Raw genomic sequence first — 66,967 nt, forward strand, 5'->3', positions numbered from 1 at the left:
AGGTTTATTATATAGCAGAGGCTGAAGTGAGGGGACATGATGTACTGAGCCTTGCTTGCTTTAGACACCTTATGGAATAAGTTTTTTGAGGCACGAATTGTTCTTGATATTTTTAAAAGCATCCTTGCCCAACAAAACCTGGCCTTAAAATGCTGTTGGAGTGTATATAGTAAATGATTTTGTGTTTTCCTTTCCAGCTGATAAATAATAACATGAGAAACCTTATTTCAGGTTCGAGGCAGTTTTTAAATAAGTAAGGAATCAAAGACTTTTCCCCAGGGGATTTGCATTTGTGTGCACACGCCACAGTGTCACTGAAACACAAGTTTTCCCTTTGTCGTTTGACAGCAAGAGGCACATGGAAGAGGAGACATGGTAAAAAAAAAATCTGTTCTGTTAAATACAAGACAGGGAAGGCCCAAAAACTGAGGCCAAGCAAAGAGCAGCCTAAGGTGCAAGGCAGCTACAGAAACTTGTGTACACCCTAAATGGCATTTGATTGTACAGGAAGAATTATCACATTTAATGTTAAGCTGGTTTGGTTAGGTTTTAATGCATAAACGCTACCATTGCTTAGCATTACAGTGGGTACTAGCTTTCCTGGAACAATCCCCAAGTCTGCCAGCAATAAGTATGTACTCCTCCTGCTGTTGTTACACACCTATTTTCATGTATCTCTCCACTTGTTTGACTCACATTTACTGCACACCAAAACACAAATGTGTGGTTAGCTCTTGCTGGTGATTTTATCATGGTGGTGATTCAGGGAACCTTTAATATTTTTCCCTCATGCACACAGAAGTTGGGATGTCTTATAAAAAAAGTTGCTAGGACCTTTACCCCATGTGGTTTTTTTAGAATTGTAAATATGCTTGATTAGATTTTACTATATCTCATTTCTCAGTGAAAAGTTTCCTTGTAATTATAGATACTAACTACAGGTTTTAACATCTTAATTTTGAAAACAGTGTAGCAGTTCAGAGCGAGACGATTTTTTTACTGCCCTTGACACTGGCTGTGTGAAATATCAGGTTCAGGAGCACGTGTTTGGTATATACAGTATAGTTAGCAAGTGCTTTGGAAAAGGACATTCGTATGCTGAACGACAAATATTTCCACTCATCTTTTAGCTCATGAATGATGATGAAGCTCATCTTCTGTGTTGGTAATTCTATTATAGTGATCAGATCAACTCAGGATTAATGCTGCTTGGATTTGGTAATAGCCTCTTACACTGTGATATTGCAGGTCATGTCTTTGACAAGAGGACTAATTACATTGCTCCTGTGAAGGTTTGTTTGTGTTTTTTCATTAGAATAGCTCCCAGGCCATTTTTTCAGACAGTTAGCTCACAGTATTTTGCTACAATTTTTTATCCAGAACAAAAAAGTAACTTTTCTTGAATTAGATTGTTCTCACATTTCCTAAAGCGTCAAAAAGACAGAACCACTTTTATTTCAGATGGCTGAAAATTCCACCCCCACATACATCTTCGAAGATTAAAGGGTGGGTGGAAGTGAACTAAATAAATGGCTTTGCCTTGGATAGAGACCAGGCCTCTAGCACTTTCTTTTGGGAATGAAATACAGATTTCATTCCCAAGAGAAAGGGATCAGAATGTTAATGTATATACAATTTGGAAAATAACATTGTGGTGTTATAGTTCCTATAATTCAACTTGCCCAACATTTCTGCATTGTGCTAGAAGAAATAGAATGTCAGAGAGCAGTAAATAAAGCTGTATGTTAATATGAATCTAGATTATAAGGCATGGCATGAGTAATGTTTGTAGTTAAACTGGCTGGGATAAAAACTTATTGGTGCTGTCAGTCTTCATGCTTCAGGATGTACATCCATCACTCAAAAAGGCTGGGAAAAAATTCATCCCCTCGCAGCCCATTCTTCCTCCTTTCACTGCAAGTTTTTTGAGTATGAGTGTATTGATTGTTTGCATCCTGGTTTATTTGCTTTTCCCTGTTGTTGACTTCTGCTGAAGATTACATGAAATATTGGTTTAACCTGATAAAATAATTCATGTTCATATCTGCAGCAAGCAGTGGTGAGGAATTATGTCGCCACATATGAACTGATTAGCATTTTATTTGTTTTCTGATTTCCTGAAAAAGAGATGTGTCAGATCTTAGTCTTCGGAAGATTAACCTGTCATTAAGCTAAGTGTTATCAACAAGATAAAGGGTTGTCAGACAATAAGCTGTTAATCGAAAACCTGGTTTTTTCTATGACAGTCAATCAGAGAAAGGCAAAAACATCCAATTTCACCCACATTTTTCTACAAAAACTGCAAGCAGGATGCTGCACAAGAAAATGGCGTTTAAAGATAGAGGCCACTTTCTTGAAAATTTGGCCCTAAAATCAGAACTCTGAATGGGAATGTTCTACCATGGAGGTACTTTCCCCAGAAATGTGATTTAACAATGTATCTTAGGTTCTTGTAACTTACTCTATGATAGCAGTGGTTTGTCGGGAAATTTCTAGACAGATGAATCTTTGTGCTGCTAAACGGGCATGAGGCAGCAATCTGTCTCCATGGTCCTGCTCAGTTACAGGCAGTGGTGCAATACACAGTCCAGAAAGGTCCGTGCAACATCTCTTCCATACGCCCCAGGCATAGAGGTGTAAGTCACATCTGGAACATCCCATAACAAAGTCAAGACCTTTTAAAAAAGAAACATATTCTGCAGCGTGACACAGAAGCAGACGTCCCAGGGAATGATTTCAGACTATGAAGATGTTCAACATACATGTTGTTAAGCTACATGTTGCTAAACTACCTCCACCCTAGCTCTTTCCTATATAATTTCACAGGTACCCCTTCCCAATCTAAAGGAAAACACCTGTTTTGTGAACCATGGATGTTGTTACAACTGTTGTGAAAGACGGTGATCCAGAAATTATCTGTGTGAGGAATTTCTTTAAAGCACCAAAACTGTTGTATGAGAACAAATCATATCAAAATTGAACACAGGGGTGATCCTAAACCTCCTGCTGCTTAAAAAACATTTTTAAAACTGGTGTCTTACAATATTGTACTATCATTGAGGATTGAGAGCAGTTGTGTATAAATATGAATTTACCAAATTTCTTATAAAACACGACAAAAGACCTTGCTGTGGCAGGAAAAGTGGCATGGATGAGCTCCAGCATGGATGGGTTTTCATTGTCTTAAAGCCAGTAATACTCTTAACACGGTGACTGAGCACTCTAAATCTCTAGCTTGGGATATCATTTGCCTTAATTGCTTGTGGATCATCTGTCTTAAAGTGCTGACTTGTTCTTGAAAACATAGTGTTGGTGATGCAGTGAAAGTCACCCTACAAACCTGCTAGATAAGTTCAATTAATACTTCCTTACAATTAGTTACACAAATATAATCAACCTAGAATAATATCAAACCCTCTAAATAATAGGTTTATCTTTCCCTCTCTCTCTCCCTCTCACTCTCTGAAAGAAAAAAAAAAAAAAAAAGAAAGAAAACCCACTGATACAGTATACAGGAGGTGAAGACATATATTATGTATTAACTGTCAGAAATGGAATTTTGATAGCCAGAGGCTAATTTGCAAAATTATAAAGAAATACAGGAAAAGTAATTTTCTGAAAATAGTGTGAATTGAACACCCCAGAATCAAGAGGGCAAAGCATAAGCAGAAGATATATCAGGCAAAGCTTAGAAGGTATTAGTAGGTTATTTTCATGCATTTGTTGTAGTGCTTCACTGCAGCACAGAATGGGCCTTTTAGAGTACAAAGAGTATAAAAAAATTCCTAATGTCATTTTTAATTGAACAAAAGAAATCTGCACCAATTTATGACACCTTTGGTGGAGAAAGAGAGGGACTTTCAAATTAAGGAGCAGTTTCTATAATAGCAGTATGGACGGATAGCAGGCTTGTATTAGGAATTAGCAGTCAATTTAAGAGCAGAATATTCCTGAGCTGATTGAAAGCAAAATAATTTCCTTCTGTTAAACTAAATGTCAGTAAAGTTTTGAGTGCTTATAGCATACAACTGTTTCTCATCAGGGATACGAAGTCTGGCACTGAGCAAGGCACTAAAGGTGTGTGTCATGTATTATCAGACCTTGGAACTCATACATTTTGGGGTGATATCACAGGAAGCTGTTTAGGTTGCAGTCCTTATGGTCGAGATGAGCCATAGTTGTGTTGCTTTCACTTACATTGTGTTCCATGTTTTTCCTGCAAATAAATACCTGTCCATATGCAAATAATGTCATTTGTAAGAGGCAGCATGTGTGACAGAGCTGGAATATAAGTTAATATCATATGGCCTGAGTTTACAGGTCTTACCAAGTGGTGTTACAAATGAAATTGCCTGCTAGCTGTTTCCTTTCTGTAATAGGGGGTCTGTGCTGCTGATGTGCAAACAAAAGTTGAGTCCATGCACAGTACTTAATGCTGCTAAGCCAATTACATCTTATGAGAACACTGTTTTGTGTTACACTGAAATTTTTTTATTTTATTGACCAAGAATTCACCATGATACAAGTTCTAACCACTCTGTATCATTTGATCCTAATCTGTCTTTAATTACTGCTTAGATAATATTCTGGTTGTCCTATAAATGATGAATAGCTGTAAACTCCCTACAGATGGTTATGCTTGAAACATTAACTTTTCAAAATTACTGCATAATTTTCTCCAGGTATGCCACTCACTAAGATGCTTATCTTTTCTGATTCTTTGTGAATTTCTTTTAGACCTTATGCCACTGTCAATTTGTTTAAAATATATATACATATGTCTTATACTATGACTTGCCTAAGCCACAACTACATAATCACAGCTGACAAACTAGTCTCAGATTGTTGGTGAACATCAGGTCAGCTGATGTACCTTTAATTACTTTTTGATTATGCTGTTCTGTGCTAGAAAATTAACATAAGATTTAATTGCCTTGTGTTCCATAGCAGCTTCTCTTACCCTAAAGCTGACAGTTTTCAACCTGCTTTTGTTCATCATAACCCCCATTTCTTTGCTTAGCTATCTGCACACAGGCTTTCTCTCATTTTTATGCTTTAAGCCATACAAACTCTGGCATTTTGGCAGGATGAAAGAAGGCAGTAATTTTCATTACTACTAGGCTCAGGCTCTTTGTGAAAACTGGCCTGGGTCTTCTTAAGTTGCTGGGTATCTGGCAATTTTACATGTACTGAAGATCAGCCATTTAATCTGTCAGATGGAATAACGTAGGATAGGTTTGATGGATAGGTTGCAGAACACATATTATCTCTGTTTCAGGGCTAGCAGAAATGTCTGATGATCATACATTATACCATGCTTTACCTCATTTTTATATGTTAGAGAGGTACTTCATTATCTTTAACGCTTCTCATGGTGACAATAATAGCTCCAGTATTGCTTTCTATTTGTAGGAATGTGATGCTAAGAACTGGAGTAAGTTACATCTGTCTTGATCCTTTCTTTCCTTGGTAAGCATGATGTCACTTCCTTTCCTCATCTCTTTAATCATCTGTTGGGCCTTGTTGTCATTAGCTATGTCAACACACGTCAGGGAAATGGCATAGCTAAGGCTTGTTTAAACTGACTTGAGAACTTACTGTGGCCACAAGAGATGAACAAGAGCACTTAACGCTGTTCCTCCTGCTGTCCCCTTCCGATCTATTAACACCCTGCACTTCAGGAGCTCTTTGGTTTCTTTTCTTACATCTTCTTTAATTCTGGGGGGGTTTGGGTGGGTTTTTTTTTCCCTTTAATCTAGAAGCTTGCCTGTCTCCTTTTGTGAGCTAATAATTCTTGACTTTCCATGACTTCTATACCGGACATCTAGACCTGTGATTAACTTTTGTGGCTGGTCTGATTTGATCATAGGTGATAATCAACTTGCTTTTTTTACCCCAAAGAAAGTTACAGTACTGTACATGGACACTTCATAAAACCATCTTTCCAGGGCATCTGTACTGATAAGTGACAGTGCACATGGGTGGAAGATTATCAATGCCAATTACTCTGTGAAAAAGCCTCTACTATTCTTAGATGGTAACTCCTATCACCTCTATAATAAAGGCTTGCTACTAGCTCTGTTACAAATCCCTGTTCTTCTGAAATTTATAACAGTTCCCAAAGTATACTCTAAGACAAAGCTTGGTATAATAAACCTAATATCCAAGAGCAAGTGTGAAATTACCCACTCACCTTTCAGTAGGCAATAAAACAGGGCAGTTGAAGCAGTTACGTGCTATATATAAATGACAGGAAATTGTAGACTAGTACGAATCTATACCTCTGGTCAAACAGGGGATCCAGATTCTGTCTCCGATAGACAACCTGCATCAGCTGAGTGCTTTCCCTGCAAAACCAGTCTTGCTTCTGCGCCTTCGTTTTGGACTTTGCATGTAGAAGGGCAGAATGAGCGAAGAGGCTGACCTGCTGCTGCCTTGCTCTGTTGGGTGGGAGGTTTGAGCTCTTTCACTCAGCTTTTTACAGCAGCTGTTAACAGGGTTCTTCCACTAGCATCAGCTCAACCACTTCTCTTAAAGGTCTGCATATCTGCTTATGAAGTTATTTAGTAACTGTCAGGATATAGACATATTTAAGATAATTAAGTCAGTCAAAGAGCTTGCAAAAAGCTTAATATTTTTCACTAACTCTAGTAAAATGCTTTGTGTATGCACACATATTTCTTTGTTCTACATTGTGGCCAGCAACTGAGTACCCACCAGCCACTCGCTCACACTCCCACCCACCTCCATCCCCCAGGAGATGGGGGAGAGAATGGGAAGAGCAAAAGTGAGAAAAAATTGTGGTTCAAGATAAAGACAGTTTCATAATCTGTTTCATAATAATGATGAGCTGGTGTTTGAAAATGTATTGGATTGAAATGGGAACAACTCGCAAGGAAGTATTTATAGCTCAGCTCTGCCATTTTGAACCCATTAACATCAGTGGACTCATTTCAGATGAAAATAAAAGCAAAGGTCAAGTAGGATGCAGTTGCACCTGATGAACCAATAGCATCTGACTCTTGTTAGCTATATCATTGTTTTTATCAAAAGTTAGGTAGATTAACACATAGAAAACTTGTCTTTATCGTAAGTGACATTTTATAAACTTTGCTTCAAGATGAGACTGAAGACTTACTTCGGCATGAGGCAAGTTAGGAATAGGCTTTATTGATGACAGGGAAAAAATTGTTACACTGAGCTTTAATTTGCATTTGTGAGATTTTATTGCTTTTAAGTGTTTTTTAACAAAACTGTTTATATAACAGGACTAAAACCTTATTTTGCTTGTATGTCATATGAAACAGCAACTAAGCAATCTGAATGTCATCTGCCTGTTACAGATTATCTACCTGAAAGAAAAGTCATCCTGAAGAGCCTTTTGTTCTGCTTGCACTCAATACAGAGCAATATGACTCTTCTATGTAATCTCTTTTAAAGAAATGATTGCTAATATTTTTTTAAATAATAAGCATGTACATCCTTACTAAAGGTAGACATGTTCAAAAGTTATTTAAAGATACCATTTTCAAATAATTCAGCTGATGTTCTTGGCCAAGTCTGTAGACTTATTTGAGAGCAGCAAAAATGTTATGATGTACAAACCTGTATTAATTTGATGGAGAAGAAAAGGGAAGTAGCTTGCTTCTTCTAAACCAGACAGGCAAGAAGAGTAACCATGCTATTTGAAATAGCTGCAGCTAATGACACAAAACATAATGCAATGCATAACACAGACTGTTCTATATAAAAGAGTGAGTTAGAAACTGGGGCTAATGATCCCCTCAGGTTTCAGTGATGAGATCTTCCCTGGAGCTGTCTGACATCTTGTATTTATTCTTTATTTTTGGTGACTGCATAAGCATTAAGTCTAGTTCATTGATCTTATGCACTGACCTGATTGGTAAAAATGTCCTGATTTCCAAAAATGTTTCAGACTGGAGGCTTTTTTCAATCACCAGGTACACTGGTAAACTGGGACTACCTTCAGTATTAGTATTATCTGAGGATTACATGACCAGGAGTATCCTCCTGAGACATAGTTTCCCACCTCCTCGTCCCAGAGTCAGTTATGTCATGTAACTTTGTTCATAAACCAATTAAGATCCATCTTGCAGTGCCGCAGATGATCAGCAACCTCTCCTTTTACCAAAAGTAATGGTAACTGTTCTGTTTGCTAGCAACCTTTTCCTAGATTTGAGTGTGATCTTAATTGAGTCTGATTTATGAAATTTTGCCTTCCATAGCCATTGAAATTATTCTTTTACTGTTTTAAAGATTTAAGTCATAATTCCATTCAATTTTGAAGAACTGCTAATAATTTTACATGCAACATTTTTTGGTAAATAAATGCTGTTTGATGTAAATGATACCTATAGAAGTCTTGTTTATTCTTGTTCTTCTTTATTCTTGTTCTCCTTCATTTCCTGGTATTTTAATTCATAAATATAGGGTTAATACAATAAATCTGGCATTCTTGATGAAAACACAGCCTTAATAATTTTCAGGAAGTAGCCTTTAAAACCAGTGATAAAACACCTATTCCCTAAACTGCCAAAAAATGGAAAGGATTCTTCTAAGACTCTGCTGTTCACTCAGTATATTAAAGGCAAGGACTTGTCCAAGGTTTCAGATCCCTTAATCACACTAGCTTAGCTTCAGTTGTACATTTTTAGCATGTAGTTAGACCAATATAATTACTACTTTATGCAGCTGCGAGGAAATATATGTACCACTGTAGCTGCTTAACTCCAGTGTGCCAAACACAGCACACAGTCTTGCAAGGCTTGGAGCAACATCTGCTCTCAGAAATTTGCTATAATAAGACTCCCCAGCCTGGGGTTGTTGGATGCCTGACCCTCGTCTTGTCAGGATGATCAAATGCAATGCAGCATTCAGCCAACTGTTTTGGCTTTGTTGGATGAATGAATTTAAAGACATGTAGAGCATGGCTGCATAGAGGTAAGGTAAATGGAAAGGGCACTTCAGTAACACTAATGCAGGTATTAAGATAATGCTATATCAGAATAAGGCAGTATCTGGACAAATGTTTTTTCTGCAGTGCCTCAATCATTTATCTTTATGTGATATCTTGGACTGCTGCTGTGTGCAATATCAATTTCTGCACTTCACAATATATGTCAAAACTGGGAACTGTTGCTTTGAATTTTCTCATGTGTTTCTCTTAAAACTCAGTGAAAGGAAGCCCGCTGAATAAAGCTTTATTTTTAGCAGATTTCTCAAAGAAATTTAATTTTTTGGAGAGGGCAACAGTCAGAATATTGGCTTGTTAGTTCTAAAATACTAGATATCTTAGTGTAAAATATCCAACACTTTAAAGAAATGCCAAAATACATGATGCTAGCTGTTTCTTAAAAGATTTAGTCTGTTTTCCATCTTCCTTACTTCTTTGCAAAAGTACCTATTCACCTGTTCTTGTTTGATATTGACTGTTTAAGCTAACTAAGTTCTACGGTTTCACTCCACCAACCACTTCTTATTTGCTCTTTAGTAAAATTTACAACTCCAATTCATTTGTCTTCGTAGTACAAAAGTACCTGTCTCCTGTTGGATGAAAGAACAGGTTGAAGGATGCCTTCTGTTCATCCCTGTCTGATATTATTGAAATCCAACTGGCAAAACAGTTGATTTAATCTATATTTTCCTGGCTTACGCTGTGCGTATCGTTCTCTACCCTACACAGCCAGGCTGTCAAGGAGACCATACTTTTCCAAGCAGGCTATACTCTTGTTCCCAAAGCAAAGCAGATGTTGAATACCTGAGCTGCTTTCACTCTGCTTCTTCAACATCTTCCAGCCCTTTTTGAGGACATGTAACTCCTCTTCCTGCGAGGCATTAGTACTGCCATAATTTGGAAGGGCTCAGACCTACCTGACCCCATTTGCAAAGCCCTTTTGTCATCCCTTTGCTTTCACTTTGCTCTTACAACTCTAAAAGCACTTTTTCTGCTCCCTGGCTGAAAAGGCTGGGGCATCCATCCCTTATTCCCCACTTTCAGGACCAGGTGGACTTCAGGATCGTGCTGCAGGGTTGGAGAACAACTGGAGTTCCCCAGTCCAGAGCCCTGGGGCCAGTGCCCTTGGCCCAGTGGAGGTTTCACCTGCTTCCACAACCTTGACTCCAAAATAAGGACAGAGAGGTCTCCCTGATTTCAAGTTTCAGTTTGACACTTAGTGTGGCAGCTTTAACATGTTAACTTTTAGGAAGGGTACCTCTGATTTAAGTTTTTTCTGTTCTCTGCTTATTTAGTGTCCTGAAGGAGTCTGCACTGTTAGACGGGAAGCTGATGCAGTCACGGCATTCACGGGAACTTCCCTGTGTATGTGGAGGAGGACTCTGAAAATGCCATTCTCTCATTTAAGGTAAGCTTTTCTATGACGAATACCTGAGCAATCCTGCTGTGCTCATCTTGCTCTCAGGCAGTTTTGAATCCAATTTCAGTCTGTGCTTCAGAGCCTTATGCAGAAATATAAACAAACTTTGAGCACTGTACAAAATACCCGGAACATAATAAATATCTGATCAAGTTTTTAACCAATCTAGGACATGTGCCTTACAGTTTTATTCTAAGCAGAAATTCGCAGGTGCACATAGATCACCTAGAGTGTGTTCTTGTAAGACTATGGTTGGGTGAGTGTTACAGTGTTGAGGACTCGGCTCCTCTGTGTTGCTTGTTCATGTTGGAGCAATGCTATTTTACTGTATGAGAAGTGATTCTAATAAGGAAGGGAACCAACAGATTGCTCCCTTTGCAAGCTGAACTCCCATTTTACAGCGTTATATAACTCTAATCCTGGTTTCAGCACTTCAGCAGGATGAAAGTGGCAGGTATTTGGCTCTTTTTCTGTCACAGCACCATTGTGTAATGGTGGATTTAGCAGGGTGAAGTGAGGATTTTCATCTCTTACTACCTCTTATGTCTCTCTCTGGAGCCAGCAATGGCCATGCTCCCTGTAGGCATTCAGAACTGTTTTTCAGGGAGTGAAAGACTGTTCCTTCTTCTGGACAGTGAATGGAATTAAGAGTGAAGCTGCAAGTAGTTTGTCCTTGGATGAGGGAGGAAATCTTTGATTTAGTGCTGAACTCAGTGGTCAGGAAACTGCATAAATTGAATATGTAATTTTTTGGCAGATGCTCTGTTTCTACCCGATTTGGAGGAGGAATGGAGCTTTGAGAGTGTAACTTCGAAACATCGCACTTAGAATTTCAGCTGGCTGCGTTGTGGTAGCAGTGCTATCTAAACTCTCTTTCACTTTTTACTGCATTTTTAATTTGTCTCGTCACGCACTATGTGTTTCACATAGGGAGTAAAATACCAAACTGATTCACTTGCAGATTTGGCTTCTGAGACTGTCTGCTCTGTAGTAAAAAATAAAGTGTTATGGCAGGTTCTGAAGACAGAAGCAAAAAGACTTTTAGATATTTTCAGATCATTTATCTCCTGAAACAAAAAGGAGTGATGTAATAAGCTAATGACAGAATTAGGGACATGTTCCATACTCCTGTTACATTGATCATTAAAACTAAGAAGGTTGGTATAAAAAGCACCTGGTCCCATAGAAGGCTCCTGCTCTCCAGGAGTCTTTTACATTGAACAACCACCAGATAAGGCGTAGCTTAGTAGATTCTTCTTAAAATAAAGAAAAAAATATAGGCAGGAACTAAGATTAAATAGGCAAAACTTAACCAGGCTTCTTATTTAAGGATTATCAACTTGTGAAGTGAAAAAGTGGAGACATGAAGAAGCTTTAAAGATATTTGTTAGCAAAATGATAACATTTCTGTTTCAGTGAATGTAGTTGCTGTGGCCAGCTACGTCACTAAGACTGTTAATATAATTGCTCTAAGTCATTTTCCGAGAGGAGAAAAACAATTCCTAAATTAGAAGAAATGTTTAAATCCCTCAGAAAACTTTTAATAACTTTGACAGAGGAAAAACAGCTGTGTTCTGTTTTGTTATTCTTTGATTTAGTAGATGCAGTTTGTGAATTTTTTGGGGGGTTGTGAATACATTAATTTCTCTGATAACAGGCTGGAAAATTTGGTCTCAAACTTATTAGTGCAAAACCAGGATGGTAATCTTTGAGTAAACCCTGAGATTTAGAGGAATTGCTCTAGGAGGTGTATCTTGTGTCTTAGACAAATCATATCAACATGGTGATTTTTAAGAACTGTGAGAGAAGCAATATTAGTTTACTAAAGGTCAGTTTTCCAGGCTCATGCAAACAGCACTTGCTGTCAAGAATAGTTCACATATTTCGCTGTGATGTGCTTTTCAAGGATGAGGCTTGGTTTAGTAAGTAAATGAACTTGGAGTACTTAGAATATTTTTCCCCCTTTATATCTGCTATGGAAAAGAATTTGGTAAAATCTTCATGCTTGCTGTTGTATGCTGAACATGTCATTTTTAAGGAGTGAGAATTTTTTCCTGTCATCCCGTATCTTCCTGGGACTTTCTACCAGTTCAGTGGATATTGTTATTCTCTAAGAAAATGGAAGTTTGGAACAGATTAGAGACTTTCTTAAAATGCCAGCTCATGAAATTGGAAGATCAGCTGAGGTCTCTATTTCCACCTAAGTATAATGGCTGAGAGGAACCTACTTGGTTTCATAAACGGAATATGTAACCTCCGCTTCATAAGCTAAAAAGCACTTTGCTTTTCATGAAATTAAACATTCAAACAGCTTTGGAATCCAAATTACTTTTTTCCCCTTTGTTTCTTTTCAAATTTTGATTGCAAGTCTGAATCCAATTTTTCAGAGCTTAGAGTTCAAGTGGTTTACTCTTAACAGTGAATGCGGATATGCTGACCTATTAAATGATGATGAAAATACTTTAAAAATGCAAAAAAGAAATATGTAATACATCAGCAAAATTGCCTGGAAACAGTGATCTTTACTTTCTAAACTCTACCAGATTTCCTGTGCCTTTATTTTAATTGCATGTGCTGATTAAGCACATACATTCCTCTTCTAAAAGCATCCAAGTTCTGCCTTCCTACTTGTAGAGTGCAACTTCTTAGTGAAGAGTAAATTCTCTAACATGTATTTTCATCAGTTCTTCAGGCTGAAACACAGAGGAATACTCTTTGTCAATACTCAGTCAAAAAACAGTTGAATAAATGTTGTGCCTACTGATATTTTTTCATATCTTAAAATTTGTCAAGAATTACAGCAATCAGGAACTATCTCTGAGATTGCTGTGGCAGTGTGAGACAATTTTGCAGCTCAGTCAGTGATGCATAGCATAGTAGTGATGAAATTCCTCTTGAGGAATATAAAGTATAAAAGGTCGAAGGACTTTCCTACATCTTTCTTTTAAATTAAATTCCATGCTGGTTTTATTTTTGTGTATTGCCTCTCAGGATCTAATACCAAATGCTGATAATAAGATAAAAAGGTACCAGTTTCCTTTTTGTTTTCTTTGTCCTATCCTATTAACAGATCTTGCTCTCAACTATTTGGGGTCCTTCTGACAGAAAAACAGCAAAGAGAACACAAAACACAAGTTTTTTCAGTCTGACCTCAGTAGTGTAAAAACCTGGCATTGTGGCTCTCAACAGGCTGGCAAAGGTTCAGATAAAACTTTTGGGATACGCTATAAAGTAAGTTACTGTAATCACTTGAGTCCATTCTGCATCAGTTGCTGTTGATCAGACAAGAACCATGGATGTACCTTACAGGCCATTGTTTGCATGTCCCCTGTTATGCGTTATTAACCGTGGCAGGTTATTAGCCAGTAATTCTCTACATGCAGATGAATATTTATAGCAGTTCTCAGTAGAAATATATTTTAAAGGGAGTGCAGGGTTGCCTTTATCCGGGATAAAAAAACCAAAACAGTCCCTTTAGATCTGAAAGACTATTTGGTTCTGTTTAAAAATAAAAAAACATGGAGAAAAACTCTGTCCCTCACTCGCCGCATCTATAGAGCAGAGTATCCTAGCAAATCGCAGCAAAGCTGAGAGTTACAAACACAGCTGTTCAAGGAAAACTTAGTAGCCTGAGGGGAAAGATGGCAGAATTACTGAAGTGCCTTTACATGGTAAATTGCATTTAATTTCAAGTATTTTTAGTTAAGGAACAAAAGAAGAAAAATGTGTCCTGTCCTGGGCTTCCAGAATTAGTTGCATGTCCATCTACAAGCATAGATGCATACAGGTAGCATAGATGTCCAGCTATGGATTATTTGTAGCCTGGAGACATGCCCTGGTGCACCAGAGTTGAATCTGCTCCTGTTTCCCAACGAGTCCTTCTGTGCCCAGGTGCTCCGCAGTAACGTGAGGCTTTGTGTGCTGTGAATTCCTATGCCCATTCACGTAGCACTAATCTCGCTGCTTAGATAATGCCAGACTCTGCCCCAGCAAGGACTGACAGCTTAGATGGAATTACTGCTGTCAAATCGAATTATGACTTATTAAATGTAAGATTTCTTTTCAAGGCTGGTGGTGCTAAGCATGTTATTATGTATGTTCTTCAACTTAAGTTTGTATTATCACTTTACAAATATTAATTGTTACATTGTTTCATTAATACCTTTTGGTGAATTTGATATTTAATATCCTTCTGAAGGAGGAATAACTTGTATTTATGCTATCTCTTTTTTCCACTTAGGGTGGAGGGAAGGGGATGGTTGGCTTCTGTTTGTTGGTTGGTTGGTTTGGGGTTTTTTTTAAGATAAAATAGTGTCTGTGTTGTATAAGAGTCCCAGAAAGATAATGATGTCACCTTAATACTTTATAAAGGGCTTTAGCAGCATTAGAATATTACTTAAGTAACCTTACCAACAATTCAGAAGCAATTTACAAAACTAATTTTGAGGCATCTAGTAAAGTTTATGACAACCACTGAAAATTAATTAATTAATTAATAATAATAAAAAAAATAAAAGAGGAAGAATTACACGTTAATTGCCATCTAGTCATCTCATCAGTGTAGGCTATCACACCTGTTTGTGATTTTTGTTCTCTTATTAGCTGATATCAGTAGAACCCTGTTTTGTCCCTGTATGTATCATGACTTCGGTAGCAGACAGTTTTCTGCGTATGTATTGTTTTGTCACTTAAGAGAACAGATATAGGACATAACGCAATAATAAGCCACTAATTTACAGGTTTATTACTGTGTATTCAGAGTTGCATATTTTCACATACAAGCACACTGAGAAGCTTACAGGCAAATTAAAACAGAAAGGGTCCTAAAAAGGAAGCACTAAGCCTGTGTGAAAAAATTATGGGAAGGCGCAAATAGAAACTGTACGGGAAAAAATAATTTGCATCAATGCTTTTACGATAAATGTGCAAATTACAAATAAACTGGGTTTGCCTGCATTGTACCCAGACATCCATCGAAGACAGGACTTTTGAAATAGCATAATTTTTTCCAAAATGATTGCTCTTCATTCATTCAGTCTGACCACAAGCTGGATAAAGATAAGCCAATTAAACACTCTTTGGATCATGCCTGTCTCTGGCAATAGCCAGGAGCATGTGCCTGGGGAATGGGTACCCCTTAGTCACCCTCCCTGCTTCCAACAGCCTGTGGCCACTCAATGAAATAACAAGTTCAATAAATGGGTTTAATGGGCTTTTCCTCCATGAAATTGTCTAATTGCTCTTTGAACTCCTATTTACTTTTAGCCTCCATACCAACTTGTGACAATCACTTCCACAGTATAATTACACAAACGTTCTTTTTTCTTTCTTAAAGAAATCTGAGTGAACCTTTCTCAAATTATGTTGCAGAAATGTTTCAAAGAATTCCAGAAAGGCTCTCTTGAGGTTAAAGAAAAGTAAGATTTTTCAGTTCAGTGACCTGTGACTTTTATGGCCACAGTTAAGATTGTTGCTTGTCACCGTAGCAAAGGGATCAGATAAAAATTCTAAATGGCGCTGTCTTCCTACGTCTTTAAAGTCCAAGCATCTTATTCCTGTGGATTGCAGAGACTGATGGTGCTAATATGTAATGCTGAGAGATACTTAGTGAGAATTTTGTTATGAGGAAAAAACTGGGGTCAGAGTTTAGTCCCTTGAAGCTTCTCCATAAAATAGCTGTTGATTTGTCTGTCCTGATATCGTTGTCCTCATTGTCTGTGATTTTTATGTTTCAAATGCTTCATTACATTTTCCCCTATATTTCATAGCATCATGCACAGAAAACTTGAAATTTCCTAGATACAGTTTATCAGAGCCTCAAGGGCCTTTATTTCATAACCTGTGTTAGTAGCCTTGAGTGACTTCCATCACATATGAAGGTCTAAGTGCAGGTGCTGGTACAGTGCTGAGAGGCTCCAGGTGACCTGGCCTTTTTTTTCTCTAGTCATGTTCAGAGGAAACTAAGCACATGGTATATATTTGATACAGGCACTACTCGGGCAATAGGTTTCTGTGTAAGACTGTTGATGCTGGATTTAAGTCTTTGGAATTAAATTCTGGTTTTCACTCTGATGCATAAGTTCAGCTTCTTCTTTCCCGGCCTCACACTTCTTTTATGGCAGAATTATATTTTTTTTCATCCTTTCTTGAAGTGCTTTGCATTCTCAAAGTCCTGTCAGTCTCTCTGCTGTGTGTTTCTTTTCCTCTTCTAGCTGCTTTCCCTCCCCTTTATACTACATTGCCTACAGACCTACAATGCAAGTTCTTCACTGCTTCTGCATTCTCCCTCATTCTACTTTTGGACTTTGCTTGTAGGGTCATACATGTGAAGAAATATAATTCCCCACTAACCTGGATGTGTAGATATGATAAGTCTGAGAAAATTGTGCTTTAACTAGAGAAGTATCTTTTCCTCAGAGTGAAAGTGAGGATAGTATTAAATTGCTAAAAAGAACAGTGTTGACAGCATAGCCCTTCTAATCTGTGTGTACTTCATCACTACAATGCCCCAGTAAAGCTATCCTAACAGGAATGTGGCCTACAAGAACTCCTTTAAAAGTAGTTTCTTCTCCTGTTTGTACTTAATTCTAGCTTCCATGTTTCCATTTTATTCTGGGCTATTGCACTGCTTCTTCAAGTCCTCTGGGTGTTCTCTCTTATTTCTTTTTTAATTATGACCTTTGCTGATAAGCATGTAGTGCTTGTTCGTATGCTTAGTTTGTCAAATGCTGCAGTGTAAAATTTAAGGTTTTTTCAGATTCCTCAAATCATAGATAATTTAGAACAGCTTGATGATTATCTTGAAGAGTTACTTAAATAAAATGTGGATTTCTCTGGAGTTTTAACCTTGTCTTCTGTAAGGACCAACACAACAGAGTTAGGAGATTCTTTCATGCCATATGAAAGAAATATACATGTTTTCAAGGACTTTGATGACTTAGTCTTTGATACTCAGATTTATGCTGTCGCTTTTTTCAGAAGCACATTTGAAAATGAAAAGGTACAAAACATGATTGTAGACTCCTATATTTACAAAAAAACTAATTGTCTGTGGCTTCTGAAACTTATGGTTGAAACCTTTGTTTTTTTCCTTTGAATACTGCTGTTATTTCTGGGAAAAAAAAAATTGAAGTCTGGTTAACATTTGAGTTTTAAAACACTTCCTCTTTTTTTGAACAAGAAATTTGGAAAATTCTGTGTCAGCATTTCCTATTACTATTGAAAACTTAGGTTTGATGAACAAAGATAAAAGACTGAAGATTGCTACTTCAAGCTACCTTTCTTTTGCTTGCAGCTCTTGGTTATTACAAATACAGTATTCTTTGCCTGCTAGTGATATTTTGAAGCAGAGTATTTCCAAATACCACTTCACGTGTTTCAGATTTATTCTGGTTTTATTCAGTATTTTACACAGGTATTCCCTGCTGCTTCTCCGTATTGAAGGCCTTGATTCTATAACTGACAGCATGCTAGCAGACGGTTATTGTTGCTCTGGGGAGACTGTTGAAAGCAGTGCAAGGAAAGACTAGAGATTAGAAAAACCACCTTTTAATGATAGCTACAGTATATGTTGCTATTGAAGGCCTCCAGGCATCTGGGTGTGCTTTTTTCTCCCTTCTCTCCCTCCTCAGCAGCATTGCCCTGACTGGCTGCAGACTCTGGTTTATGCAATGTAGTTATAAATACGTGCTGAAAGCCTCTTCCAGTCATGGCCCAGCTTGTTCCAGCCCTGTCACCTTTTGCAGTGAAGGCTATTTCTAAGAAATATTTTGCAATTCTGATCTTACGTGATTAGTGTGTCCCAGCTCTTTATTTGCCTAAAGAATTAAACAGAGTTCAAAATACTGGATAACTACATGAAACTGTATGCTGTGACACAGAGCCTGCCATAAACTTTCTGCTGCAGGGGCAGCTTGCCCAGATTCAGTTACGCCACCCTCACTGTACACACCCAACGGATGCACCACCGCTCATCCCTCGTGTCACCTGAAAATCAGGTTTCGTGTCGTGTCCAACAGTAGCGTTCAGTTTCTTTGCAGTTTTGAGATCAAATTGGTCTCTCATGGCTGTTGATACCACTTTTGCAACTGAACTAGCCTGAACCTTGGCCCAGAGGAAAATTCAGCTCATGCAGCTGTACAGCACTCCAGGGGCAGCCGGACTGCGTTCTGCTCTGCAGAGTGAAGTAGAAATGCTGCTCGAGTAGCGCTCACCTTTCCTCTTGTGAGACCCCACCAGAATGCCATCAGTGAGACAACACCTTTACAGTAGGCTTAAGTGTGACAATTGTATTTTTATATTCTACCAGTTTAGTCTTTAACTACTGCGTGCCATAGCATATGCTGTAAGGCTTTAATACTGTAAACTGCTACGTACTGCTATACAGCGCAGACATTATGACATTACAAGTTTCCACAAACAATTTGAATCAGCAGAAGAAGCAGTCCTGCACCCCCTCTACTGCTGGCCACCCTTTTCCGTCCCCACTTAATCTGCTCTCTTGTATAACCCAATGTTTTGTGAGACCAGGCAATGCAAAATTTAAATAATGTTGTGTAAAGCTAACTATATTTATTAGTATTCAATTTTGTTGCAAATTTTTGCCTGGATCTGTTCTTACAGTTGTTCCCAAGTGCAAGCATAGACACTTATGCTGGCCTAAGGGAAGGGAAAGCATGGGATTGAATGACCAGTGGCAGTGGGGGAGCAGTTTTTAGGACAACATTGGTTTATGCAAGACTCAGATGCTTGTAGAACTGCTGTCTAAAGACAATGGCAATTTTTTGCTAAGTGTATAGCTGCTTTCAGTTTTTTTCAGGTTATCCAAGTCAAATCATGTTGCAGTTCTGGCCTATAAGGTACAATTTGGACCACAGTATGTACAGAAGTAATTGAAAAGTCAGTTGCTACAAGGCGGCTGCACAAAAGGTATCCAAATACTAAAATGGGGCTTAAGGTTTAGTTAAAACCTTGTGCATTTTAAAACAAAGGTTTAGAAGCTACTCTCAAAGTCCCTGTGTGTTGCTTATTCAATATTCATCCAGTTTACATAACTTTAGCACCACAGATGCCAACGTAAGATGAGAATCAGCATAATCAGTCCTCATGCCCTGCTGAGGCTCTGCAAACTGACTGTGCACAAAGACTGTAATCAGCTGATAAAACCATGGTGCACTAAAACTGGGCACCAGTAATCTTGCTAAGGTGCTATATTTACTTAGTCTATATTGGTAGTGACCTGTAAGAGGTTTAAAGTAGCTCTCAAAGGCAGAATTGGTGTTTGAATAATCATTGTTGGGAAGCACAAATGAACATTTGGACGAATAAATACTGAAAAAGGTTGCTTGGTATGTTTGATGCTATGGGTGCTGCTGGATCAGCAGATGACATTAATGCTATGGAAATTCACCACTGGTACACAAAATTTATGAAGGAGTGCCCGTCTGGACAACTTTGTATGCATGAATTTAAACATGTCCTGGATCTACACGGACTTACTCCAGAAGCTAACAGCTACGTTGAACAAGTATTTCACACATTTGACATGAATAAGGTAAGAATTCATTCTTAACTTGCTGGCTTTCTTATGGCTGTATCATTCGATGCATTCAGTGACATGTCTCAGAGGGCTGGCAATGCTGACTATTCAGAGGTAATGGAAGTGATTCAGAGATGATTCAATGGAAAGCCACAGGCAAATAAACATGAGTGGTAGGCAAACAATTTTGAATGCTCTGTTCCCAGTACATTTTGCCATTTTGAAAATTGCGTACAGTCATTCTAATATATGTTGAATATTTTCTCATCTTTGAAAGCCAGATTTTTATTGCTATTTTCACTATGTGTTAATAACTGGAAGTTTTATTTATATAACTCTACGTGAAAAATCCTTTATAAAGCAGTAAGTGTTTGGCTGGGTCCACAGGTGTTAATGCTTTAAGAATATGCAACACAGGCACAATACGATTCCTTCTGTCACCAAATAAAATATTGCTCGATTCATTCTGACCACCTTCTGCAGCTTAGTTTGGTGTCAGCCAGTCCCCCTTTTCCAAAGACACATCTGTCTGGTTTTGACCCATCATCCTAATTTTACTGCTTGACATCCTAGGTTACCCCAAAGGCATCTAGCGGCTGTTAGTTGCATTGCTGTCTTATGTTCTTCCAACTTGGTGTTCATACAGGTTCCTTCTAGCCATGAGACCCATCCAGAAGACTGTGCCTTGTTATTTTCCCCTTAAGCCAAAATAACGCTCTCTATCAAATGCTACAAAAGAAGTGGAGAGTCATTCCTACAAAAGTCTTTGTCCTTGACTGAATTAAGGTTTAGGCTGAATTGTCAATACTACACAATCAAAGTCTGCTTCCAGCTAACAAAACAGATGGGCCAATTATCGTATAAAAACTTATTTAAAAAAAAAAAACAAAAACATTGGTGTTCGCTATCCACGTCATTGATCTCAATGAATACAGAGATGTAATGAAAAACTTGTTATTACACTATATGAATGACTTTATTGGCAGGTTAAAACTGGTCCAAATTGTAGCCAGAACTACTCCAGACAGTTTCAATTTCCAGAAATGGCCTTTCTGTTCTTTATTATGAAATGAATTATATTTGTTTCAGAAAATGCTGAGAGTATAAGATACCTTGTGTGTTTTTACATTGAACTTTTAATTTCTTGTATGGTGCCCAGTAGACTAAGAATTCCCAGAGTCAGTACCTTCATTACACCGTTTTCTTGTTATGCATATTTACACACATGCCCCCATCCCCAATTCAGCTTGCTTTTTCAGTATTATGTAATTCTTTCTTACATAACCTTCAAGTACTGTTCCGATAAAATCAGGCTCATTGCATGCTCTTTTCCTCCACCTGCCAATTACCAGATGGTTAAATATACTGGAATTTGATTAAGTAGTATTACCTAACTCGATAAATGTGCTAATTACAGATGATGAGCAAACTTCTAGTCCATAAGCATGAAATCTGACTGGCAGAAATTGTCAACTTACTGTGTTTTTTTCAATTAATAAATCGATGCATTATGTTCCCCCATAAAGCATTATCAATGATAACTTTCTTGGGTAATGCTCAGGGACACTGTCTGCGCTCATCTAAGAGCTTTTTCAGTTCAGCTTTAATGTGTAGTGCAAAAAACCCTTGACATTTCAGTGTTCTTGAAAAACATTTGGAAATATTTCCAAAATTTATTTTAGACAAATATTTTCAAAGTAACTAGTGACTTGTGGATGTTTCAGCAAATTGACCCTGCAGCTGGTTTTAGTTATTCTTCAGAAAACTGGAATGTGAAATAAACACTTCCTGAAAATCAGGCTTCTGTCAAGACAATAGCATACCAGTGCATGACCAAGCACAGGCATAGGGAAATTGAGTGTTTTGTCATGAGATAACTGAGGGTGTGGAGAGGGAAGAAATAGTTTTGTTTCAGAAAATGCTGAGAGTATAAGATACCTTGTGTGTTTTTACATCGAACTTTTAATTTCTTGTATGGTGCCCAGTAGACTAAGAATTCCAAATAGTTTCGTGCCAACAGAAATGTCTAGGAGAACTTGCCGCTACTGCTGATATTGGACTATATATTTGAAAATATCTATGGTTACTCAGTAAATGGTGCATCCAGGACAGGCAGAGAGTGCAGAATAAATTAGACACAAACTTTCAGGGCACGGTTGCTCTTTACCACCTTACCTCATTCAGCTTTCTCTACTATTTGTAGTCTTTGTAATACTACGTGTAATCAAAACTCTTACAGTTTTCTTCACTTGTTTATATTACTCATAGTATTTAGAATGTGCATATAGACACTGACGTTTGCTTTTTATATACTTCAAGCATTACAATCCAACATGTTACAGTTGTGAAGAATACTAGGTCATTTAGAGTACGTTTCTGTAAGGAAAAAATATTTTGCAAAAGTAGCTAGTCACTCTGTGTGAAGACAAGCCTTAGGTGAACCTGAAACCTATCTGAACAGGGGAAGAGCTCCAAACCAAAAAGGTGGGGACTTTTTGGGTCTTCTGGGGTTCGGGGGTTTTTTGCGGGGGAGCAGGGGGTGTCTTTTGATTGGTTGTTTTTTTACAAGTTACTAATCACAGGGCCTCCCTCCCAGTACAAATAACTTAGCACCCAGGGAGTAGCTTGCTCAAGTTATCTGATGAATATTAAGATATATGCCTTAAACTTGTCAGGTTATACACACATCAGACTTTGCCTGTTACATAGTCCTATCCATCAATCTCTGATCCCCTTCTCCTGTTTCCCCATAACTTTTTAATCAATTGGCATATTTCAATGAAATTTCAAAGAGCAGGCATTTCAGCTAATTAGTTCCTGAAGTTTTCATAAAAATTGGCAGCGGCATAGCAGGGACACACCCAGAACGAATGCCTCACTCATGCAGAATTTAGCTTTTATTCATTGTTTAAGGCAACAGCTAGCTGGCAAAATAATCAGGCACTTGTTTCCTTTTGCCTGGTGAGGATACAGGGTGGAGCTGGGGTACCAGGGTGCGGAGATTTAGGGGACAAAAGACAGAGTCTGTACAAATCTAGGATTTTGTTTCACTGTTCCCAGAAGAGTTTGTTTAATTAATGTTCCATGTTAGACAGAAAAATATGTTTCAAAGTTTTATCCATCTGGAAGTCTTCCCCCCATTTTAATGAAATTAAACAACGATTTCGCCTTTAGGGCTTCATAAAATCCACTCTAAAACTGCTTATGCTAGGCTTATAACTTCATTATTTAATAATGAGCGCCCGCTAAAGATCTGATATTCATTTCCAGTTCTGCAAGATGTTGTAACAATCCTCCATTAGCTACTGTAATCTGAGGCATAGATTTTATTGTATATTTTCTTAATTGAGCTGTTGCAGCAATAGGTCCAGGAAAAGGCAGGACTGGAATGGCAGATTTAAAATAGTCATATACCTGGGATTGTATAGTCTGTATACTTTTGCAGCTGGAAATAATAGGAAGAATGTGGCATTTACTCCCAGATAAAAGGCTGGCAAGGTTTTCTCCTTGTCCAATCTATTTGTAGAATTTAGTGGCTGGAAAGGCTTAAACACTTAGAGAAATGAATCAAATGAACCAGAATGTTTTACCTGAATGTGTTACTTTTTCCTTTTAAATAATAGGGAAAAAAAAACACTATTTTTGATGAAATAGCAATAGTATGATTTTTAATGAAATAGCAACAGTATAACTACAAGATTCAGATACAACACATAGCATCTAGATAAGCTGTAGCTCAGTTTTATTTTTCTCTTGCCTTGAATAAAGTCTTGTGAGAGCCTCACTAAAAAGCCTGTGGCAAACGAGGACCAGGACCTCTCAAGCCACATGCCAGGATTTCATAAGCTTCCCCTTTGGGATCCACACCATGTCTGTTCAGTTTGATATGATGTGTACATTTATCTGTTTTAATGTATGTGTCCTGTGAAGTCATTCTATGGGGCTTCATGCCAGTTTAGGGAACCAATCTACATAAGAAGAAGAATGAGCTGTTGGCATACCAGCTTGCCAAGAGTAACACATATGGGATTCTTATGGCTTGGCACCGGCTTTCTTAGTAACAGTATCCTCGTACTGTTCTTGATCATTCTGACTATACCGACACTTCTGTAACAAGAGCATGACTTATGTGTACTACAATCAAAATGCATTTGTCTTCTGGATTCTGGTCTTAATACAGAAATCCAGCTCAAGACTCCCTTCCACGCTTAGCAGAGCTGAACCAAGTCTCTTCACCCTCCCTTATACTTCAGTGGAGTAACAACCTACCTGATTTGGTCAGCGGAAACTACTTAACTCTTTTGTAATAGAATAAGCAGATATAATTTTTTTGAGAAAGAAACTACACATAAGTCAAAGTTCTGAAGTGTCATAACATCTTGCCAACTGCAATGCAATTATATTTTGAAGTTGAAAATTGCAGGGTTAGCTTTCTTTTTTTTTTTTCCTGAAGTCTATATGGTTTTTTTCTTCTGTTAGAGGATCAGATTTTGTCTACTGCCATGATGGTAAAAATCACTGCCAGATCTTTGACATTACTGGATGAGGAAAAGAATTTGGGATCTAATCTCTTGCAGTATGTATTTGGCATTTAGGAAGTGAGATTTCAAGCAAATAGCAGACTTTGGTGTGCTGCAAGCTTCTCCCTGAACCTGAAACTGCTGAAGGTGCCTCTATCAGCTTCCAGTTTCTATGATACTGAAAGTGCCATGCTTTAAATATTCAAATTTCTATCACTGTATTATCTGAAAACCCATCACTGAGACTGTGTGAACAGAATGTGTGTGTTAAGTGGATTATGCAAATGAAGCAATATGATTACTTTTTAGTGCCTCCCCATGCTTTTACTGTTTCAAAATTATATAAATAAGGACATGTTCCTAGTTCTCTTTAGTTTAAGATTATATGAAAAGTATCAAGCTCATGCTTGGTTTAGATGGGATGTTAAGTCAAATTCAAAGCATGTACTTTTAATTGGAGAGTCATGAAAAGTCTGCCTTCAGTTAAAAAGACCCCTTCCTGAATTTCCTAGCTCTGATTTATATCCTTTCTTCAGGTTCTGATGTGTGAATCTCACGAGTTTTTATATTTAAATAACCTGATGTTTCCTGTGAGAGATTATCAGGATATTTGTTTTCAATGCTAACGTTATGATACTGTATGGTCTGTTTCTATATCATCTTCCTTCAGCTGGATGAATGCTTACCGGCAAACACAAGAGTCACCATGCACATCATTAGTATTTTGTAGGATTTCTGATTCTCCTTTTCCAAGGGGCTGAATGCAAAGCCCTCCAAACAAAGCACAGCAAAACCATTTCACAGTTTGGGAAGCATTCAAAGTCATCTTAGCCAGTGCATTTTTAGTGCAAAGCATTTTAAGTTTAGCAAGAGTACCAAGGCTGCAAACTGGACATAAGATCTTGCACAACGTGAGCACAAATTTCGTGTTTTGTCTTCAAGAGAGCCCATGTGGAAGCAGGTTGAGCCCTGGGAACATGTTGCGGTGTTGAGGTAGCTCTGGCCAGAGAGAAGCACCCACCTATTGACAAGCCTGCTTGTGTTCAAACAGGTCATGAAGGAAGATCCCGTGGAGTTTCTATTTCTGCCTAATCCAGATCTGCAGGGATCTTTAAGAGGTTTATGGTAGTTTTAAAGCTCCTGGTTTATTGGTGAATTCTAGCTGGAGGTGAGCCAGCGAACATAAGAACACTGTGCAAAGGCAAACAGCACAGCACGGATGGAGAGGAAGGGCAGACGGTGCTATGGGTGCTGGGAAATCAGCTGAAGATTTTGCTGCAATAGAAAACAGTCAGTGGTACCAGAAATTTATGAACCATTGCCCCTCCGGACAACTTACTCTCCATGAGTTTAAGACAATACTGGATTTACATGATATGAACCCTCAGGCAACCAAGTATGTTGAGCAGGTGTTTCACATCTTTGACATGAATGAGGTAAGAAATTTTCTTGGACTATTTTCATCATGAAATGTATGCGTTAGCATGAACAGTAGAGGACTTTGGCCTAGTGATATCGAATAAGAAGCGTTAGGTAACCAGGTATTGGGGGTTTTCTCATTAATTTCCAGCAGCTGTGCAGCATTACTTAAACTGAGAAAACTGGATTTGTTGGACTCTTTTCAGTCATTTAGGTTGTTTAAGAGAAGAGCTCTTCAAAAACCTACAAAACAATCTTGATTCCTTGTAGGTGGGGCTGGACAAGAGTCAAAACCCTCATGTTCCCCTCTTTCACTACTGGAAGGTTATGTGACTATTTTTGTCTTCACTCTTCTCTTAAAAAATATTTTCCCCACCATGTCCAAAGCAAAGTCTCTTCAGTTCTATTGAGCTGCATTTTTGGACAGTTACAAAGAATCTAAATTTTTTTCTTTATATTATTACCACCATTTTTATTGTTATTTGGATAGTTTGTAGAAGAGTAATACAGCTAGTTTTACTTCCCTACCCACCCCTTAAAAAAAGCAACTTTGAAAGCTGAGCAGTGAAAGGAATGTAGACTTGAATTACTGCATAGATCAGAAATCAGAAGACTGTGTTACTACTTCTAAAAGATAAATGGAAAGAATCAAGAAATGCATTGGAAAAAGTACAGTCAAAAAACCAGGAATAGGCAGAAATAAGATAATTAGATACCAGCCTTCCAGGAGGGGGAAGAAGTAAGTGAAATGTAAAACACAAAACCCCAAAATGTCAAATTAACAAAATTAAGGCACAAATATAAATAGATGGAAATAAATGTTCAAAGAGTGGAAGGAGGAAACAGTGTCTCATCCCTTCTTACATTAACTGAAACCCTTGTGGAACTGAAATGCAAGCTGCGGAGAAAAAGTGTTGAAAAGATAGTTAAAATCTTAGCAAGAGATTCATTTTCCATCTGAAACAGAGCTGATACTTGGACAAAAACAACATACAGGAATAAATGTGGTAGTTTGCACAGCTGCAGTAAGAGGAAGAAGAAGAGGCTGGCAATGTCAGCCACAAGATCCAGCCCCTTGCGGTGTCTCTCCGCAGGGCCTGCCTCTCCCACTGGCCCAGAAAAGCACTTGGACAGGAGTTACTAGACAGAAATATAGCCGTGCTCATTAGCAACCCCAACAAACCCTTGCTTTGCTAACCAGAGCCACCAGGAGATGCAAGCTGCTCAGTGTCTGCTTGGTTTGAGAAAGACTTCAAGCACCAAGAAGGAGAACATCTCCAATCAAAACAACGGTACCTAATTAGGGAAGACAACTTCTCCTTTTAATTAAATGTTTACCGATGTCTGTCTCTATTGGCTCGGTTTTCCCTCTTCCAAAATGCTTAACTCAGTGGATTTTATTGCTGGTGGAAAAAGAAGAAAAAAATAAAAAAGAAAAATGATGCTTTAATATCCAAAGTTCTTCCAAAGAGCTGTGCTGCGTAGGCAGATAAAACAGGAAGCTAGGATTTAGAGTTGTTTAAGGATCTATATGTAACATTATTAATTGGAAAAATCCGATTTGCCTAAGCTGAAATCTTCATGAAAACAGCCTGTGGCATCAAAACGTCGTTGGGGTTGGGGTTAATTCAGAGATACTACCCTTAACACAAAGATTTAGGAGACTTTTGAGGAGTGTTCAAGCCTTCTTACATTCGGAAGTATATGATAATTAAACTTAATGATGTCCTTGTGGAGAGAGCTGTAGCATAGCCCGTTAAGAGTATGGGAGTCCTTCTCAAAAATTGACCTGATGCTGTAAGATATTGATTGCTCACTGGCTTAAGTTGGGCTGAGGGGAGGTTGCTGTTTTTCATGAGGCACTCAGCACCTCACAGGACTGTGCTCTTTAACTCCACCATGTAATTATAAACAAAAAGGATAACTGAGTGGGAGTGTCTTGTTCCTGCATCTCTAACATCCTATAGTTTTACACTGGTATTTATAGCTCCAAACTTGTCTGTGCTATAGTAATGCTCCTGAGCCTCTCACCTCCTTGTATAGAAGCTAATCAGTACAGAGGTATTATTGATACCTAACCCCTTCCCTGACCTTACAGAGGAAGAAGGAATTGAGCTCCTGAAAGCTGTAAAATAAAAAGCAGGACTACAGCACTGACCAACAGCAAGGAAACTTGTATTTAATTCACTTATCAGACCAAGTTGATTCTTGTTAAAGGAGTTACTCTAAAAGATTCCTCTTCTGCTCAGGTTCTGTCACAAGGCTGGTGACCAAAATTGTGCATTTTATCTGGGGACCAGTGTTGAGAGGGGGGAAATAGGGTACAATTGCACATACATACAAGATACCACACAGCATCTTCATGACAAGAAGTGCCTCAAGGAGGAGTCCTAAGGGGTCTGTCTTTAGAGAGGCTTAATCCACCTGCAACGGAGAGAATGTAATAACGGGCATGTCTGTTTGTACTCTCAACCTTTTCCATCCTTTTTTTTTTTTTACAAGCATAAATTGTAGCTGTTCCTTACAGTCAATCCAGGCTTACACTTTTATGTGTTGATAATGGTTTGCATATAATTCAATATGATTTTTCTTTTTCTAACATGCATGTTTGTAGTCGGTGGGAGAGTCTGAATTTTTATGAACTATAATTTAAGTGTGGCTCTCTTTCCTTCTAATTTAGCCACATTCTGAAATTCCATCTGGTTTAGGACTGGGCATTAAAGGTAATCTCATGTGAGTACAGAAAGTCACTAAATAAAAATAGAAACTTAGACTGTAAGAGGTTAACCATGGCCGTTTAAATGCAATATTTGAGTTCTGGTCATGAGCAAGACTCTGAACCTGAGAGATATAAATGTGAATAGAAAAAAAAGAGACACTTCCTGTGCAGTAACATGGGCGCCAAAGAACCATTACCAGGTGATGGCCCTGCCCCAGAGGTGCACCATTATTACAGCAAATTGATGAGAGAATGCCCATCTCTGCAACTTAGTCTGCACGAGTTCAAGAAACTCCTGGGTGTGCAAGGGCTGGATCCCCAGGGAGATATATACTTTAAACAAGTGTTTGATATCTTTGATCTGAACCAGGTAAACCTTCTTTTCTTTATTTCTTTAATCTCATACTATTGCTTTGTTTGTGAGTTGTAGCCTGCAGGCTCCTCCTTGTGCCAGGCTCACAGAACTGCTATTGTGGACAGGGTTGCCATTATGGTGCACTAGAGATGAAGAAGGTGCTTTGAGGGCTTTGAGCATGACTCTTGTTAGTACTTTCCAGGGGCACTTAAAAAAATGTCAAGAAACAACCCTGAAAATCAGATGTAATTTGCAGTTCACTGGTTATTCTTCTATCCTTTGCTTGTCCTGCACTTGTATGTAAGCATATGGAAATATTGGTATGCTCAAATAGAAAGTTAGTAAGTTTTTACAGCAATGTTAGAGAGAGAGGAAAGCATGGTCTGCACTAAAACGATGATGAAGTGCAGTGTAGATAAACAGATTTGTCCCAAGTACTGTATTGAACCTGTGGCAGAGAGGAAAATGTAACTCAGATGAGGAGATCACACACAGTACCCAAATCGTAAGATCAAACAGACTACCAAATGAAGAGGTAAAGCAGCTTCTCCTGGCTGATATTTGCTCCCTGCTACTGCAATAACTGCTTGTGACTGCAGTCAGCTCTCCATAATGTGGCTAGCTCCCAGTCAGACAATATATATTTTCCTTAGGTGTACAGACATGGCCAAAGCCATGGTCATCTGGTACTCGCGTGTAGCACCTTTCACTAGGTGTAGAAGACCTTAGACCATGTGGTTGTGGAGGGAGAGGACAAAAGACATCAGAGAATCTAACAACCAACAGACTGGCAGACAAGTGTGGGCTGTTTCCTAGGTCTGTCTTGAGCACTGCCTCATGCTCATAAGGTCCTGGAGATGGCCACCTTGAGCCCTCCACTCACTGCAATGCTGGAGTGTCCCAGGGCACTGCCTGTCAGCACACGCTCTGCAGATTTGTGAAACCTTCAGATTTGTGAGACCTTCAGATTCTGGATTAATGTAAAAGTGAGGAGAGTGGAATAAAAGCAGGTTTCAGAAAGAGCATTTGCTCACCTTTATTTGCTGTGGCAGGGGCAAAACACACTTAATCAAAATGGGAACCCTCTGCTAATTATTGCTTCTCTATCTGGCTTTTCAGAGTTGTGTCACCCTGCTCTGCAGGCTGTCATCACTCATATATATGAAGTGGTCAAGCCGTCAGATAGCAAAGTAACTTTTCCCATAAGAAGTAGCGGGCAGATGCTTGGGGGAGACTTAATACATATGTTTTAAACACAGAGGGACCATATGTATAGTGTGGAGGACAGAGAGGCAGGAGGAGCTGCACCAGGATTGTCAGCTGGAGAACATGCTGTCTTTTCAGCATGGCTTTCAGGATCACCATCCTGAAAGATCTCAGCTGCTTCATCTGTGTGACTGAACTTCCTCTTTTACCAGGAACTTTCTTGCTGCATCTTTCTGAACTTTACTTTATCATTGTCTTCATCCTCATCTTCCTCAGATGAACCAATGGCCAGGAATTCAGTCTCACAGAGAAACTGCTTCATCACCCATCATATGGTTAACTACCACACCTCTCAGGAACACATCCCTGGGGTACAGCAGGGTATGGCTGTATAGTCAATACAAGAGAAAGCATTTCCCCTTACTGTCTTCTCGCATGTTTGGAACAGCAGTCCCTCCACCAGAGAAGGCAATCTGTGTCCAGCAGCAGCACCTCAACATCTGCCAAATAGGGACTGGGCCATTCAAGTATAGCAAATCTACGCATTTGCCAGCCTTCACAGCTAAGGTCTTTTCCAAACTATCACATATATGGCCATCAACCAAAATTGAACACCTGTTGGAAGGTCTTAGCATAGCACCTCTTCCAGTTCCTAGAGATATCCCTTTTTTTTTTCTTCTAGGTGTTTCATACCTAGGTTTGCTGAAAATTTCAGCTGTGTAATGTGGAGTTGAGCTTTGGTTACAGCAAGGAGATCCCAACCTGTAAATTAGCTTCCAAGCTAAAAGAAAAATGAGGAAAAAAAGCCCAGAAAAACAAAGTAGAGGAATGGGTATCAAACAATACAGCAGCTGGGAATCAAGTTAGAGTGTACCAAAGCTCAGAAATCTATGCTGATCACTAGCCTGTGAGCATTTGAAAATGTATGTTACGTATTGAGAGAATCAACCTCACTAGGGAAAGATGTCAGGCAAACAAAACTAAATCTGGCATGTTTGAGACCAGCAGAGATTTTTATTCGGAATAAAAATGTAAAGGAACAATTTAAGATGTAAGATTTACATCCTGAGCCCACGGCAACTTTTTACAGACTTTTATAGACTTGTTGTATTTTAATCTCTATTCAGTATAATGATTGCATTTCTGTTACTATACAGCCTTTGTTTCTTTTTCTAACATTGTTAACAGCAGTCGGTTTTCCTAAGTTTAATTATATTTTTTTTCCTTTATTACCAAGACTAATGACCACTATTTCTAAGGTATATGTTTAGAAATAACAAGCATCAATCAAACACTTTTCAAGTACATGGCTATCATGCTTTTTATGTGGTTAAGCTGGGAATAAAGTGGTAACAGACCAGCCTCTCAGGGCAGGAGAAAGGAACGTTGTATGTTATTGATGAGGTAAAATAAGAGGATCGCCTTATTCCGTGTGTTCACTTTTTGTCCTATACCCTTTCTACAGCTTTTTCTCCTCCCTGGGTTTTTTGGCAGAAATGTAGGCTTTGATCCTGAAAAGTGCTTTTAGTTAAGTATGGATGCGTGAAGAGTGGTAAATGGATGGCTGACTGGGAGTATCACATTGTGGGCAGCTATGATTGTACAAATAAGGGGTCATTATCCTTCCATGACATTATGTAGAACTTTTAGGCACTGTACAATATTAAACAGGTTATAAGCTTTCATCTGCAAGCCACAGAAGTTAATGGACGCAAGTGGTTGCATGCATAACGCACAAATTCAGAAATAATTTGGTCATTTGACTTTTTGCTTACATTCTGTTTCCTTCAATTCTATAGCAACTTCTCAAGTTTGTAAATAAAAAAATTTATTTTCTTTGCTATTGTATTCTGTGTTTATACATAGGACTGTACAGGTATTCATGCCTCTGGCTCAGCAGAGTGCACCTGTTCAATGTATAAAAGCTGTTTCCAGTCAGTGCCTGTTTCTATTGGAGATCAGTGGCATAGGCTATGTCCTAAAAGCTTTCTTCTCAGGAACATTCTAAACAAATGCTAACCATTTCCAGTGTGTCTCTTGTGCAGACCACAAGCTGTTTCATAATAACCTTATACACCAAGTATGCAGATGTCTTTAATTTTTCCATGTGTCTTAAAAACAAGGGTTCTATGTCATGACTTTTCATCCTTTCCTTGACCTCTGTGGGATGCTTTGCTAATAATTAAATAAACAAACAAACAAATAAATAAATAGGCTAGTGAAGTTTGAAAGTTGCTCTTCATCATTCTTAGCTCCAGTGAAAAATAAAGATGCTGAACATTCAGAACTGTAATTGCAAAGTTAACTTTCCTTGAGATTATCACGAGGAATGCAGGAGGTAGCATTTAAGCAAATGTTTTATTCATGACTCATCCATTAATAGTTCTAAGCCTTATTAATACAATGGCATTGGCAGTATAATAAATGGTAGGTTTATCTTTTGCCACAGCTTTCCAATGAAAACCTTCAAAAATAAAGTTTTTATTAAAATACAAGTGCAACAGAGTTCATTTTTTTAAAGATTCCCTTTATTAGGTCTTTTTAGGGAAAACTTATCTCAGTCATCTTCACCCTTAAGCTATTTGTAATACAAAAATGAAAAAGCTGCAACCACATACAAGTAAGCTGAATTCCTCCTGCTTTTTTTATTCCCTCTGAATCTCAGTCCATGCATCACTGTCATCAGTCCTAGTTCATGCAGCCTACTGATGAATTTTAGAGACGAAACAGTTATGTTTATCTAAAATACTTCAGTAGTTGCCAAGTATGCTGATGTATATTTGGTTTTCTGTGAGAGTATGTATCATATGGTGAAGCATTGGAACAGGCTGCCCAGGCAGGTGGTGGAGGAACATGTTCAAGGAACGTGTAGACGTGGCATTGCGGGACATGGTTTAGTGGGCATGGTGGTGTTGGGTTGATGGTTGGACTTGATGATCTTACAGGTCTTTTCCAACCTTAATGATTCTGTGATTCTGTGATATTTCAGAGAGATTATATCCTTCACCAATGTTAAAGGTGAGAGCATATCTAAAAAAATAATGTCTTGATATCTATATTATATTGGAAGTGTTAGTTGCTCTTAAACAGAACTAAGGAAACATGTTATAGTCAGCACTGCTACTATTTAACACTTACTCTAAAAAATCTTCTTTCTTTAAGTCAGAAACCCAGATAATTTTCATCCTTCCACTGGCTTGCAGATAGGTTTTGCCACCACTAAAAATAAAAATTGAACACTGTAAGAATTGATTGATCGGGTTCTAATGGCCTGTGAAGGACAAAATTTGCATAGCCATTTAACATGTGAAGCAATGTACTGAAAATGGGATGCTGTTATTGTAGTTCTCTTATTGCTTATTTTGGCATTAATTGAAACTAGCTACAGGAATAACAATCTGATTTTAAAAGGTACGATATACTGTGAAGAGTAAAGAAGATTAATAGGTATGTGGCACCAAAGAAAAATTATGCAAGTACAAGGATTTTCTGTTAACATTTTATAAAGCATTGGATAGTCCTCAACAAAGAACAGTATTTTCTGCTACACATCTTATGCAGAGACAAAGTTGGTAGAAGCAGAAAAATGGACACTCCACAGCAAAGAGTTTAAGAAATCTTTCGATAAGGAGCCATCAGCTGATGTCCATTTTTAGTCATCTTTCTCGTTTGTGCTTTTTCATCTAAAATTTAAAGTAGTTCTGTGATAATCTAGAGTTTATCTGACATCATTATGCAGATTAGAACCATAAAAAAGATTTTAAAAGGAATCCATTTTAAAACTGAAAGAAGAAAGTTAAAACAGGATGTTTGATGTAGAAGAGATAATAAGAAATGCAAAAATGTGTTACTTCAATAGAACTTTGTTGTGTGCCAAAATGACTACATAGCAATGTAAACTAAATCTCAAGCTACTTTTCCCGCCCCCCCTCCCCCCCCCCCCGAAGAATAAGAGTTTCCCTTCACACCCCCTACTTTGCACAACGCTGACAAGTGTTGGGAGGCAGACCACCATTCCTTTTTTTCTCATCCTAGCTCCTTCCCCACTGTCATGTTGTGTGTCTTTATAGTTCCAATTTTCAGGTAGACTTTTCATCATCTGATTCTGTGTTCTGGCTATAAATAGATGTTATTCTCTCTGGTTATAGGGACATGAATGGGATTAGCCAAGTACATCATCTCAGCTATTGTAGTAGAAGGAAATGCGAATCATTTGGACGTGAAATTCTCTATGAAAGCAGTGGTTGCACCTCATATTCTAAGAAAAGCATGCAAATGTTCACAGAAAGATGTAGTATTTTTCAGAGATGTTTTGACGATTAATGTAACTCATTCTTCATTTGACTTTCAGTTGTTTTCTCCTTCCACTTGTTCCCCCTTCTTAAGAATTGTGAGAGACAGGAATATTATTTTCATCAATATGAGGCAATTAGTTGCTAGAGGTTCTGCTGAAGACATTACTTTGTTAAAGATTGACATGGCCCAACTATGCAATGGTTACCTAGCACTATGTGATAGCTGCCTTCCACGTTCTTATTGAAAGCACGAAAGGCTCTTAAAAGATGAAATAAAATGACTGCTAGTGCGCAATACTTCAAACATTACCTGGAACCTAAATATTAAGTGTTTCCAGCTCTTGTGGTATTAATTATAACGGCTCAGGTCACCTTTGCTAACCCGCCTTTGCTGGAAAATTTAATCTTCAACTGGGCTTTCTTTCTCAGATTGTCTTGCTCTGATGTGTCCTCAGGACCAGGAATAGCTGCTGTGATATGAATTGTCAGGCTGCCTAAGGAACTGCCTAGGCTGTTTGCTGCAACCTTAGATGTTTGCAGGCATTACCAAAGTTGACAAAATAGAACTGGGTGCAATAGTTAATAGTTATCCAAAGCAGGGTGAGAGAGGATGGTAATTATAGAAATATTTTCCCAAACTTTCCTCTTTTGTATCCTAATTTTAGGGATGTCTTCAGGCTGAAATGACTCTCTGGACAAGTATACATTTCTTAGCTTACTCTAACCAGCCAGCTTAACGAAGGCAGTAAGGTTGCAGCAGCAACATCTGCATTACACACTAGGCTATGGGGCCAAGAGCCATATAAGCTGGTATTGTGGTTGGCAAGACAAGCTACATTTTATGCTATTCCTTTTCCATGGTTCTTGTGTTGCCCCAGCACATGTGGATAGCACTACCACTTTGCCCAGAGGAGTCTAACTCTTGCTTTTTCTAGTTTTGAACTGTTTTCCACTCTCACAATCAGCTCTAATTAGTCTGCACAACATGAAATACTTAGAAAACTTACTTTCTTTTCATGACAGTCATAGCTATCACATTGTAGAGTCAACAATAAAAGCCTGTGAGTCAAAAAATTAATCAGCTTCTAAACCAAGGGCTAGAAGAAAATAAGAATCAAGATATCTTTTAGCCAGAAAGAATTCTTCTGTCAGAAGTAACAAAAATCTGCAGCTCTTACTTCCTGAAATACTTGGGCTTTTTAGAGTTGACATATACATGTACAAGTCCTTTTCCCATTAGTTTCAGATACAAAAACAACAAAGCCAAATCATTTGCTTCTTCTTAATCTGGAGTAATGTTGCATAAAATTATCTCAAATGTAAAGTAACTAGCCTGATTACTGTAAATAAGGAGGAGGTTAAATTATGCTTTGCTGTGGTCAAGGCAATGTAGTTATATATTTTTTGTCAGCATGTTTAAGTGCCTTTGGAAGGTACTGTACCCTTACAAAAAATCTATGGAATAGAAACTACGTTCTATGAATATTTCACCTGGTTCCATGAAACACTACTCCATTTATTTATAGACTCTCTTAAAGAATGTCTTTGTTCTACTACTTAACTACCTCCAGAATTTTTTTTACATCCAATTTTATACATTGATTCCAAAAATGAATCTATTACTTTGTAAGGACTTCCCACAATTATTGGTGCAATTTCACAATCTTAATTTTGTTTTCTAGTGGTTTGGCACAGTACTTACTGCTGTGATAGTGCTAACTTATGCTATAATAATGTGTCATTACCAGCTAAAAGCCTACATTAACATTATCATTAAAATCATCACTTGTATAATGTCAGTACAGTTGAATTCTTGACTATAGGATTTGATGGTACAAGTTATAATCTAAAAGTTTTACACCAGAGGTAATTCCCCAGTAGTGGCACAGCACCATCAAGCGTGGAAGGCTGATTCTTTACATGAGATATTAAAGTGATCTCTGTCTCAGATTTCTATTACAGCAGTGCAGAATTCAGTGGCACTTTTTTGCATTTCAAAAAGGGTAATCTGAATGTCCAATAAACTTTCTGTTTAAAAGCAAAATTTCAAAATATTAATGTAGGCAAGGGCTACTAAGTAATATTCCAGTTGAATTTTCCTTGCGTCGCAATCTTGATGCTTAGCTGGATTGGATTAAGCTATGCAATGGGCCAGCAGTACTCACAGTGCACACCGTGGAGTGACCCCACGTCATTGAACAGCCTCTTCCTTGCCATCGGTGCACAGCGTTACCAGGCTCACTGCGTTTGCAACAGAGATCTGCTGCCCTTGGCTAGTAGGTCCATCACACTGTAGAGCATGTCCGGATCAAAGACACTGTTTGTGCGCAGTGCAAGGCCAGATGTACCACATAAACCAACGCTTTGGCACCTGGCTGTCAGGTGTCCCCTTTCACACTAGGACCCAGCACCCAAGAGCCACGGGTTAAGAAAGCCCAGATCGTAGGACCTATATGAAGCCGTAATGCCAACTACGTTGCACAAGAGACCTAGAGAAAATGAATCACTGCATTAGATACAGAGAAATCCATGGCAAAAAGTACTGGCAATAAAAACTAAGCACTTAGAGGTTTGGTCAAGTGATTCTTTGGCTTAACGTTTTTTCCTTGTTTTTTTTCTTTAATGTGGATTAAGTATTTATCACATGCATTTTTACTGAATGTCCTGCAGAAACAAATGCAGCAAAACTCCATGTGAGTCAATATAGAAAGGGAGGAATATGAAAGAATGATGAAGTTCAATTTTATTTAAAAATAATCTTCATCATCTACACAGTCTCCCATTGAGTTGTGCTACCTGAGTTCCTACACTCCCTGACTGTTTTTAAAACAGAAGAAAGGGTTTAGAGTTGTTTCCTCAGCAGTTACTCAGTGACCAATATTACACATCAAACTGAAGAAAATACACTTTTCTGACAACATCTGTAGGGTTTCTTTGAAAATTTCATTTAAGTGTAAACAAATTACCATGTACTCTGCAGCTTCCACTGAGTTTAAAAAGCGCTCGGAGCATATTACTACCATTACCAGCTAACACAGTAATTTTGTCACATCACGTGAATAGTCAATGAAGATTAACTTTGTACAATTAATCATAATTACTTTTAAATACTACTTGTTTAAATTATGATGTAGATAAAGGGGAAAGTAATTTTAATGAGAAACAGTTCCGGAATCTACTTCTATTTAAAGAAATTGTAAGTATTTTTTTAAAATGCAACTGTCCTTTTTTCTATTTATTTCCTTATTAATGATGAATAGAGCAGTTAGAGGCTACTTTAGGTTTGCATTTTCTTCTTTTTCCCCTTTATCATTTAAGTGTTGCTTTGAAACAGCCAAAACTATGCAATCATGATTCACACATTTGTTGGTGACAATGATGTGGGTGAACCACGCTTTGGAAATAATAATTGCAGAAAAAATGCAGCAGAAATAGGGTGATCTAACTAGCTTGGCCACAAACTCATGTAATGACAATAAATTGGTTACTGCTTTCTCGTGACAAAACATGATCTATAATCTCCCATTTTTTACAGAAATAAAAAATGCCTACTAGGTAAAGAAGGTAGAGAGTATTAACTTTTTTCCTTGCCTGAGGTCCTTTTTCTGATAATACCAGTTTAGGGAATGGCAGTATATGTATTTAACTTTTAGGAGCCTTCTTGCATACACCCCTTGAGACATTAATTCCTGAAAACATTATCTAGGAGCATCTGAGATAATCTGCCAAATAGAGCACCTTTGCCACTAGAAGACATGTATGTCTTCAAAGTGCTTTTCCTGGAGGTTTGTCCTGCTACATTCTTGATGCGTCAAAGAAAAATCTGTTTGAATTGTCAGCCAGAAATTTGCTGAACAATGCCTTATGTAGTCATGGCTGCACTTTTTAGTTTTCTCTCTCTTGACTACCACTTTGTCTTAAGTTGGGAAAGATGCTCCTAAAAGCACAGACAGAAGCTCAAAATTAGGGGTGCAGAAAGCTGAACTTCACCATCCAGGAGATGACAGCAGAGGGCTGGGTCCTTGAGCACATGCTTTCCTTCAGTACAGCCCTCCTGGGCACTGCTGTGCTGTGCTGCAGGCTGAGCACAGGACCCAGCCCAATGCCTTGGTGATTTCCCTGTCTCCCTGCTTCTCCACTAACCTTGAAAGAAAATCGTGAGTGATTGCAGGGAGTTGGGGGGTAGTTGTTAATTTTAAAGAAATACAATTGTCTGTCATCTTAACATTTCTGATTTCACCAGGTTTTACCAGGGTAGCCTACAAGCCTGAGAGCCAGGACACGTAGCCGCCTCTGCTTTTCCGGCTCCTCTAATACAAAGGTTCTGTTTTTTCTAAGTCCCCAAATCTCAGAGGTCCTCTTCGTCTGAGCAAAGCAGAACCTTGTATAACAGTCTGACAATACAGCCTCATGTCCTTATATAACAGTGGGTATTTAACTACCACAAAACCACTTAAAGATCTGCAGCTCCTAATTCCCTGCATCAGTCTTCATCCTTATCTAATAGCCTTTGCTTGCCAAGAGTCTCCCCCCCACCCCGTGACAAACACCAGCTTTGTTTACTTATGAAACAGCCTGTAGGGTATCTGGAGCTCCCTCTAAGCCCCGAACTCCAATATCAGACCTTAGAGACGTGTCAAAGTGAGAGAGTCACAAGTAGCTCTGTATTTCCTCAATAATGTGTATGCAACCTTTGAGGACCAGCTGAAAGTCTTCATAAGCAAAAAGAAAGCACGGAAATGGGGGAAGATAAAATGGAGCAAAATTAATCCTCCTTTAGGTTTCTGAGGGCAGAGAAAGCAGCACTATAGTTGAAATGGAATCTACAGAGAAAGAGAGAAGCACATAGGATTAGCTATAAATGTCACAGTTCTGAGCTGTTGTAATCTGCTGTTTATCTGTGCCTCCTCCCTCTGCCTTATGAGGTTTAGGCAGTATTCTGAAAGACAGGGGGTGGGGAGGGAAGGTGGCTTAATGTCCTAAGCCCTAGGTTTGAAATACCTAGACGGTCTATATTTGCACACCTGTTAATCCTGATAAAGCCTGCTGAGCTTTTCTCCTGGTGTCAGGCTGAGTTTAGAGATTTTTCAGGAGCAAATTTGAAAACAAGACACTGCTTATTGGGTATAGACTCAGTACTCCAACAAGATGAGTTCACTTATCGTAGAGTTTTGCAGGGACAGAAATCCGTCCTTTCCACATGCACAGCCGTGGTGTGCGGTGGGAGACGGCTGCCTCACTATCCCAGTAGCAGCGCATCAACACGGTTAGGAAACCACATTGAGGTAAGAGCAAGGCAGCCAAAATGATGAGTTCAGATCATTCTGACCCAACTTTGAATTACGGTGCCGTTTAAGATCAGCTGTGTGTTCACAGCTGACAAGTCAATTATTTTTAATCTGTATTCAAACAGTTTGAAGCTCTGAGAGTTTTTTAAGGACCTGTGAAGATTAGCAACGCTATTCTGGGAACCAAAGGATAATGCCCTCCTACGGCTCCGGGGTGCATCCCTCGCTGCCCAGCCTTGCCCTCACAGGACACACATCCCCATCCTCACTGAACAAAAGTGAGCAGCCTTCAGCAACTGTACATAGGCTGACATTCTGAAGCAAAAACACCTCATAAAAAGATAAAATTAAATTCCTTTCTCCTCAGGAGATCCAGTAACTAATGAACAACTGAAGTGGGTGGTTGAGCAGGGGCAGTCAGGGCTGGTGGTGCCCTCAGGGCCGTGAGGATCAGTTTTGTATCATCAGCAAATTCTCCTTCCAATTTTGGCACTTTATTTTGTCTTTGTTTTGTGAATTGAACTGTTCCAAGCGGCTTAAAAAATGACTCATCAGTGAAAGCAAACAAGCTACAAAAATACAGGATCAAAGGGCACAAACACATGCACAACCATAATGCATCCTTAAGCTTCTAGTTCATCTGGTCAAGCTGTTAAGAGACTAAAAAAAAAGTATATATTTTTATTAAGTCTATGGTGCTAAGCAGAAAGTCCAGAAGACTTTGGGGCATGTAAAAAAAGTTTTGAACCCATTTTTTTGACATCTCTCCAGCTCACACCTCAGAACTGCATTAGGAGATTTCTGCCCCCTTATTTTACACCATATCCAAAGGGCGTTCCCTGTGAGCTTACCCCAGCTGGCTCTGTGCATATGGGCAGGGAAGGGAGCAGGACTTCACCACTCCTCCAGACGCCCATGGTATCCCTGTGTAATTGTGCTGCAGCCAAAGAAGGTATGGCCAGCACCATACAGACACTGAAAATAAGCCTTCACAGACAAGAAATGCATCCATCGCCCAAATCCGTCCCATATCCTAAGGTGCCAAATAAGCAGGTTTCACCAGCATTAACTCCATTCAGTAAAAATATTAGAAATTTGTCCTTTGGAATAACAGAGAAAAGCACCAGAAGTAAATTATTTATATCGTCCACCACTGATAATCAGCTCTGCTTATTATGTTGCTGGGTTGGTTTTTTTTCATTTTATTTTGTTATTATTTATTTTATCATTTTTACGGTAGCCCTTTTTTTGTGAATTACTGACTTCTAACGAGCAACAGATACTTTACTGCGTGTGCTGCACACAGTGAAGTTCTACAGAGCCCGGAGACATGTAAGGACCTACCTCAATACTTGTGTTGTGAATGGTTATAGAGCAGCGGATGGGTTAATGAGCATATTCCTTTAATAACATCATAACACATTTATCGTTGTTATGTTATTAATGTTGTTATTTGTTGTACTCACAGAACCACAGGATGATCTTTATAGGTTACTGTTATGATTTTTTCCATTATTTAATGGACTATTCTGATAGTTTTGGATGCCACAGTATTTCTCTTCATCTGAGAAAGCTCTGGATATGTGCAACAAGATTGCCATAGTCTTCTGCATCACATGTTTTCTTTTCTACCTACAATGTATGTTTTTTGGTGATAAATGTGTCTGCCTTCTTAGTATTTCTATTCCTGATGCACTGGCTACTGAGGTTAACGTGTTGCCAGCGGTCTTTGCACATCTACAGAATGTGGCTGGGGCTTTACTGGCAACTACAGTTTCTCTCAGGTGTTTTTCAGAGGTAGGGTTTTTTGACCTTGGCCTTCAGTCCCTTCCTGCTTGGGGCAGGTCAAATGATGCACCAGATCAGAATTACGTACCCGAACACGTTAAGCTGATTATTATGTTTTTCAGACTTCTGGTATTTTGTCAGGGCAAGAACAGTGACACCAAGATGCAGGAAGAAAGCAAACAAAATACCATTTTCCAAAATCCAAACTGAAATGTAAGGGAGAAAGAAAAAAATTAATCTTGTCATGGACATCCAGCAAGCCTAAAATTAATCTGTAGTTTCAATAAGTAGTATGAAATGCAATAAAAATGCAGCAATGTGAAATGCATCTAACCACATTCTTAATAGATCTCTCAAATCAGATGATGGAAATATAATCAGCAAAATCAACCTTCCTCTCCAGTAAAATACTTGATGAGATGCTTCTTGAAATAATACTTGCAAAATTGAAGTTCAAGCTGGTGTGCCAAAAAGAAGCATAAAGTTTGTGGTATATGATGTGTCATTTTTTGGTAAAGCATCTGATTTTAATACTGGGCCTAATCTTGTTTGAAAACTCCATGCAGTTACTGCCAAATTTCATTTAATTCTAAACAGTGGTTGAATGGTGTCTTTGCCTTTGCTGAGTTTGCTGTGATTGCAATTACAGTAAATCCAGCAACCACAGCAGACCCTGCACAAAGAGTCTGTGAAGCAATGGCCAGTTATGCACACACCATTTCAGCATGTACACTGAATCCAGTGTGTCTGAAACATTGGATTTACCTCTTTGGTGCCACTCTGCCGAACAGCCTTGCACAGAAATCAAAACAAGCGCTACAAGTATGGCAACGAGTCGCACCACACCTTTGTGTTGACGTATGACAATAAAAATAAGTAACATGCTAAACCTACTAGGTACTCATCCAACATTCTCTTCTCAATCACAGGCCATCTGAAACTGGTGGCAGTCTTTCCAAGGTTTTCCAAGTGATTGGATTCTGACCAACGTAAAGATCACAAGATTAAATTTACCAGCTGTTAATTCTTTTTATATGCACACGAGAAACAGTCGGAGCAAGTACTCTCCAAATTCAGCAACTGTTTCTTCCATCCTCACCACAATTTTACAGAAACAGCGGAACTGTCACAGTGGCTTAGACCACCTAACCACAGAGGCCTGTCCTTGACAGGTTTCCATCACTAGCTTCAGAGAAGGAAGCAGAAAATATGGAATGAAATCAATCTGAAATGCTCTTTCCCTATGAATGTCCCCCAATCCTCACTATTTGGAAGCTAGTTTATGACTTGAAAGCTTTATATCCCATGCAAAATATAATAGTCAAAGAGATCTGATGTTTATATGGAAAAAGCACAGTATCTGGAGTTCATGCCAGATTATTGGCTACCATGTACAGCGCTTACTACATGATCTCTCAGATAAATAACACCCGGAGCAACTCTGTTGCACTGGAAATCATAAATAGTTCCGCAGTACCTGTATGAACTTAAGCAACTCCCCTGTAGACGTCTCATTAGTACCAGATACCCCAGACTCTCCTTTTTCACACGTGGTAGTCTACCACAAAACTGTTTCTCTTCTCCTCAAAAAATGTCAATAACAATTGCTCAGAATAGATTGGCCCCCCACCGCTACTGCCCCCAGACTTCAGGGGAGAACAAAACTGTGCTAACACCCCTTCCTATAGTACTTCTAGTTGAGGCCATCCTTTTTAAACACCACAGGAGATTTCTACGTTAAGGTGCTTTATAAATCAGTGTGTATCATAGCGAATTCGATGACCTGTTTCTGTGGAATTGCTAGAAGGAACAGAAAACCAATGTTGTTAAATACGTTTCTCTCTCTCTCTCTCTTAGGATGGATTTATAGACTTCTTGGAGTTCATAGCTGCAATAAATTTGGTTATACGAGGGAAAATTGACCAAAAATTGAAATGGTATTTTAAGCTATACGATGCTGATGGAAACGGATGTATTGACAAAAAAGAACTATTAAGCATATTCACGGTAAGCCAGTTATGACCAATAGCAAGAGCATTTGACATAGTGCATTGCCCCTGAAACAGTAGTTTCATCATGTGTTGTAAATGTCTGTACTTTACCTAATGTTTTACAGTCATAAAACCGGAATTGTTCTGGCTAGTGACACTCCTGCCATTAGTTTCTTGCTTATTGAAGTAAATATATCTAAGTAGTATTTTACTTTAAACCATAGTTCTACAGATACAATGCTTTACTGAAAGTGAGAACCTGTAAAAACAGTAGAGACATTATTGTGATAAACTATACTATAAGGCAGGGTAGAACTGAAGCAGCATAATGAATAAAACAGCTGGTTACAAGTGTTTGTGCCAGTCTGTTGTGGAAAACTGACTTCTCAAACTGAACTTGCTGCAAGAAACAATATAGGTGTCATCAAAATATTCCAATATTTTAATTTTTTGAAAAGCTTTTAGATTTGTTTACTACAAATGCCATTACCCCTATTTTAAAATTAAATTGGGGAAATTTAATTTTATCATTAAATCATGCAGTGACATTTGGATACAAATATTGTAGAAAATTTTGCAGACAATGGGTCCATTTCAAACCCGTAAAACCAAAGCAGTGTAATTCTTTCTTTAAAACAATTTCTGTATTTTTCAACTTGCTCTAGCGAAATAATATTTTGCACTTCAGTAGCTGTTTTCATCCAAATGGTATGATAGGGTTCCTTGCAAATATGAATGCCTTAATAATGCTCCCTAAACATACAGGACTCATTACAGATCAAGTTTTTGCTGCAGGGAGCACAAAATCTAAATAGGTATTTAATGTCATCATAAACAAGGAACATACTTTACCTGGATTCTGTATTACTGCTGGTGCCTGGCTAGTCACTGTTAGAGACTTTCAAGAGCCGCTGCCCAAGTTAAAAGGAACCAGAGACAGATGGAGCCATAGGGTCAAACAAATAAAGTTGATGCATCACCTTTTAAAGAGCAGCTTTCTAAAGGCAGAAGGAGAGGCTGCATCTCCCAGATTTCTCCTCCTTTAAGACTAATGACATGCCTCTTTTGCAGATATTCTCCATCATTTTTCACCCAAAGACAATGAGACAACTGTGTTCTGCCTTGGGTTTTATCCAAAAAGAGAATTAAAATCCTTTTAATGTAAAGATTTCTTTTTCAACTTACCTGGTTTTCAAACCAGTTTAACCCTCTGTGTGTTTTCCTCTCTTCTGGAGTACGAGAACTTTAACTTAATCCTGCCTAAGTCATTTGACCTAGGCTAGATTAAAATCGGTGGGCTCTAAACAAAAAAAAAAAATACAGGATCACAGCCATTAAGGGTCCTGCTTATACTAAGCATCAGCAAACAAGGACTTGTCCAAAAAGATATGTAATATCTGAAACATTAATTTAAAACACAGAAGTCCTATTAAAACTTTAGCTGTCCCTACAGCTATGCAAACTTTGGACCAGCAGATCATTATCAACCATCAAAATTCCTTCCAGACAACCATGCAAACTCTCGGTGCCTTTTAACAACCCAGTTATTTTATTTATTATTTAAGGTGATTCTGGGGTAGTCAGTGATTCAAGTACTTCAGGAACCACTGCCCTACTCTTAGAACTACAACAAATTTGACTGTGGCAGAGGTACAACCTTCTCCTGAAGACTGCATCAGGGTCAGACATATAAAACACCAAAAGTATCTGAAGTATGAATTAATAATACAAACAAGTTTATGTACCCATTTTTTTAAAATTCTTGCTACCTTTTTGAAGTCATTTATGCAAAGTAAGATAAAGACAGTGATGGTCAAGAATTCCACATCAGTGCTGAATAGGTTTAACTTACGTTTTATTTAAATATAATGAGTTCTAAAATAATATCAGGAATATTGACGGAAACAAGTGGCACATACAGTGAACTATCTTACACAACACAGTTCATCTCAAGATAATTCAGGTGTAGAAAAACAAATTATATAGTATGCCCATTATAGAACATATAAGCACATGTGTTTATATACATATATATGTATGTATTTTCCCAGTCACTTAGTAATTGTGATATTGAGTTTGAGTGTAGCTCTGTAAACATATGCTTGTTGCTTCTGGACCACTGACTATTAACATATAGGCTCCTATTTTATTAACCCAAATGATCACCATAATGCAAAAATTATTGTCTCAGTGAATGGGACACAATTTTGCAAAAATATTCATGTATCCCTTTACTCTAAATATTGAGTCCCTTTGCCACAGAAAAACTAGAGGGGAGACTTCTGGTTTCCTTAATTTCTTTGGAAGACAAGTAAAGTCTGCCAACTTCCAGGACTGCTGGTCTAACTTCATTTGTGATTACTAAGTTAAACATGCCTTAATAGAAAAATGACTTAGGCTTTCTCCTCATGTGCTTTCAGCTGTGAAAAACAGTACTATATTTAAATCACACAGACCATAGGGCACTCTCTGAAGACACAGAACTCTCTAGGGCAAAATAAAAACGCTGGTGTGGAATCTAAAGCATATTGCAGAGCAGAGGTGCCACATGATTTCAGAAGATCTTCAGAGATATGTAAATTAGCCTGTAATCTTCAGGCTGTGTTATGTTAATTAAATTTCCAATCCTCATTACTGAAGATTTACTTGAAATAGCTATTTATTTAGCAGTTTTTGAAAGGGTTGGTGAACTAAAGCGCTGCATCGCAATTACTGCCGTTGCCAGTGTATTGTTTTCACAACTTGATGGGAAAAGAGTCTGAAAGAACTTTCTGCATTTCTGCCTTCAGGCTATCCAGGCTATTAATGGCCACACCAACATGTCTGCTGAAGAGTTTACAAACATGATATTTCAGAAGATAGATGTGAACAATGACGGTAAGAATCTAGGTCTTCTTGGCACTGGCAGGGATTTTCCCCCATAAAGAAGTACGGGATCAAGAGGGGAGTTTAACACACTACTGAAGAATTGACTGGTTTAGATGAACTGAAAGCCTGAATCTGTTCTTCTTTACGCATATTACTTCAGCTTTACAGTGAAGTGTAAATCACTGACTCTATTAAGCTGACATAGCCATTACATTCAGTAGGGGCTAAAACATGGAGGTCTTGCATCGTTCATCCAAAATGCCAGTACCCTGGTTGCACAGCAAAATGGAAGTGTGAGGTATTTTTTTAGTATATTTGTGTGGCTTAATCTATCTAAAATGGGCAAGAAAACCAATTAAGATGCATCATTGCACAGGCTCTAGCATGTTCTAAAGATTGGACAGCATATTGGATGTCCCTTGAAGCCTGATCATTAACACATGCTAAGACACATGCTACTGTTTTTTCTCAAAATAGCTAGATTAAGCCAATTGGACTTGCATTTGGAAACTAAAACTTTAATTCACTGCTTCAGAGTTGTTTCTAACAGAAAACCTGTCACATGTGAATGTCTTCCCTCATACTTTTAATCATGAAGATCCTCCTTCCACAGGCAATTATGTTTTACATCAAGTACTGCAATCATTGACAAATTAGGAATATTAGGAAAGCACTGCAGAGCAAAATCAGATCCAGCCAGGAATTTTGGGCATTTTTTTGTTCATTTTTCTGGTCTTATTTGGTGTGTTAAGGTTACTTTTAAAAAAGCTGTTTGCGATATAGAATCAGAGTATAAACAGTGATCTTGTAATGCATGTGAATAACTCGTAGAGGATTTTTTTCCCCACCTGCTTGGCCCAGCTTTTGGGTGAATGCAAATTACCAAGGGACTCCAAATAACATATAGACATATTCTAGAATCTAACCCAAATTCTATAATTATTCATACTTTGGCCCCTGCTTTGACCGTATGTTTACTGCAAGTAATAATTGTATCTGAGCTAGACAATCAGCTGAAAAAATAACTTTTGTGTCTTACGTTTGAGCAATGAAATGCCAGAAAATGAATTAGTCAGAATTATCTTCATAATGCTCCCATTTCAAACTGCTTTCCACAGTTAGTTATTTTTTTAAATAGCTGCAAAGCAGCAGGACTAGCTCCACCTGAGGAATGGGACAAATTTTTCCCAGTTTAGCTTAAACTATGCTACCTCCTTGTAGCTTCTTATTAAAGAAAAGGGCAAATAGACAAATAAGTTGCAATGTTCTTCTTCACATTAAAATACAAGAAATAATCCCATGGTTGTAGGGAGCAATTCTTAAAACAAATCTCCTGATAGGTTTGCAATTTATTTTCATTAGCTCAAGGAAATCCGAGACCCATCACGGTCGCAGTGAGTCTGGGAATGCCAGTGTAACCACATCTCACTGGTAACTGCAGTGGGTTTTGTATGCTTGCACGCTGGTATTGGTACTTTGAAATATATAGCCTGGGATCAAGAGGAGGGAATTCAAGACCAGTTGCCCTGCATAAGCAGGAAAATGATGCAGTGTGTCCATCTGACAAGTCCAGACACCCCATCCAACTAAAGACCTCAGTCAAAGGCAACACAGAGAGAAGGAGATGGGAAGTAAGAGGATAGGAGGAGAGATCAGAAGAAGTGAGTGGATGAGTGGCAAAGCGGCAGGACACAGACAAACATACAGAGAAAGATTGTTCTGTCTCTGCTCCGGGGATGATTACATAAGGGCACTGGTGTTGAAAGAGGAGGTCTGAACATCCTCAGGGCACTGCATGCCAGCCCCTGGAGAGGGTCCTACTCCTCTCACTGAAGCCTAAGAGCCAGGACTTCTGTCAAATGACATCTTTCCACCTTAATAGTGTGTATATGAGCCTTCCCACCAGTGCAGTGAGGACCCATATGACTAAAGAGGAAGCAGCCTTTACTACCCATGGGTAGAAAGTGGTTTTCACATTTTTCAAACGCTGATCATTTTCCTTTTTCACATCAGATGAAGTTTCCAAAGTTGCCATGAACAAAAACCAAAACACAAAAAAACTCCGGGGAGTACTTAAATCCGAAAATAGCCAAAAGGCACCTAGCTAAGCATTCACCAGAAGTGCACGCAACTTGAATTGCCGCTCCCCTGCACCCTGGGGCCCTAAGTCATCCAGCTATCTTCCTCTTTGCCTGGCCTCTTGTCATTTCTTATTTCAGTGAGAAATCATTCATTGTTGTGATTTTAACAAGAAACTTTAAACTGTTCTCAGAGGAAAGAATCAAGCTCTTCATATTAAACCAAGCTCTGTTTCCCCTTTCAAAGAGAAACAAACAATATCACCAGAATAACTTCTAACCAGAAAATTGTGTACACCTCTGTGTACCATGCAAACAAACACGTTCCTAGGATTGCCCTTTGCCTTTGTTGACAGGGAAGAGAGCAGGAAAAGAGGAAGAATGCTATACAATATTCCTGCTCCTCAGTAAAAAAGATTGTATAGTTGTCTCACAATTTCCAAGGTACTACCCGATTTTGACGTGAGCCCCAAAAATCATGCTCTAAATGACCATTTGAGTTGCTTGGAAGAATTTATCTAATCAAACCATTTAACTGATTTTTTTTTTACTACATTTTATTGTGGCTCTAAATAATCCTAGTAGTCAACACAGGGAGTATGTCTGGTAATCCTCAGCAAATCATGCCCTGATCTCTGTTAAAACCAGCTATAAAATAAATTCCAGTTAGCTCAGTGAGAATTGGTCCATACATCTAAATTCAGCCTTGATACAGTCTTCATTAGCACCCTTTTTCACATGTTTCTGTCACCATGATACTGAGCACTCACAGTGGTCTTAGACTTCTGTGAAAGGTGTGTTTGATCTCTTTTAACAGAAAAAAGCAAGTCTGAGTTCTGGGATCTGATGCAAAGTGGGAAAACCTTAGAAAATATTCTGCCTCCATTTGCCTATCAGCAGAGAACAGGGAACCTTCCTGAGGGATTCAATCTGGCATGAATGGCCTTGTGTTGGGCTGAGAGTGATTGCTGGGTTCCTCGGTTCCTAAGGAGTTTCTGATTTCCTTTTAGGGGAACTGACTTTAGAAGAATTTATCAATGGTGTGGAAGGAGACAAGAACCTAATGGAACTGATTACGAAAAGTTTTGACCTTTCCAACGTACTCAAAGTCATACAGAGCGGCAGGCGACACAGCATCTGAAGGATCCAGTGATGGATGTGGCATTTGTGTCATAATTTCAAGGAAGATAATATTTGATACATTCAGAGAGCTTGATGTCACCAAAGCCTGCCCAGGCAATACTGAGCAGCCTGTTCCAGGAGTAACAATTTTCACTCTTGATTCCATATCTCTCCTTTTCTTTATTCTTTCCCTCACTAATGACTATGGCAGCCACAGAACACAAACCTTTGCCCACATATAACAGAAAAGCTATTTGATGTAGTGCAAATAACTTATTTAGTCTCTATGAATACTGTTCAGAGTAATCAATAAAAATATCACAAAATACAACCTTTCTAGAAGACACAGACATAATAAATCTGTTAAGTATGGGCTCTTTATCCTACTATGTAAAGTGTGGACATGAACTTCTAGGTAGGACTGGGTTCTATCCAGATCAATTAAGAATGAAGCCTGACTTGCATTAACTTAACATTTGCTTTAATAGGTACCCAAAATTGGAGTATGTTCTCTGGGAAACACCTCAGCCAACAGAACATTCCTAAGGTGTGCATCCTCCTTAACAAGCTGTCTACCAGTCTTGATTTTATTACATCTGTAAATTAAAATAATGTGATGTTTTGATGGTTTTGGCAGGGTCCAGCTACTGTTCTTTCAAATTAACCTCTTACAGAAGCGCTGGAATGAAATTTTGTTATCTTTGTAGAATAAATTAGAATTTCAAAGAATAGCTAAACCCAAATCATTTTGTAAGCACTCTGTTTTCCCAGAGATTTGTCTCCTTTGACTTGTAAGTCCTCCTTTTCAAAATAATTTGTTTTCACTGGGCTCTTTGCAATGGCTTCATGAGACGAAAAGTAAGAGGTATCGTGACTAGTTCCTGCTGATGGGACTGCTGGCTTCTACCAAACAGACTGTTTAACAGCTGGATTCTTCCTGCCTTTCCCTGACAGGGAGTACTAATTTAGGTATCTTTGCCCTGCCCAGATACCTGGGCGAAAGCTTTTAGCAATTTAGTCTCTTTGAGACTTCCCCCTTCTTTCAAACTGTGTTGCAATTGTCTCTGAACGTGGTAGCTGTTAGGAGTGCTGCGGGGAAGGCATTCACAGATGGCATGACCACATGTGACTCATTCTCTTGGGAAAGTAGGCTAAAAACAACTCAACCTTACTTTATAAATAACAAGATTAATTCTATGAGCTGAAACAGAACTGCATGAACTGTCTGCAAAGGGAAAATGATAGTTGTCTCTGGTTCTGTTGGGAATGATTCTGTCTCAAGTCTGCAACAATTTTTATCAAATTACTACATTATATCACAAGTTCTTGGCTGACAGTGCCCTGCAGGGATCACACTAGTATTAGTTATTGTTAGAATCATCAGCTTTACGCAAAATAATTTGTGCAAGGATTGGCGCATGTTGAACGAAACAATTATTAAGACTTCAATAGGAAAATGTTTTTCTTCCAAATTCACTGCAAATCCATGTCCATTTGCACAAGAAATGTGCACCATCATCTGCAATTATTATCCCAGGTTCTGGTTTGATCAATGGAATATACTAAGAGTATGCAACATGCATCACTTGACATTATAAACAGTTCTGACATTATAGTTCTGACATTTGAATCTTTTATATCCTTTCCAAAAAAAAGAGGAATGATGTATGAGATTGCTGGTGGTTCAAATTTTAAGTTCTTGTATTTATTCATCATCGACACATTAATATGTCATTGTCAGTATCAGTTTTCTCACACCCAGACTTCAAAAAATCCCTTTTCTTAATCTAACACTTTTGCATTTATATCCTATGAGGGTGGTGTCCTTCAGAATTGACTTTAAACTATTTAAAATAAAATGGTCCAATCTAAGCAATTCGGGTGTATGGGAACAGCTGTGTTTTGGATTTTTGCTTTTAAACTAATGAAGTTACAGACTTTGAAAAATGACTACTATCTATGTAAACAAGCTCTTTTTTTAATAAAGGGATTTTAAAGAGAGTATTTCTATTTAAACTTGTCTAATTTTTCTGTGTAACTGTAATTATATGAAGTGGATTACCAGTTCAGGAGGAGTCCTGTGTTGTATTAAAAAAATTATGTATGTAAGGAAATTCTTAGCCATTTTTTATTGAACTACATTTTAAGGGAGTAGCTGACATGCTCATTTTCCACACTTTAATCTAAAATCATTTAGCAGAAACCTGTGTAATTAAGAAGCAAGCATCTTTGCTGTTTAATGTAAACACTCTGGCACATCATTTCCAAAAATATTTACCTACAGTAACTCCACATGTGTTTGGGACTAGTCATAAGATTCTACCTAGTTTTTTATAAGTTGATAAACATAAATTTCCTTTAACTACTTAAGCACCTTTTGATAAACAGCTGCTTGAGATAAATGCATTATGGACACAAGTTTCTATTGGTCTCATTCTTCTAAATTTGTCAGCTGCTCATCAAGTGTATCAGTGAAATCAGGTGGCACATGGAAAAACTCAAGTGTGACTACCCAAAGTCTTGTTCTAAACCAACGTGAAGCTGCAACTTGTGGGAGAGGTGCTTTGTAGTCATGAAGGGTATACTGTAAGTTGACCTGACTGTCAGAATGCTTATTGCTAGTTTAATAGACAGCAGAAAAGGAAAAAGAAAGCCTAATGTTAGCTCACGTTATGCTATACCCCTTAGCAAATACATGAGTGGTTAAGGGCCAGTGCTGAGCTGCTGATCCTGAGGGCTGCCAGAGCCCACAGGAACGCTTCTGCTTCAAAGCCCTGCATGGGAGAGAAAAAACATTATAGCACATGCTCTCAAGAAGTGTCTTTGTCAACAAGATTGATGCCGAAGCCAGCTGCGAGTGTCTGGAGAAGCCGGACTGCCTATATCATCATCACAGGGGGGTAGGTTTTAATTAAGATATATGTGTACTGAGAATGGCTAATGACTTTTGTCACCATATTCACCTTGGAAAGAATCACAGGTTTTAAATTCACTCTGTGCAGCTGGGTGAGCTCTGTCAATCAATAAGGTAATTGGTAGTTTCTCTTCTAATATAAGCTCTTTTACTGTTAAGAAATCCTTACGACTTTATGTTTTTTATTGCATCCAAACAGCTAAAGGTAATTAGTGTGACAGTCCCCTTTTTCAAACAATTCTTAATTGTCCTAAAATTATCTCCTTTTCTTTTCTAGTAGCTCAATATGTTAGGAAAATAAATAGATACTTTTTCTTCTGAGAATCTGGTAATTCAAAGCCACAAGCAAATTGCCTTTTCTTGTAGATACAAAATTGCTTAAGCATTAACAGGCATGATTAAACCTTATGCCATAGTTATGCATCCCTGACAAAGTAGGAGGATAGCTTGCTGTGGTGTGGAAGAGATCTCATAGCCACACTTAATTTTTGACTTAATTTGTGTAAGATTGGCTGTACCATACAGACCATAACAGCTAAATATTCAAGTAAATATTCAAAGCTCGGGTTCCCTGTGTGCAAGGACATATGTCCATTTACTTGATACTGGCTCAAGATTTTCCATATGGAAAGATTTCTGTAAGTCTTGCACGATTACAGAAATTGCTGAAGGTATCAGGGAGGGATTTTTAAACATAATTTTAAAAACTTCTGCTAAATACAGTAGAATATTCCAAAAATAGGAAATGCATGTAGCTTTACACTGCACTTTTTCACCTGCCCTTACTGGAAAGCTGAGGGACAAAACAGCTCATGTTCTTTTGACTTGAGGTTGTAAGAGCTCTGTCTGTAATAACAAGCATAATGACCCATCTCTGGCTGGAACAGGCTCTTTTCTGCAGTCCCTGCCCAACCTGTTTGCATCACTGGCATTTCTACATTAATAACCAGGCTTTTGTGAACCCTTGCTTTATTCTCCCATAACCTGACAACTTCTTCTGACCTTAAGATTAGGAAAGGAGCCACTGCTCAGGTGGTACATGTAGCAGGCAAGGAACTTTTAACTTCTACAGCCCAACTGAGACACAGAGCGGAAAACAAAGCTCCAGCTTTGAATGAAGGTATATGGATCAACTTGAAAAGTGATGACTTATGCTTAGGCCTGCACTGATTTTTGCCTTAGAGCAGCCACGTGAGAGAAGGTTCAGCCATCAAAGTTAACTGCCAAAGAAAGTTGTTCTAAAAGTTTCATGTATCAATACTTAACTTTAATTTCCACCTCCTCTGCAGTAGAACTGTAAAAGAACTTAAGACAGCTCACTACACGGTTGTCACTGTGCTTACAAACAACACTGTGATGAAATACTAGCTTTTGCATTGCTAAATCATTAAATACCACTGGCTCCGGTTTGAATGTCTAGTTGTTTTTAGTAAGGCCTGAACTTCTCATCTCATTTAAAGCTGCACTGCTTACAAAAAACATAGGCTAACCTACATCCTGTGCAGAATACCGAAGAGACTGGGGGGGCGGATGGGAGTGAGCCACAGAACACCCAAAAAAAACATGGGGAAAAAGAAGCAGGGGAAGAAACCTGAAGAGGGGGAGGAGGTAGAGGAGATCATACCCCATGAAAGGGACATGCTGGTGTGACAACCTCTGGCTCTAAGGGACATGCTCTAGAGCAAAGTCCAAATGTCAAAGTATAGGAAAGAGGAAAAGGAGAAGAGACAAAGGCTACGTAGAGGCATGTTCATGCTGTGACTGTTCTGTGCCTCAGACGATACTTGACAACTGAATTGCTTCTACAAGTGCTCAACGAAACTTAACGGAAAGCATATAGTATTTCATCTGAGGCTCTGTCCAAGATTTGGCTCGCCTTGCTGCCCTAAGGAAATTAGAAAATTTTTCCAACAATGCACTGTTGAAAGAAGAGCCCAAAAGAGGTCATACACACTACCCTGTATATGCCTATCATCTCCTGCACAAAGGTACAAATCAAAATTGCCTTCTGAGATTGTCTAGCTTTCAGAAAGAATCGGATTAGTAATGTTACAAATAAGGACTTTGAAATAGTGATAATCTGCACCAGCAGTTTTTTCTACCTGAGGATAGTGCCTGGGGCACTGCCGCTATTGCACTTTATTTCTCAAATACCAAGGGAATTAACCACTCAAGATGTCTTCTGTTTCTTCACAGAGGATGTTCAACAGCCCAGCAAAACAAATGTACCATTTATTGTTCCTCTCTATACTATTTTCATTAGCTGTCCAAGACAGTAAGGTACCAACAGGTGTGTTGGCATGCAGAATGTCGTATGCTGTGGGAAATTGTTTATTTAGAAAACAGTAATTTATTCCCTCACAGGTCACTAAACACCCTCTGAATGGCACTGTTTTTCACAGCTGAGTCTGAGCAAGTGATCTAAAGAGACAATGGTTGGTAATCCATTCTCCGATCCCATGAGCCATCTAGTCTTCTGGCTTTTTGAATATACATAGCAATTACAGATCTTTTAAACTCCACCTTTCTTGGAAAACTCAAAGTACATTCAAAATGATAAATGAATGTGGACTTAGGGACCGTTTGTAGTCCCATATAAGTCAATGATCCCATTGATTGCAAACCGAAATAGAATTTCTTCACGCTAATATCTAAAGAATATATCACATTTTTGATTTATTCAGGATCTTACTAACCTTTTATGCAGCACAGTATTTCTGCAGGCTGCTGCAGAAAGGTGTAGGGAAGGAATGAACTAAGTATTCTGAAAACACTTAAAAAAAAAAAAAAAGTAACATATTAGCACCATGACCATTTTCTTTTTAAAAACAAATAAAATATTTATGGAAAGGGTTGACACAGTTTTGAGTGTATCGAAAGAAACTAAACTCCCATCAGGCTTCAGGCACAGCTTTTCATTTTTAGCATCCGTTTTACTGTTCCTTCCATCCCTGTCCCCAAAGCAGTAAAAATTATGTGGGGTTTGTTTGGTTTTGGTTTGTTTTTTTTTTTTACACTGGTGGCATACCTCTGGCACATAGCTTTAATGGTTCTGGACAATATGGGAAGAGTTTGCACTCTTCCTCCTCTTTTTATTTAAAATCACAAATATTTGACAAACTGTTTCTATCCCAGAGGAGTTCAAATCCCCTCAGATTTCAAACACAGCTCACTTTTAAAGAGCTGCTAACACTTAGAGGAAAAAGTTGAACATTTGCAATTAAACAGGTCTTTACTGTTCTTTCATTGTTCCTTTATTATACTAAAAGTGCTTATATCAAAAGAGGATCTTTATTCCCTTGCCCTCATTTATTTTTTGATTAGGTCAGTCTTCCCTTTGATATGCTATTCAGCAGCTCAGCCTCTAATGGCAGTGTCAGCTAGCAGTCAACTTCTGGTGAAGATCACAATAATTCAGTTATCTTCTAACTAATGCAATGACTTCCAACTACATTCCATAAATAGTGAACATCAAACAGCTCGCAAAACACAAACTATAACTTATGACCGGAACTACCTCCAAGCAGAATACTTTTTCAGTTTTCCGAGAAAGTTTGGACCCTTCCCTGGAACTTCAAAGTGTGCAGGGAAAACAAACACACAAAAAATCCAAGCTTTTTAATTGTCAGTCAATTTTTTCTAAGCATCTAAGCTGGTGAGGTTCCTGAGCACCCAAGTTAGGAGCTGACTTTTCTTAGATAGTCAGGGGAAAGAGGAATCTCTTGTAGTGGTAGGTCAGCCCAGCAGAACTACCATCTAAAGAAGCTAATATGAATAATCAAGCAAAATAAAGGCATAGTGCTGGTCCCCAAAAAGGGAAGCTCCAAAAATGATGCGTTCTGCCTGCCAGGGTTAGTAAATGCCTCTGGAGAACACAATTATAAATCTTAACTTATTACTTCCTGGTGGTTTTGATTGTTGCATAAAGCACATTTGTGCTCACTCAGATACAGGATACGCTCTGCTGTCACCTCCTCTGCCTCCTCTCCGGAAAAGTGCCAGACACTGCCAGGTCTCTGAATAGAAGCCAGATGTGCACAACAGGCCAGAAGCTATTCCCGGGACTAAAGGGAAGTGCTGACCAATGATCCTAAGACAGCCCAAAGTGAGGGTGTACATGTAAGAAATTACTGTCTTGCAGGTACAAAAGTTAGGGGGAAATGGTTCAACAACTAAACTATATCACTGTTTCTGATGGAAAAGAAATCCTCAAAGCAAAATCCTCCTAGCCCCAAGAGTTCTTCCTGAAAGTGGTGATGGCAATGTTTGAGGCAAGACAGTCTGCTGCTGGCAGGAAGGAACGTTTTATGCGAAGAGCAAGCAAATCAGGTATGAACACAGAGTATGAGGGGTTGGTTTTCCATGTCTGTTTTCCTATTCCCACTGTTTTGGTCTGCTGGTGGCTGAGCTATGTTTTTTTCCCTCCAAATTCTTTGTGCTTTTTCCTACTTGCCCAAAGTGCTACTGGAAGCTAGAGGGAGAGGGAGTCAAACCCTGAGAACAAGCAGGAGAGGACAGATAAAAATGGCTTTCTGGCATCTGGGGAGTAGCGTTGTGCTGGAGAAAACCGTTCACTCGCAGATGTGCTACTCCTGCCTCTTATTTTGAGTTCTTTCATTTGTGCTTTGCATTGACATTCAAGGCACATTGAGAAGATCAACTTTCCTGTTTACTGGAGAGCATCTTTCCTGTATCTCTAAACCAGAGACATCTGGAAATGAGAGCCATGGTGCAAGGAGGCCTTGTGACACTATTCCAGTAACAAGGCTCTGCTTATCAGACTGAGAGAAGCATTTAACATGTTGTGGTAATTTGCAGTAAAAATTGCCACAGGTGGTTTTAGTTTTTGTGGCATTTATGAGATTAGTATTTGGCTACAGATCTATCTCCACATGTTTCTGTCATACCAAAAAAGAGTGCAGTGATAGAGAAGCCTGAATAAACATGAATTTTTCTTAATGGAGGTTTTGTTGAGAATCAATTTCACTATAACCTCTGTAGTAGTATGGTGACCAGATACAGTGAACTATATAAATCCAGCTCTAATTTCCACTCTAAAACTAAACTTAATCTATACCTATAAATTATTTACGATCAGCTTTTGTTTTCCCACATTCTGCTAATCTATGTATGGTATCACTTTTAAAACATATAAGCAAGAGATACAACCCCTTGACCAGCAGCTCCTTTGCTCCCTCCCAGCACCCATCTCCTTGTTGAGATGATCTTACCCTCACCTCACAGTATAGGTCTGTGTCTGCCTTACTAGACCTTCTCTAAACGCAGAGAAATGTCTAAGCAAATAAACGTTAACCTCATGCACTATAAGAGTAAGGCAGAAAATTAGTGCAAAGCAACGCTTCCTTTTTCTTTCTAAATTATTTGGGTATATTGTGCCAAAAGGCAGACCTAAACTTTCAGTTTAACTGAGCATGGTGATGTGTGATGCTCTAAGTATTGGGTTAAGTTATGGGGAGCACAGCATTCAGCTTGTCAAAGCAACCTGATGAGCACACATACAGCTCAGAGTCATGCAATAAGCACAGGTAGCTAGCGGTACCGGATGATGTGTGAAGGACCAGGGTATAATAGTGTAGACTGGGAACGTGTCTTCAAATGGGGCATTTTTAAGCATAGGTATCATTAGGAAGCACTGTTCTGGCTTGTGTAGCAGGAGTAGCTGGAGCTAGGGGTACTCTACTACAAATCCATGAGTGTTAGACACCAGATGGGACACATGGTGCCACAGGTGCCTCAGGACACAACAGCTCTGCAGAGCCCTGTGCTCTGCACTCATCACTTTGACTGTTCCCTTCCCAGATAAATTGGGAAAGGAATTGGTCTAAATCTTCCTGTTGTATTTTTTTTCATGTGGGGTGATGTAGTTCCTCCTCATTGTCCTGAAGAAAGGGCCTCCAAGCATTCACATTGCGTGCATCTGTTGATGGTTCAAGAAAGTTTTCCAGGCTTTCCCTGCTCCTCTTGGCCCTGCTCCTATTTGTACCCACCCCCACCCAAGCTATCCCCATCAATGCATCACAATTTTTTATTTTCTACCGAGCACTTTGCTAACAAGTCTTTATCCATCCCCTTTGATTTTTATTCTGCAACCCAATCCTTCAGCTGACTTCACACAGACCCTATTTTAATTTTCAAGCCTTCTTCACGTATAAAATTTCTTCCCACTTCCTTGAAGAGAGCCCACAGAAGAGGGTGGGGGGCAAGAAAGAGGAAGGTCAGAAATTCAGAGCTCCCCTCACCAATGCAACTGCCCTTTGCGCCTCAGAAGCGATAAGCCACCCAAAGAAAATTGAAGCCTACATGTCCAGATGGGTTTAACTCCTCACTTAGCAATCCACAGTGGTCAGAAGTCAGAGGTTTGAGACAAGCAGGACGTGTCTATAAAGCTATGCTGCTCACTGACCCCATTTGTAGCCATGAATTCTTACGAGCTTTGTAATGGGAGAAGGACGCCCACCGCACCTTATTTTGAGTAGGATAAAGTGACTTGTACAACACATAGGCATACATGCCGTGTAACTCCGATTTAGCCACATACCTGCTATGCAAAAATCCTTGAGGATACAGCAGCGTGTTTGAGGGCTCCCAGCTGTGTATAGGGGGAAACCATGCCCTGCACAACCATACCGCTCTTGCTAATGCTACAGCCCCAGCTATTTGGAAGCCAGCTAAGGTACTGCTGCCCCTGCTACATTCACATCTCCCCTTGCAGGAGATGTGAACCAGCAATGGTTGGCTTCCATAAAGCTTGCCTCAGATGTAAGAGAAGCAGAGGGTTGAAAGAGGAGAGGAAATCATAGTTCAGACATAGCTCCATTTTCTTTTTGTTCTCCACAGCAGTGAGTCTAGCTTAGAAAGGTGTGAATTTTCACACCTGCAGCCCAGACAAACCACTTCCTGTTTTCTCCCGGCAAGCACTAACTTCTGTGCTCTTAAACCATATACAGCTTCTACAACCAAACGCTGCCACAGCACTTGTGCCAAAATATGCCATTCTGGAAATGGTCTTTCACACTCTGCATACGGCAGTTCTCTCAGGCCACTGCAAACGTTTATAAGCAGTTTTCCAATAAGGACATGGACACATCCTTTTAATGAAACTAATCTTTTCTAGCCGAGAAACCATTATAATTTCATCTGGTTCAAGCGACCAGGCATATGTTGCTGAATCATGCAGACCAAATATTTATTTTGACCACTTCAAAAATACCTTGCAGGCTAACTCCAGTTTGCCCAGCTCTTTGTTAAACAATTGCAAATGAGAAACATTCAAAAAATCACAGCTTGTTTATGCATAATTTGTATGCTCACAGTAGAAAGGGCTATGTATCTCAGCTAAATCATTTGCAATGAATAATTCCACCATTCGGTGCAGATGCAGAGTGTTGGAAGTTACAGAACATTATGGAAATGTATCTTCCATCCTCAGGAGATGGGAGAATTTTAATTCCTGGCACTGAAGGCAAGCTTGAATGAGAATATGATTAAACTTTTATAACTGCTTGATGTTTTCTTGGCTCAATCAATATTCTTCTCAATAAGCCCTTGGCCTGTTTCAGAAGCGCTGCCAATATTTGTTGTTGAGTAAATGTGGTTTTACTTTTCACTCCCGCTGATCTGATCAACAGAATGACATTGATCGTAATGAGCGCTGTGTTCAAACATTTTAAAACAATTTAATCTGCTCATGCAGGACAGAGGTTAGGTAGCCATGCTGATTACAGCACATCCTTCAGTGGTGTGTTACAGATGAATATGCTTTGATATCACCTCCAATGTATCTGACTGCAATTGTTCATTTGTGCAAGCTGGCAGGAACAGATGGGTCATGCAGAATGGTTCCTTCCTTTCTTTCAAAGGAAGACCTAAAGGGACACAACAGGTAGTCCTCCGTTCCTCAGGAGGACTAGCATACTGGGGATAGACCCTGAGCCTTCCATCCTGCTGTGTGTGAAAGCGCTCAGGGGAATTAGCTACGATTATTTAGATGTTAATACTATCAAGCAGAGGGATGCTAGACTAGAATTTATGATGTGCCTACAGCCTATTCACCGATCTGCCAACGGCATGTGCATAACGTTGGGCAAATCACTTAGCTCTGTACCTTGGGTTTTCTATCTATCAAGCAAGGTTAGTAATTCTTACTATGTTTTGTGAAACAGTTTGACATCTATGCAAGAGAGGCAAGATGTGACTGTTGAGTTGTGGCACTTGTTCAGCACATTAGTGTCACTCAGTTCTTTGCCAAGCCAGGCAGGAGCTACTTCCACAAAACGCCAGAGAGAGTGAAGGGTTTGGAGCAGAAGTCAATCCAGACAGTCTCAGCTGATGCTGAGAAATTGGGGAAAGTGGTGAATAGTGAAAGGGGCAAGAATTCGTCATTCCTTTTCAAGGGAATTCTCATTCTTTGCTTCAATAGCAGGACAGTCATACTAGGTCTGATTCCTGAGCTTTATGTCCTGAGTCCTCAATGATAAAAAGTGACTTTTGTTCTTACTTCTCCATTTCCGTATATGATGGAAAAGAGGATTGACCATTTCAACGTAATGGCTGTCCTAGTAATTGCTTGTCCCTCTATTCACAGACATGGTGTTTGAACTTGGGACCTGCCTTTACACGTGAGCTTACAGTCGGACATATTTCAATGATCAGAAGGCTTCAGAAGTAACCAGGTGCTGTGAGTTGAGCCCCGCCAGCAGCCAAGCACCCACACGCACCCCAGTGGGACAGGGGAGAGAATAGGAAAAGCAAATGCAAGAAAACTTGCGAGTCAAGATAAAGACAGTTGAGCAGGTGAAGGAAAGAGGGGGAAAACAAAACCTTACAAAAACTAAGTGATGCAAAGGCAATGACTCACTACCTCTCACAAGCAGAGGTCTCCAAGCAATGGCCAACATGGAAGAAAAAAAACCTCACCTTCTTCCTCTACCCCAGCTTTTATTGCTGAGCATGATGTCATATGGTACAGAATACCCCTTTGGTCAGTTCAGGTCAACTGTCTTGCTGTGTCCTGTCCCAACTTCTTGCACAGCCCCAGCCTACTCATAGTCACTGGCGAGGGGGAGGCAGCAGAGTGGGGAAAAAAGAGAAAGCCTTGTGCTTGCAAGCACTGTTCAGCAATAGCCACATAATTAATATCTTACCAACACTGCCACAAAACCAAAACACAGCACCACAGGGCTGCTACAAAGAAAATTAGCTCCATCCCGGCCAGATGCAGTACACCAGAAAAGAAATGAAAAAAGCAAAGACCCATGCTGGCAGAAGACTGATTAGATGAACTGACTAAATTACACCTCCACAAAATTAAATATGCTTTTGAACAACTGAGAGCAGTAAACAACCTTCAGAGAACAAGCGACCCAGCAAGGGCAGCTGTAGAGCCTGCTCCGATTCCCTTCAGCAGGCCTGCACACGATGTTCAGAAATAGGGAGCTAAATAATGTTACTCGGACCTGTACTGTGTTTGGGAGCTCAGCAAAGCATTTGGCTTGACGGGCAAGATTTTTGATGGCTTCCTGATGGCCAGCTGTGGTGGGTTTTTTGTTTTGTTTTCTTTTATGTTTTATATAAGCAGAGTTCTGGAGTGGTTGGGTGTGTTTAATTATGATAAGGTTTGGAAACAGTTGTCTGTTTAATAGACACTCATGCAGGGACTGCCTTATGTGAAGGAATGAATTTGTGACTTTGGATAGAGTTGTGAGTAAGGAGGAGTAAAACACGGTTTTCTGTCCTACCTCTAGCAGAGCAGGGAAGGCAGGGCTCCTCTCAGAAGCGATGGTACACAGCGCCTGCTGCAGCACCTGGCCTGTGCTGATTAATTCATTGTGGTGTTTTCCCGGGATGCTCATGCTCCCTTTTCCACAGGCAGCCAGCTCTTCTGCATGCCTACAGCTACTCCCCCCTCCACACTTCTCAGTGGTTTTTCACAGCCTCTGAATCTCTAATTATATTTACTAAGTTGACACAAGCTGAGCTGTGCAAGGGTTTCTGGAAAAGAGCAGTTATTTTATGCTTTCATACTCCCTTGTACAAAGAGTGAGAGCAGTATGCAATCCAGAAGAAATACACTAAAGAGAGATGAGTTTGTCATTTCAATAGTCAATGTGATGTTTTGCCTCTATCTGAAGATCAACATTTACAGAGAATAGATGTGTAAATTGCTTTTTATATGGTTCTTCAGAGGTTGCTTTCAGAAAATTATTTACTATTCCAGATGCCTACATACTCAAAGATATTGACTGGAAAAAGTTCAGAGCAGAATAGTAAAAATGATCACTTAGTGAAGATGTTTTGATTTATAAAAAAAGCAATAAAAAGATTAAAGGGATAAAATACAGCTTGAGGCTGGGCTAACTGACGAGCTAGAGAGGACACAGCCCTCTCCAAATATGAATAAACACCATGAATAAAACAATTACATATGGCAGTGTACCACGGGGTAAGCAATGGCACGCACACACAACTCAGTCCCACAGATTATTCTTCCGTAAACCAAACTAATCAAAGAGAAGTTGAGTTTAAATCTTCTGTCAAACATTTCTGCATAGACCTACTCAATAGAATTGCAGAAGATGTGGAGCTTGGACCGAACAGAGGATGAGCTTGAAGCACTATACAGGCACCAAAGAAGTCTTCTTCCTGACATGTCTGTGTTTCTGTATCATATTAATTAACAATATCGTATTTTATAGCAAAAAATGGCACAATGTTCATTGTTTACTTAATCATAAGATTTAAAAGATGCTGGCTGTCTTTATACCATAGGACATTTCTTGCTGGCATCAGTACGCCCTTTCCAGTGGCAAAGCAAGAGTGAGAACCTACCTAAGAGCAAAGCCTCAGATGTCTGGCTGCGTACTGACTGCAGGACCAGGACATTTTCATCTCTCCGCTGGTACTGTCCAAGACCCATGCTTCCTCATGGCACATAGCACAATTACACCTTTACAACCCAGCCGCCCCCACTCAAATGAGGACTGCAAACCACTCATCCCAGTACTCAGCTTATTTGTGACTTCAGAAATAGGTTTAATGATTTATTAACTATCTTTATTGGAGCAGAACATAAGACAAGGACATCACAGAATCATTAAGGCTGGAAAAGACCTGTAAGATCATGAAGTCCAACCATCAACCAACACCACCATGCCCATTAAACCTTGTCCCACAATGCCACATCCACACATTCCTTGAACACCACCACCAGTGATGGTGACTCCATCACTTCCCTGGGCAGCTTATTCCAATGCTTCACCACTTGAGGCTGTTTCCTCTTGTCCTATCACCTGTCACTTGGGAGAAGAGGCCAACACCCACCTCTCTGCAACCCCCTTTAGGTAATTGTAGAGAGCGATGAGGTCTCCCCTCAGCCTCCTCTTCTCCAGGCCAAACAAGCCCCGCTCCCTCAGCCGTTCCTCACAAGACTTGTGCTCCAGACCCCTCACCAGCTTCGTCGCCCTTCTCTGGACACGCTCCAGCACCTCAATGTCCTTCTTGTAGTGAGGGGCCCAAAACTGAACACAGGATTCGAGGTGCGGCCTCACCAGTGCCGAGCACAGGCGGACCATCACCTCCATAGTCCTGCTGGCCACTCTCTTTCTGACACAAGCCAGGGTGCTCTTGGCCTTCTTGGCCACCTGGGCACACGGCCGGCTCACGCGCAGCCGGCTGTCGACCAACACCCCCAGGTCCGTTTCCGCCAGGCAGCTTTCCAGCCACTCTTCCCCAAGGCTGTAGCGGCGCGTGGGGTTGTTGTGGCCCAAGGGCAGGACCCGGCACTTGGCCGGCTCCAATCTCCTGCAGTTGGCCTCGGCCCATCGAGCCGGCCTGTGCAGACGCCTCTGTGGAGCCTTCCTACCCTCAAGCAGATCAACACTCCACCCAACTCGGTGTCATCTGCGTTACGCTAGGTACTGCATAAACACAAGACAAATGGGTAGTCTCTGACAATTTACAATCTCAATAATTAAGCAAGGGACAGCAAGCAGCAGACACGAAAAGAAGTACAGAGGAGCACTAAGAAAAGATAGGCCATTCTCTGGTCACACAAGACAAATGACAGCTGCTGTTTCCTATAGGGACCTTAACATCAAGGTTTTAACTTTATGTTTTTTCTTTGTTTCCTTTCTTTTGCTCATGTACAGTTTGATGCAGTACCTTGCTTTGCGGTCTGCATAAATGCATCCTCTGGGTAAAAAGCATTAGCTAACATTTGTTGACTTTGTGATTCCTAAAGTCATGGAGTTTGAAATTTTTGTTTATGCCTTATCAAATATACCAGTTACTACTGCTATAGGATAGTTTTCATGCACAACTGCTGAATACCACTCAGATTTTCTCACAGGGGTGGTAGAAGAAATTCTTTGCAATTGAGTGCTCCTGTCAATCTAGTGAAGTGTAGCATGAATTCAAAACAGCCAAAAGTAACTACTAGATAGATTGGCTGAAAGGCTGATCTTCCATCAATAAGGCTGAAATAACAGGAACATACCCTTATTTTCCTAGGTTAGTGATTACCTCAAATATAAAATAAGTCTGGGGCTATTTCTATCATTTCTAGTATAAAATTACGTATCAAGAAATTAGAAGACATTAAGGTTGTAAAGTAAGTGACTCCTAAGCTAGGGAATGTCAGAGGAAAGTAATTAATCTCATCCTATGCGTGCACTGTATTTCAATCTAATTATCAAAGCACTGCAAGGAGATCACAAAACCCCACAATGAAGGCCATGATGACCCTAAATCCTAGAGTGAAAAAAACCAGACTTTATGATGCCTTTTTTTCAACAGTGACTTTACGATGCATTTTTTTTCCGTGGGAATAGAACTTTGTTGAAAGAACTGAATAGTTAGTTATCCAGTACTTCCTTTTATCCTTCTCTAAGTGTAAGGCTTCAGGTCTTTATTTACTGCACATCATCTAAAGCTTGCCCTGAAGATATACAGATTTACTTGTCTACTAATAAACTTACTACTAATATTCTGACCTAGTCCAATATTTGACCATGTTGGAAGTATCACAGAATTTATTTTTCCAGTATTCAGGGGAGTAAAAGTAGTAGTATTATTCCTCTTTTACCCATGGGAAAGGAAAGATTATAGGGACTTAGTTCGAAGAACTGAGTGCCCACCAATTCTGTCAACTCAGTCTGAGATACGTAGAATCTGATTTATTCAGGGTATTTACACTTTTTCTTTAATCTCAGGAAGTTTATATAAGCTTTTATATAGTGAAAGCATAGCTTCCATCAAAGTGAATAGCAAGAGAAAGTGCGGAGAGCTTCTGCAAATACACTCCCAGGTGGGTATCAAGAAAATAAAGAATATGCACTTAGGTGATTATCAGTGAGATTCTGGTTTTTAGATGATTTGTCCTGCATTCATCCCAGCGAGAGGAGAGCGACAATGTATGAGTGGGATCTAGTTCATCAGCTTTGAATTACCACACTCGTCCTTTCTCTTCCTGTTAACCAAAATCAACACTTTGCTACTCTTGGAACTGGCTTGCTCACCACACAGCTGTGATTTAAGCGCTGAGCACAGGGGTTCCTGCAGTGGTGGCAGAGAAATCGTACCTTGGAAAAGGGCAAGGCCTTAATGCAGAACCAGAAAAAGGGCAAGAGTTGCCAGAAAGAGGGTACGGCCTTAATGGAGAATTTGTCAGCTCTGGAAACTTCACAACCACATAATAGTAAGGATGTTTAAAAATGGATGAAACGATCTATTTTTTAGTTCTGCCATTTAAAAAATAAGATTTATTACAACTGAACTAATAAACAGTAAGTAGATAAATACGAATCAGCTTTATACAAGAAGCCATTATGTAAAATGCATCTGTCTTTACGCAGGCAAAATGGCAAATGTTTTTGTAATGGGAAGTTCCAGGGCACTTGATGTGCTGACAGCATTTTTTTTTTTTTAATCCTTATTTATAGAAAAGGAATGGTTGCATGAAGACTATTGGAGAGGAATGGGATGACAGCCAAAATACCAGTGCCAGGTAATGCTTTTGGCAGTGCCAGACAGCATCAAATTCTCCAGCCCTTATTCCTCCGGCCGTTTCTGCAGAATTCCAACCGGGAGGCTGTACCCTGTACGGCTTTGCCCGCAGTCCCGAGGAACCCCGGCCCCAGGGAGCCCTGGCAAAAGCTGGCTCAAAACAAAAAAGAAGTGTCTCTTTTACACCAAGTGGCTCATGCTATTATTTAAATATTGGCTTTCTGCCGACGCCAAGGCAGCACCCTGCGGGCAACCGGAGCTTCCCCCGCCCCGACACCCGCGGCTGCTTTCACAGCGGCTGCCCATGAAACCCCCGGGCCACCACGTCCACCGCAGCAGCGGGCCCGCTGAGGGAGCTCCCCTCAGCGAGTCCCACCCGCCGCGGCCCACGACCGGAAAGCGGCGGCGGCTCCCAGCCCCACCCAGCGGGAGCAGCCTGCGGCCGCCACC

At 39.3% G+C, this 66,967-nt stretch overlaps 1 protein-coding gene across 1 annotated transcript; it reads left to right on the forward strand.

The window, feature by feature from the left end:
• The first annotated feature begins 25,696 nt into the window (after positions 1-25,696).
• GUCA1C (guanylate cyclase activator 1C) lies at positions 25,697-49,600 on the forward strand. The gene is made up of 4 exons (XM_059821433.1): positions 25,697-25,888; positions 43,380-43,529; positions 46,303-46,390; positions 49,470-49,600. Exons 1-4 carry the CDS (start codon positions 25,697-25,699, stop codon positions 49,598-49,600), a joined length of 561 nt encoding a protein of 186 aa, XP_059677416.1.
• The last annotated feature ends 17,367 nt before the right edge of the window (positions 49,601-66,967 follow it).

This window comes from Gavia stellata, chromosome 1 (assembly GCF_030936135.1).
Source record: "Gavia stellata isolate bGavSte3 chromosome 1, bGavSte3.hap2, whole genome shotgun sequence".
Classification (NCBI taxonomy): Eukaryota; Metazoa; Chordata; class Aves; order Gaviiformes; family Gaviidae; genus Gavia; species Gavia stellata.

Coding starts and splice junctions, on each gene's coding strand:
- GUCA1C (XM_059821433.1), top strand. CDS start 25,697: ATGGGTGCTGGGAAATCAGCTGAAGATTTTGCTGCAATAGAAAACAGT. Junction 25,889..43,379: donor ACATCTTTGACATGAATGAG/GTAAGAAATTTT, acceptor TCTCTCTCTTAG/GATGGATTTATAGACTTCTT. Junction 43,530..46,302: donor AACTATTAAGCATATTCACG/GTAAGCCAGTTA, acceptor TTCTGCCTTCAG/GCTATCCAGGCTATTAATGG.